Consider the following 72,089-nt stretch of genomic DNA (forward strand, 5'->3'; position numbering starts at 1 on the left):
TCAATGAACGTTGTAACTGAGGCTGACCAATACATTTGCTGTGAAATCAACTGCCTTTTGATATTAATTTGTGTCACAATATTACAATTCACTTGGAACACAATAGACATTGAGCTTTGATGAAGCGTGGCAATTATATATTTGGCTTATGACAGTGTCCTGTGCTGCCTTTCTCTATAATGTTTTTTTTTTTTTTTTTTTTTTTTACAGCACAGCTACATTCAAATGGTAGCCTGCTGACCAAACACACCACAGTCTTTGTAGCGTTGCCTGCCACCAGTTTGAAAGTGTGTGACCACAACGTATTACTTAAAGGAAGTGTTTGTAGCTTCATCTCACTGGCTTCTTGAAAGTAGAATTTATTATGATCGTTTAATTATAATAGTGAATATGAGTGTTCAAATGTCATAACTCCATGCATGATTTTGAACCTCCAGAGTCTCTTTTGGTTTTTGAGAGACTATCACTGGTATCCATTGTGTTAAAGCCCTCAACTCCATAGCTACATTAAGCATAATATAACACTTATATTAAGCCTATAGGTTTAATAATGTATACATTAGTCAATGACTGCATTAAGCAGTGTGCATGTTATCAAATGCTTTATTACACTGAACAAAAATCTAAACGCAACATGCAGCTATTTCAACGATTTTACTGAGTTACAGTTTTTATAAGGAAATCAGTCAATTGAAATAAATTCATTAGGCCCTAATCTATGGATTTCACATGACTGGGCAGGGGCGCAGCCATGGGTGGGCCTAGCTCCCAAGTGGGTGGGCCTATGCCCTCCCTGGCCCAGTCATATGGAGGTCCGAGGCTGGCGTGGTTACACTTCTTCTGCGTTTGTGAGGCCGGTTGGACGCACTGCCAAATTCTCTAAAATGACGTTGGAGGCAGCTTATGGTAGAGAAATTAACATTCAATTATCTGGCAACAGCTTTGGTGGACATTCCTGCAGTCAGCATGCCAATTGCACGCTCCCTCAAAACTTTACACATCTGTGGCATTGTGTTGTGTGTCAAAAATGTACATTTTAGTGTGATCTTTTATTGTCCCCAGCACAAGGTGCACATGTGTAATGATCATGCTGTTTAATAATCAACTTCTTGATATGTCACACCTGTCATGTGGATGGATTCTCTTGGCAAAGGAGAAATGCTCACTAAGATGGATGTAAACAAATGTGTGATCAAAATTTGAGAGAAATAAGCTTTTTGTGTGTATGAGAGAGAATGTGAGGAATCGAGGAAAGATGAATAAGAAAAAGGCTTTGTATGGTCTGTCCTTGAGGGAGGAGATAAGAGGCTCTGTGTTGGCCTTTGAACTACAAAGCATCAATGACAAATTTCTCTGACCGCTAATTGACAATTCTGCTTTGAAGAACCAACAGTTCTTTTAGCTATTTATGGGCCTGCTTTGAGTCCATGTATGTGTGATCTGTGATGTGGTCCTTATTGCTTAGATCCAATGTCACACCCTTTTCTGTATCCTGTTGCTTTGTCCTCCATTCTATTTGCATGCCAAGCCTTTAATAAGCCCAGCAGCTGCCCTTTCTTCAATTTGAATCCTAATGATCACTTTCAAAGGAAAGCGGCCCTATCTCAAGTGTAGGAAGAGCCTGTCTAAGAAGAGCTTGTTGTCTGGCTCCCACTTCAGATGCCTTTCCCCGGCACTGGCCAAGATCACCTCCAAGTTGTGTCTGGATTTCTACAAGGACAGGGAGAGAAATGTATCTGAAGGAATAAGGTAAGAGTCTCCAGGCTATGACTACTGGTCTGGTCAGTTGTCTCATGCTTTGGGTCGATAGAGCAGAGAAAATGACAATAATACATGCAATAGTTTTTATTTTTCCTTAAAAGTCACACGATTGGGTACATTTTTTTTGAGCTAGCAAAGAGTGGGTCGATAGCAGTTCAGTTTAAAGGCAATAACTTAAAATGCATTTAACCAGTTCCTTGTGGAGTTTCTTGAATATTGTGTAGTTGCTTGATAAATTAGACTAGGTTTCTTGTCCTGAAATGCTTTCAAAGGTTATCAGTTATATGTGGAGGGCAAGTATTTGTGGTGCAGTTGTTAAAATAATGGAAAACTCACTAAGTCAGGAGACGGAAATTATGAATCATGACTAATCTGTGATATTGATTCTAATCATTTTCTTAAATAAATAGTACTGTGGATGTTTTAGCAGTCGGCAAATACACAAGGCTACATAATGACAAAAAAGATTTGAGTACAAACAAAAACAAAAAGCAATGTAAAAATGTCTAAATAGTGTATTCAACATTGATGCGGCAGTTATTGTTGACAAGTTTTATTTTCTTCAAGCCAGCCCTACATCCTTTCAGTAGCAATGGTGATATCCCTGTTGGAGGAGGATTCATATCAGAGGGGCTCTCATCTGGTTTTGACAGGGGCTCTCCAGTCTCACAAAATGTCTCTGTTAGAAGTCCTATGTTTGCTTTATATCTTTGTTAGCTTTTGCCCTCAACTGTAGTGCACACTGCTTTAATTCACTTAAAAAGCCTTCAGAAAATTGTCTTTATGATCAGATATGACACTTTACAACTTTGAGGGAGTTGAGTCAATGTCTTTGTATTGTATTTGTTCATGTTTTCTCTACTTTCTTACAGATTATTCTTGTGTTAACGCAACACCCTTTTAGCTGGATGACTGTAATACACCATGCATTGGCAAGTGCACATGGTTACACCAATATAAGAGGTTGCTTTGGGAAACATTTTTATTAGAATCTGGATTCCTTCCTAGCAAACTCTTTGCAGTTCATCAATGTAAACAGTGTTAAAAGTGACAAGATTTTCCCAACTGCCTTCCCAGCATCACAGTATTGAAAAACCTGGACAAAATCATCGGATTATTAATAAATTCTTAGTTAACTAACAAAAACAAAAAGTTTAATAAAAAGACAATTAAAAACAACTAAATATGAATAACATTTTCAAAACGTACAGGAGCCATTAAGTTAAGCTTCCAGCGGATCTGGGGCATCATCCAACTGGGTGCTACACATTAGTAGTGTAGAGGAGTAGTTAGCCAGCTAGCTATGGAGTCCATAAGGAGAGGCTGAGGACAATGAGGTGTGCTAAAGGTTCCGGACCTGACTCTGACTGACTCTGATATGACCACTGACTTTCCTCGCTGTAACCAAGAGGCTCCCCCCTCCCACCACCGTTTGGATCGTTCTACTTCCATTCTTGCATCAACTCCCTGACTTTTACATTTTCTTGAATCACATTTTATTAATTGAAATGTGGTTCCTTGTATGTATTACTGCAATTTAGCTTTTAGCTGCCATAATACACATGAAATTAAATAAACCATCATCATCATACATTAATTATGAGGCTGGTTCTAGTCAAACCCACCAATGCAACACGTCGGCTTGATTCAACAGGAGACGCTTGCAATGACCGAGACCCCGATCACTGCAACTCAAGAGGGCAGTCCCTACCAGACAAAGCCCCTGAGGTCATGCAGGATTGCTACTCTGGAACTGCCCTCCACCACCAAACGTTAGTACCAGAGCAGAGCACTAACAGCATGTCCCCTTCCACTTCTCTGCCACTGGCTACTCCGAATGGAGTCGCTCCACCAAGGAAATCTCCACCATTAAAAACTACACTTTCACATCTGAGCAATCAAGATCTCCTCCGCTTTTGTAGCCAGGTGGGTGGTACTCTTGAACTGCAGTGCGGAAGCCCACTCATGGCCGAGTGGCATGGGACCACGGTGGAACGTCCTGATGACGACTGTGGCTCTGTTTGCTATTCTCCTAGTACAAAACATGGTTCAGGGGTGGCAGGTTTCCAGCCACGATCAAAGCAGGGCTTCCTGAAGGACTGCCTCTCCACATTTTCTAAGAAGGGAACTCCTCCTTCTCTGCAGTATACTCACTCCTATCCTCAGAACACCCTGGCCTCATCGTCATCCCAGTTTTTCAGGCAGAAACCAAATCAAGCGGATCCCTCAACAGAGACCATCGATCGCCAGCAGGACAATTTCAAATCCCGATGCAGAGGAAAAGACTGGCTGAAGGAGTATAGTCAATGGCAGCAGACCCATAATCATTTCAAGCTTAAAGAGCATAATCTACCACCAGTATTGACTACTGAAAAACCAGAACCTTCGCTCAATATACCTATGAATGGCAATGAGTTAAGTGAAGTTAGGCAGCTCTTGGTTTTGTCTCAACCTCAGAACCAGCAGCAACCTCCCATAGAAACGCAACACCAATGGATGTTAAGGAATGGTTTACCTAGCTGCTGTGCGAATGAGGGTGGAGTACATTGTGGGAGCCAACAACATTCCTTACACCAGCATCTACATCAAGACTCTGAATGGGAGCATTGTTGTGACCATTTTAGCACCCTAAAATGCCATCAGTTTTCTCTTTACCCATCCAGCAGCAGCAGCAGCCCACGAGTGAGGAATTCATCCGTGGCTACTAGCAACAAAAGCAGTGTTCACTCCTCTTCCAGTTGCCATCGGTGGCCTGAGAACCATAATCTAGTGGGGAAAAGGCAACGACAAAGAGAGCAGCAGGTACATCCTCATACCAAAAAGGTTGGCTATGTTGGATCGATGCCTTCCCTGTCCAAGAGCAGTAGCCCACTCCTTCCTGACACAGTTGTGACCAGCGCTAAATACAGTGGGGATGTTGGGAGACCCCTGAGCAGCCTTGGAGCTTCGCCGCCAAACCTTTCAGAGCTGGACTCAGAGAGACAAGAGCCCCATCAGACACTCCAAAGGTCTGTCTTGGAGGAGGTGTTCTCGAAAGGCTTCAGCGAGAACAACAGTAAGGCCAACAGCGAAGGAGGAAGAGACACGCCACAGAAGAGGACCAAGGACATTGGCTATAGATTAAGCCAGCGTAGGGCACTCTTTGGAAAGCGCAAACAGTTGAGCGACTATGCCTTGATCTTTGGGATGCTTGGGATCGTCATCATGGTGATGGAGACGGAATTGTCCTGGGGGGTTTACACGAAGGTAAGAAATGTCTCTATTGTAGTGGATTGACCTCAAATAATGTAAGCTAGCATTGGTAAGACAAGACTGATTCAAAAGATATCTTAATTGTCTGTCTTCTCTGCAGGAATCCTCATACTCATTCTCTCTGAAATGCCTTATCAGCCTCTCAACTGCTATATTGCTCGGACTAATCGTGATGTACCATGCACGGGAAATACAGGTGATATGCATCCCCATCTCTACAATAATACTATAGTTTTCCCCCTTGCTCTTATTTCCCCATTGAATAAATCCCCTTGTTCGCCCTACTCTCCTTTCACCTACACACACAGCTCTTCATGGTGGATAATGCAGCTGATGACTGGAGGATTGCCATGACGTATGAGCGGATCTTCCTAGTTCTGCTGGAGCTGCTGGTCTGTGCCATCCACCCCATCCCGGGCCAGTATGTCTTCACCTGGACGGCCCGGCTGGCCTTCACCTACATGCCCTCAGTAACTGATGCCGACGTGGACATCGTCCTCTCCATCCCCATGTTCCTCAGGCTCTACCTGATCAGTCGCGTCATGCTGCTGCACAGCAAGCTCTTCACAGACGCCTCGTCGCGCAGCATCGGCGCAATCAACAAGATCAACTTCAACACGCGCTTCGTCATGAAGACTCTCATGACCATCTGCCCCGGCACCGTGCTGCTGGTCTTCAGTGTCTCCTGTTGGATCATTGCGTCATGGACAGTGCGTGTCTGTGAGAGGTACAGGCCCCGCCCCCAACACAGTAGGCTGTTCCACCAGCACTGCATCATTCGTACCCAGTACATTTCACACTGAAGAAGATTCGTATTTGAGATCATGAGAGATTACAGCCTTAAGTTTGATTATGGCTCTACTTTGCCTCTCTGCTTGATATAGTTCATACATTTCTTTATGTTTAATTATATAAGATGTTAATACACTGTAGGAAAAAACCACTGAGCACAGACATCAATTCAATGTCTAGTTTGGATTGACATTTGGTTGTTATCAATTAAGCAGGAATTCATCATGAAATCAACAACTAAAAACTTCACCCTGTCATTGGATTTCGGTTAAAGTTGGTTGGAAAAAAGACAAAATTCCATTACATCAGTGACTTTTTGCAAGTCCAATCAGTTTTCCATGTTTATTTTACGTCATCACACAGAGTTTTTTGGGGGGGGGGGAAATGAGATGGAAGCAACATTGATTCAACCAGTTTTTGCCCAGTGAGAAGATGTGTTTATTACAACAGGTATGTTTCTTGTTCCTCCAGATATCATGACACACAGGAAGTGACCAGTAACTTCCTTGGGGCCATGTGGCTCATCTCTGTCACCTTTCTCTCCATTGGTTATGGAGACATGGTCCCTCACACTTACTGTGGAAAGGGTGTGTGTCTGCTGACTGGAATCATGGTATGTTTCCAACACATTCCCCATTGACAAGTGCCAAAAGAGATCTTTGACATTCATGATGAGCTAGCTCTAGGGCAGGGTTATTTTTATTTTATTTTTATTGTTGGACAAAAGACTAAAAACACCATCAATTGACTTTCATTTTGGAAGTCTGTTCCAAAGTAATCCAAATCAAATAAAAAAATGTCATATACACGTGTTTAGCTCCAACAGTGCAGTAATATCTAAAAATACACACAATCTAAAGTAAAGGAATGGAATTACGAATATATCAATATTTGGACGAGCAATGTCAGAGCGGCATAGACTAAGATACAGTAGAGTAGGATACAGTATACATATGAGATGAGTAATGCAAAATATGTAAACATTGTTAAAGTGGCGAGTGTTCCATTATTACAGTGGCCAGTGATTTCAAGTCTATGCATATAGGCCAGCAGCCTCTAATGTGCTAGTGATGGCAATTTAACAGTCTGAGATAGAAGCTGTTTTTCAGTCTCTCGGTCCCAGCTTTGATGCACCTGTACTGACCTCGCCTTCTGGATGATAGCGGGGGGAACAGGCAGTGGCTTGGGTGGTTGTTGTCCTTGATGATCTTTTTGGCCTTCCTATGACATCGGGTGCTGTAGGTGTCCTGGAGGGCAGGTAGCTTGCCCCCGGTGATGCATTGGGCGGACCGCATCACCCTCTGGAGAGCCCTGCGGTTGTGGGTGATGCAGCCCGACAGGATGCTCTCAATTTTGCATCTGTAAAAGTTTGTGAGGGTTTTAGGTGCCAAAACAAATTTCTTCAGTCTCCTGAGGTTGAAGAGCCGCTGTTGCACCTTCTTTACCACACTGTCTGTGTGGGTGGACCATTTCAGTTTGTCAGTGTTGTGTTGTGTAAGCTTTCCACCTTCTCACTGCTGTCCCATCAATATAGATAGGGGGGGTGCTCCCTCTGCTATTTCCTGAAGTCCACGATCAGCTCCTTAGTTTTGTTAACTAAAAGAAATGTAAAAATAAATATTTTGTCAGACCTATGGTATACGGTCTGATATACCATGGCTGTCAGCTAATCTGCTTTCAGGGCTCAAACCACCCAGTTTCTGATATTAAATAAATCATATATAACGACTCTTTAAAGTATTAGTGCCTGTGTCTTTCTCTCCAGGGGGCCGGCTGCACTGCCCTGGTGGTTGCTGTAGTTGCCAGGAAGTCAGAGTTGACTAGAGCTGAGAAGCACGTTCACAACTTCATGATGGACTCTCAGCTCTACAAACGAGTAAGTGGACATTAGAGGTCTTCATGGCTATAAAAAGTTGTGCCTGAACTGAACCCGTGGATTATTTTATTTGAGTAATTTTACCCCCTTTTTCTCCCCAATTTCATGATATCCAATTGCGATCTTGTCTCATCGCTGCAACTCCTCAATGGGCTCGACAAGATCGTCATGCGTCCTTCAAAACATGACCCGCCAAGCCACGCTTCTTAACACCCGCTCGCTTAACCCAGAAGCCAGCTGCACCAATGTGTCGGAGGAAACACTGTTCAACTGATGACCGAAGTCAGATTGCAGGCGCCCGGCCCGCCACAAGAAGTCGCTAGAGCGCGATGAGCCAAGTAAAGCACCCCCGGCCAAACCCTCCCTTAACCCGGACAGCGCTGGGCCAATTGTGCATCGCCCTATGGGACTCCCAGTCATGGCCGGTTGTGTCACAGCCTGGGATCGAACCCCAGGCTGTAGTGACGCGGCAACACTGCGATGCAGTGTCTTAGACCACTGCGCCACTCGGGAGGCGGACCCGTGGATTTACTACCCAAACCTGATACATACCTGATATTTTTTTTAATAAATAGACATTATAAAAAAAGATAATGCCCCCAATCAGCAACCCAATAAGCAAAATGTTGTTGAAAAGGTGTATTTGTCTGATGTTGAAAGCATGTTTATTTTCAGTTCTAAGGGCAAGTTTAAAGGCCCAGTGCAGGCAACAATATGATTTTCCTGTGTTTTATATATATTTTCACACTATGAGGTTGGAATAATACTGGGAAATTGTGAAAATGATAATGCCCTTTTAGTGTAAGAGCTGTTTGAAAAGAACGCCTGAGATTTCAGTCTGTTTTGGTCTAAATATATAATAATAATCATTCTATTAAATTTAAGTTACTATCCACCTTATTTAGTCATCCATTAACCCATAGGAAGCCCCACTCAGTTGCCTACTTCAAAATGGTGAAAGTCCTCAATGGCACTGCCCATGCTAACAGGTTTTTGGGCATTAGAGTCTATCTATCTCTATGAGCAAGACAGACTCCACTGCTAGGGCAGTCCATTGTGACAGTCTGCCATGTCAGCCAGTCTGTCATGTCTCTGTTTTCTGGAATGTTCCCAAAGGTGAAAAACACAGCTGCCAATGTACTCAGGGAGACATGGCTGATCTACAAACACACGAAATTAGTCAAGAAGATCGATCACGCCAGGGTACGCAAACATCAGCGGAAATTCCTGCAAGCCATTCACCAGTAAGTAGTGTGCCTTTTCAAACCGTTGTTAAATAAAGATTAGTTTATTTGTGTGTATCGGTGTATGTTACCCTAAGTTAACCCTTTCCTTTTCCCTCCATAACGCTCTCCCTCTCCCACTTCATCTAGATTGCGCAGAGTCAAAATGGAACAGAGGAAACTCATCGACCAGGCTAATACACTTGTGGATCTAGCCAAGGTGACTAAGCACCTTCATCATCTCTAATTGATAGATTTTTTTCTAAACACTGATTATGAAAGTTTGACACCGTTTTTGCTCCACAGACTCAGAACATGATGTACGACCTGGTGTCTGATCTGCAGCGGCGCAGCAAGGAGCTGGATAGGAGGATCGGTAGTCTGGACGACAAACTGGACTCCATCCTAGTCAGTCTGGAGACACTGCCCAGCCTGGTCTCCCAGGCCGTCACACAGCAGCACAGGGACTTTCTGGATGGCTTGGCCCCCCGTGTTCAGACATCCTCGAAGGGCTCCGAGGACAATTGGGTTCCCGCCAGGTGCAAACGGTCCCCCGACACTGCACCACAGACCATACCTTACAGCTGACAGCCTGCCAGTGCCATCTCCACTGTTGTGACCTCAAATTATGCATTTATTTAATATTGTATTTGATACTAGCCAGGGACATTCTAGCCTCTGTTAGATCTCTCCAGCACCATCCCGCAGTTGTTTACCAAAACAAGTAACAGGGTGGCCGATTTAAAGGTTTTCAGAATTTCAAATTCCTGGCTGTGTACCTTGGTCATTCTTGAATTGCGGTGGAATTTGGGCATGGCATTTTGGAAAACAATTTACTTAATTTTAGGTTATTTTTTATTTTAAATTTATTTGGGTGTCATTGGTGTTATATCTTTTGTAACACCAATGACACCAAATGATCAGTGGAAATCTCAAACATAGGCTATGTCATACTAAAGTGTGATTAGCTAATAATTGTCTTTAACCCCCTAAAGTCTAATTAGTATAGTAAAAACATCCCAATAAAAAAATCTGTCCGTTTAAGCTAGAGATATGTTTTTGCATTGGATGCGGCTCAATCCACCGCATCCGCCTATGTGGCAATTCCGCATCTGCGGTGAGAGGTGACAGAGCTAGGGCGGTGTTTGTCAGACCATGAGACGTCCCAAAAATTGGTCTTCTCACAAAATCGGTGTTCTCCGTTTTTCTCTACAAGCGTCTTGGGACTTGTCTGAAGTCGATATACAGCCGTTCTGCCAACTTCTGTCTGTAGCGTCCAAACAGTTTGGGCTACACACTTATATGACTCCTCTGTGGAAACAAACACATTTTGCTCTAGGACACCCACAGGCCTCACAAGACTTGTCTGAAGATCCCCCGGTACCAGTTGAAATAATGAATGGAAGTACAGTTTGTACACACCTACTCATTCAAGGGTTTTTCTTTATTTTTACTATTTTCTACATTGTAGAATAATAGTGAAAACATCAAAACTATGAAATAACACATATGGAATCATGTAAACAAATCAAAACATATTTTATATTCTTCAAAGTAGCCACCTTTTGCCTTGATGACAGCTTTATTCTTTCAACTAGCTTCACCTGGAATGCTTTTCCAACAGTCGGAGTTCCCACATATACTCAGCACTTGTTGGCTGCTTTTCCTTCACACCGCAGTGCAAATAATCTCAATTGGGTTTAGGTCAGGTGATTGTGAAGGCCAGGTCATCTGAAGCAGCACTCCATCACTCTCCTTCTTGGTCAAATAGCCCTTACACAGGCTGGAGGTGTGTTGGGTCATTGTCCTGTTGAAAAACAAATAAAAACCCTGGAATGAGTAGGTGTGTCCAAACTTGACTGGTGCTATATATACACTGCTCAAAAAAATAAAGGGAACACTAAAATAACACATCCTAGATCTGAATGAATGAAATATTCTTATTAAATACTTTTTTCTTTACATAGTTGAATGTGCTGACAACAAAATCACACAAAAATTATCAATGTAAATCAAATTTATCAACCCATGGAGGTCTGGATTTGGAGTCACACTCAAAATTAAAGTGGAAAACCACACTACAGGCTGATCCAACTTTGATGTAATGTCCTTAAAACAAGTCAAAATGAGGCTCAGTAGTGTGTGTGGCCTCCACGTGCCTGTATGACCTCCCTACAACGCCTGGGCATGCTCCTGATGAGGTGGCGGATGGTCTCCTGAGGCGCATCTCCTCCCAGACCTGGACTAAAGCATCCGCCAACTCCTGGACAGTCTGTGGTGCAACGTGGCGTTGGTGGATGGAGCGAGACATGATGTCCCAGATGTGCTCAATTGGATTCAGGTCTGGGGAACGGGCGGACCGGTCCATAGCATCAATGCCTTCCTCTTGCAGGAACTGCTGACACACTCCAGCCACATGAGGTCTAGCATTGTCTTGCATTAGGAGGAACCCAGGGCCAACCGCACCAGCATATGGTCTCACAAGGGGTCTGAGGATCTCATCTCGGTACCTAATGGCAGTCAGGCTACCTCTGGCGAGCACATGGAGGGCTGTGCGGCCCCCCAAAGAAATGCCACCCCACACCATGACTGACCCACCACCAAACCGGTCATGCTGGAGGATGTTGCAGGCAGCAGAACGTTCTCCACGGCGTCTCCAGACTCTGTCACGTCTGTCACGTGCTCAGTGTGAACCTGCTTTCATCTGTGAAGAGCACAGGGCGCCAGTGGCGAATTTGCCAATCTTGGTGTTCTCTGGCAAATGCCAAACGTCCTGCACGGTGTTGGGCTGTAAGCACAACCCCCACCTGTGGACGTCGGGCCCTCATACCACCCTCATGGAGTCTGTTTCTGACCGTTTGAGCAGACACATGCACATTTGTGGCCTGCTGGAGGTCATTTTGCAGGGCTCTGGCAGTGCTCCTCCTGCTCAAAGGCGGAGATAGCGGTCTTGCTGCTGGGTTGTTGCCCTCCTACGGCCTCTTCCACGTCTCCTGATGTACTGGCCTGTCTCCTGGTAGCGCCTCCATGCTCTGGACACTACGCTGACAGACACAGCAAACCTTCTTGCCACAGCTCGCATTGATGTGCCATCCTGGATGAGCTGCACTACCTGAGCCACTTGTGTGGGTTGTAGACTCCGTCTCATGCTACCACTAGAGTGAAAGCACCGCCAGCATTCAAAAGTGACCAAAACATCAGCCAGGAAGCATAGGAACTGAGAAGTGGTCTGTGGTCACCACCTGCAGAACCATTCCTTTATTGGGGGTGTCTTGCTAATTGCCTATAATTTCCACCTGTTGTCTATTCCATTTGCACAACAGCATGTGAAATGTATTGTCAATCAGTGTTGCTTCCTAAGTGGACAGTTTGATTTCACAGAAGTGTGATTGACTTGGAGTTACATTGTGTTTAAGTGTTCCCTTTATTTTTTTGAGCAGTGTATATGGAGACTGTTTACTGCCAAAAATAAGGGGTTAAATATGTGTTCCCTGATCTTATATCTCAGATATAGGACAGACACTTCAGATCAAACTTCCTTTATATATTTTTTGGGACTGTTGTTTCATGTAGTGAATCTGTTATTCAACGTGTCTGTATGGGCTTATAGCAGTAAGCCCAAATAAAACATTTGACAAAATATTTTTTATACTTCAAGGGGTCTTAAAATTCCAAATTAAAAAAGCAAAATGATTCTTGGTATGACCTTCTTAAAACAATACCGCCTCCCCCGGCCTAGATTTATGGGTTAAGGCCAGGATTCAATCAGATTAGTGGTAACAGTGTTAGCATAGCTTTTCATTGCCTTTGTTTAGATGATACCGGTGGTGTAACTGCGTCAGAGACGGTAAAGAAAGCGAGACACCCCACTCCCTCATTTTTTCAGGTCGGGTCGCCACTATGGTCTACCTATTATCCCCGGGAAGGGGGTGCCAGGGCCGGCGTTATGGGCGGGCTTTAGGGGGCCTGGCCTGCCCTACCGTACCTTGTTGCCCATACAAATAAAATATTGATAAGAGCCGAGACGCACGCCGACAGAAAGACACATCTCAGTTAAAGCATCTGAGCGAGTAAAACAGCGCCCCTCTGTCTCAGTATGTGTAGACCATGTATCTGATGCTGCCTAGACCAAAAGAGTATGGCATGTCATTCGCTCAGATACTTTCTCCAGCGATATACTGTAGTTTCGGAAGAGAAGAAGGGAGAGGGCTAACTCTCGTCAAAATCTGTCCAGAATAAGCCCAATGCATTTATATGGGAATAAAATGCAGCCCTAAACTTGTCACCTGCCTTCCCGCCTTTAGGACAAAGACTCCCATTGTTAGGGCAGACATGAGCATCTCATCATTACATATAGATCTCTGGATTAAGCCTCTTGCAAATTGGAAAGGAAAGTTGGCCGGGATTCAATCCAATCACGTTTTGTCTCCAAAAGGCAATGTTAACGCAGCATGCCTTCTCAATCAGAAATGAACTGTGTCAACAAAGCGTGATTGGATTGAATCCCGGCCTAAAGTTGAAGTGTTACAGATTCCACGATAGAAATGTAAAGGTCATTTCCAATTAAGCCGACATATGCAGCATTTACCGTGAATGCTGTCTCCACTAAAGCGGGAACATTGAAATTTACATTTCAGTCACCGATGATGCGGATTGAATAGAGCCCTACATTTCTGCTCTGTTTTTATGGGATTTTTGACTACATTTATGGGAATTTTGACTACATAATGTAGCCTACTGTTCTCAGGAACTAGGCTAAAATGAATAATATTGATAACATTTAAATATTTTTAGCTCCTGATATGTTAAATTATTCACTTTTTATTACTAAATCAGACAATATAGCACCAGGGAATTTATGCAAATGTATATTAATACCATAATCCCGCTTGTTTTATCAATGTTAAATCCATGCGAGATATGGTTCTGGGTGCCAACATTATCGTGTGCAACATGCTATGCTGAAAAGAGGTTCCCAACTTTGGCCTCCCCCCCGACAGTTTTGTCTGTATGCGTAGCAATTGCCAAAATGGATCTGGGACAATGGCTTGAACAGGCACCTCGACAAGTTCATCATATAGAGAAAGGTGCTTTAGACTGTACAAAAATATAAATGCAACAATTTAAAAGATTTTTCTGATGAAACAGTGTTGCTTCCGTCCCTCTCCTCGCCCCAACATGGGCTCGAACCAGGGTCCCTCTGAACTGCCTACCACGAAGCATCGTTACCTATCGCTCCACAAAATCCTCAGCCCTTGCAGAGCAAGGGAAACAACTACTTCAAGGTCTTAGAGCGAGTGACATCACAGATTGACCCGCTAACTAGCTAGCCATTTCACAGCGGTTACACCGAGTTACACAGTTAAGAAGGAAATAAATTTATTAGGCACTAATCTATGGATTTCACGACTGGGAATACAGATATGCATCTGTTGGTCACAATGTTTTATTTTTTAAGTAGGGGCATGGGTCAGAAAACCATTCAGTCTGGTGTGACCACCGCATAGTGTTCACCAGGCTGTTGATTGTGACCTCTTCAATGGAATTTTGTCCCACTCCTCTTCAATGGCTGTGCGAAGTTGCTGGATATTGGCGGGAACTGGAACACACTGTCGTACATGTTGATCCAGAGCATCCCAAACATGCTCAATGGGTGATATGTCTGGTGAGTATGCAGGCCATGGAAGAACTGGGACATTTTCAGCTTCCAGGAATTATGTACAGGTCCGGGCGACACGGGGCCATGCATTATCATGTTGAACCATGAGGTGATGGCGGCGGATGAACGGCACGATAATGGGCCTCAGGATCTCATCACAGTATCTCTGTGCATTCAAATTGCCATCGATAAAATGTAATTGTGTTCGTAGCTTATACCTGCCCATACCATAACCCCAATACCACAGGGCACTCTGTTCACAATGTTGACATCAGCAAACCGCTCGTCCATAGGATGCCATACACGCGGTCTGTTGAAACCAGGATTTATCCATGAAGAGCACACTTCTCCGGCATGCCAGTGGCCATTTGTCCACTGAAGTCGGTTACGAAGCCAAACTGCAGTCGGGTCAAGACCCTGGTGAGGATGACGAGCACGCAGATGAGCTTCCCTGAGACGGTTTCTGACAGTTTGTGCAGAAATTCTTCGTGCAAACCCACAATTTCATCAGCTGTCTGGGTGACGTGTCTCAGATGATCCAGCAGGTGATGAAGCCGGATTTGGAGGTCCTGGGCTGGCGTGGCTACACATGGTCTGTGGTTGTGAGGCTGGTGGGACGTACTGCCAAATTCTCTAAAACGACAGAGAAATGTACATTCAATTCTGTTGTAACAGCGCTGGTGGCCATTCCTGCAGTCAGCATGCCAATTGCATGCGACATCTGTGGTACTGTGTTGTGTGACAAAACTGCACATTTTAGTGTGGCCTTTTACTGTCCCCAGCACAAGGTGCATCTGTGTAATGATCATGCTGTTTAATCAGCTTCTTGATATGCCACACCTGTCAGATGGATGGATTATCTTGGCGTAGGAGAAATGCTCACTAACAGGGATGTAAACAAATTTGTTAACACAATGAGAGAAATAAGCTTTTTGTGTGTTTGCAAAAATGTATGGGATCATTTATTTAAGCTCATGAAACATGGGACCAACACTTTACTTTATATTTTTGTTCAGTATACTTTAACCTGAAAAAGTAGTCAAAAAATAGATGTTTATTTGACAACCACATTTATTGAAAAGAAAACGAAAGAAATTAGAAACACTATCCTAAGTAAAGAAATACAAATAAATTACAAGTACAAAAATTTGCTAAGTAATCTACGTTTACAAAAGTTTTATTTTTTTTTTTCCAGAGAAGCCTCTTAGGGGTTGGGAGATTGGATTTGGTAGCACAACAAGCAATCTACATACAATAGAACTGTAATAAAATGTTTACCAACAGGATTGTTTTTAATTCAGTTAGGTAATTAACTTCATTATATTTCTTGATTCGTTACAAATACACATTTCCCTGAGGAAACAATTCCACTGGAAGTTCAACAGACTCAGTGTCTGATATGTTCTAAATGCCTCTTAATGGTTTGTTTCAAACACTTAAATAAAAAGCAGGTGATTAGAGATGTCAACAGGTGGTATAATGTACCTTAACAAAAAAAAAGAAAGAATTTCAGCATACACTTAATCACTTTGATTGAGCCGATTCTTTGTAAGTGGAGGGGAAAATGAGGAAGCATAATAACTATTTGCAGGTTTTAGGGTTATCATTATTGATTGAAAGTTGAAGCATTAAGGTTAATCTGAATCATTCCCCTAGCAGCAAAATTATCCCTTCTAGACGAGAGAGACAATACCAGTTGCAATATCCACAGCAATGCACATTCTTCAGCCTGTAACATTGAGATTTTACAAAAAACACAGCGTATATAAAACTCAAAGCATGGTTTACACGTTTTAGGTGACAGGTGCTAGTGAAAACGAACATTGAGCTAAAAGGTCAGAATATTTCTGCCCAGAAACAGTGTTTGTCGAGCTGAGGTGCCAATATATTAATAGAATCATTAGATTCATGGTAACCGTTTACAAAGTACTGAGAAGATATTTCTCACGACTAGATATTGGTCGTAGAGCACAGGCGTCAAAACGAATTTCATGGAGGGCTGAGTGTTCATGGAGGGCTGAGTGTTCATGGAGGGCTGAGTGTTCATGGAGGGCTGAGTGTTCATGGAGGGCTGAGTGCATATTTTCACTCCTTCCTTGTACTTGATTGCTAAATTAAAGTTATTGATTAGTTGGGAACTTCCCTCACCTGGTTGCCTAGGTCTTAATTGTTTTCGCTCCTCCCTTGTACTCGATTTATGAATTAAGGTCACTAACTAATAAAACTCCCCATCACCTGGTTGTCTAGGCCTTAATTGAATGGAAAAAAACAAAAACCTGCAGACACTAGGCCCTCCACAGACTGAGTTTGACACCCCTTCCCTACGAGGTCCGGCGCCTACTGGTTCTATTCTACCTGATAATTAATTGCACAAACCTAAAATCAGTCCCTGATTAGAGAAAAAAATTATAATAATAAAAAAAGGGTAACTGGCTTCGAGGTCCAAAGTTTAGTTTGAGGGCCATAGTAGTATCAGACAATTGCACCTCCACATCATTGACTTAAATAATTATAGAAATGCCCAATGGACTCATGTCTGATTCAGGAAGATAAAAACATAGCATCGCTTGTTCCATAACATTGATAGTGACAAAACACTGGAACGAAATCCAAACATTACAACAAAAAAGTGTACAAACAACTGATTGTGACAAAACAGTACCGAGAGTAGAAAGCACCACTACAGCTCTAAACAATGTTTTTGAAGGGACATCTAAAAACACATACTGTAAATGTACATTAAAAAAAATACAGCTAGTCCAATTTTCTTTGTATTATTAACATTAAAAAGTCCATAATGTTCCAGTCTGATTTGGAGGTGGGCTTTTTTGAACTTTCTGGAAACATGACTTGTTTACAACCATTTAAAATGTTTTTTACTCTATAATCATTCAACAAAAATAACATTTTTAATTTAAATAACTAAATGTAAAATTGAACATTTTGTTCTGAAAATAAAAATCTGCATCTTGTACAGATATTTAGGAAAGATCCCCTCAACATAATTAAATACCAACACCAATGTAAATCATTCTTCAGAAACATTGAGTAAATCTACCTTTACTAAAAGCAGAACTGTCATGGATTCAATCTAGAGTTGGTTTGCAGAAACAGGTTCATTGTCACAGGAGGATGTACTCTTGTTCCTGGTCATATATTGTCAATGACCAATATTGCTGGATATTCCTGGAGAATGTGCTCTCTACTGTGCATTCTTTATACACCTGTGTCATATTACCAACACTCCAAAGTCACCTGTGTCATATTACCAACGCTCCAAAGTCACCTGTGTCATATTACCAACGCTCCAAAGTCACCTGTGTCATATTACCAACGCTCCAAAGTCACCTGTGTCATATTACCAACGCTCCAAAATCACCTGTGTCATATTACCAACACTCCAAATATCAGGAACAATATACACTACCGTTCAAAAACTGTTTGTCCTTGTTTTGAAAGAAAAGCACATTTTTTGTCCATTAAAATAACATAAAATTGATCAGAAATACATTGTAGACATTGATAATGTTGTAAATGACTATTGGAGCTGGAAACGGCAGATTTTTAAAATGGAATATCTACATAGGCGTACAGAAGCCCATTATCAGTCCTGTGTTCCAATGGCACGTTGTGTTAGCTAATCCAAGTTTATCATTTTAAAAGGCTAATTGATCATTAGAAAACCCTTTTGCAATTATATTAGCACAGGTGAAAACTGTTGTTCTGATTAAAGAATCAATAAAACTGGCCTTTAGACTAGTTGAGTATTTGGAGCATCAGCATTTATGGGTTCGATTACAGGCTCAAAATGGCTAGAAACAAAACTTTCTTCTGAAACTCATCAGTCTATTCTTGTTCTGAGAAATGAAGGTTTTTCCATGTGAGAAATTGCCAAGAAACTGAAGATCCCATACAACGCTGTGTACTACTCCCTTCACAGAACAGCGCAAACTCTCTAACCAGAATAGAAAGAGGAGTGGGAGGTCACAACTGAGAAAAAGGAGAAGTACATTAGAGTATCTAGTTTGCGAAAGACGCCTCACAAGTCCTCAACTAGTAGCTTCAATAGTATCCGCAAAAACACCAGTCTCAACGTCAACAGCGAAGTGGCGACTCCGGGATGCTGGCCTTCTAGGCAGAGCTGCAAAGAAAAAGCCATCTCAGACTGGCCAATAAAAGATTAAGATGGGCAAAAGAACACAGACACAGAGGAACTCTGCCTAGAAGGCCAACATCCCGGAGTAGCTTCTTCACTGTTGACGTTAAGACTGTTGTTTTGCGGGTACTATTTAATGAAGCTGCCAGTTGAGGACTTGTGAGGCGTCTGTTTCTCAAACTAGACACTAATGTACTTGTCCTCTTGTTCAGTTGTGTACCGGGGCCTCCCACTCTTTCTATTCTGGTTAGAGCCAGTTTGCGCTGTTCTGTGAAGGGAGTAGTACACAGCGATGTACGGGATCGGCAATTTCTCGCATGGAATAGACTGACGAGTATCAGAAGAAAGTTTTGTTTCTGGCCATTTTGAGCCTGTAATCGAACCCACAAATGCTGATGCTCCAGATACTCAACTAGTCTAAAGGCCAGTTTAAAAACTTCTTTAAAATCAGCACAAGTTTTCAACTGTGCTAACATAATTGCAAAATGGTTTTATAATGATCAATTAGCCTTCTAAAATTATAAAAACTTGGATTAGCTAACAATGGAAAACAGGAGTGATGGTTGCTGAAAATGGGCCTCTGTAGATATTCCATTTTAAAAAATCCGCTGTTTCCAGCAACAATAGTCATTTACAACATTAACAATGTCTACACTGCATTTCTGATCAATTATATGTTATTTTAATGTACAAAAAAACGTGCTTTTCTTTCAAAAACAAGGACATTTCTAAGTGACTCCACACCTTTGAACGGTAGTGTATGTCTAGTAGAGATCTGGAAGGTTTGATCATGTATAACTAGGACATCTGTTGTTGTGAATCTGAAAAATAAAAAAAATGAGTTAACACTTTGACTTAATGGCCCAGTGAAGTCAAAAACGTGATTTTTCTGTGTTTATATTTTCACTGAGGTTGGAATAATACTGTGAACTTGTGAAAATGATAACCACTTAGTGTAAGAGCTGTTGGGGTGGCGTTTGGGCCTGCCTGGTGACTCCACCAGGTGGTAAATTAGTTAATAGACCAATAAGAAAGAGGTCAAAACCTCTGCCAATAATAGCTAATTCTAAGTTTTTCCGGCTCCACTCGGACCACTCCCAAACAGTCCCAGCAAAATTGCTATTTGCTAAGAAGCCATTTTTGCTTAGAGCTCACATATAGCCTACATGAGATTATTATGATTATGGACAAAAGAGCAAGACTATTTTTATTTGTCAAACTGCAGCCAAGGATGAATTATTATGTCACCAAAATAAGACCCTCGATATTTACTGGAAAGAATTAAGCGCATCTACTTTCACCATCCTTTGAAGTTCATCATCAATTATTTAGATCTGTAACCTAATAAACTGCATGCTTTCCTGATGAGTATTAGTGGGAGGACCACACTTCATCGCGTGACTCCAAGTTCACTTCGATATGATGGTTACTATATCATAAAAGCATTACTTTTTCCCCCGTATAATTCATTTTACCGACAAAAAGATCCCACCTTGTCTAGTGGATTTTGTTTTATCGACATTTGGAAAGTTTACCGAAAAAAAAATGGTTTCCATCAGGCCTGTCATGACATTTTTTATGTACTTTACTCGCATAAAAAGGTTGGATATAAACCTGGTTAGTAAGGAACTTAATTGTTACCCAGAAATGATTTGATATTGAGATAAAAACAGCTGCATTGGACCTTTAACACCAAGTAAATACATCATATTTAAAGATTTGAACTGGCATTCTAGCGATACCTCTCAGTATTGTGTTTCCGGCAATTCTGACACACATTTTGAATGTCATCAAATAAAATATTTACATCAGATGAACACAAACTAGGATCTCTGACGACCTGCTACTATGAGGAGAAAGACTGGCTTATGACTGACTGGCAGAAAATATGACATGTACAACACTGTCAACACATCATGAGGCTGGACAGCAATGCACAATGTACAATGTACAAAATATATACAGTGACAGAGTGTGTATTGTATCTTTGAGAATTTGGATAACAGCGGTGGCTGGTGGGCGGAGATATAGGAGGACGGACTTGTAAGGGTTGGAATTAAATTAATTCATCCATTACAATGAGCACGTCATCCTATATCTCTACACAGCAGCCTGCTCTGATGGACAATGAGTTTTAAGCCCTTTGATTTCTCTTTTGACTGTGCAGTGAGCAATGCTAATACAATACATTCATGCTGCTATGGCTTTAGCGCAGTATACATTGGTAGTACAGTATCTTGCCAGTTGCATGGCTGTATGGAGAGAGAGAGCACACACATACGGCTAGGTAATGAATTTCACAATGCCTCGCCTTTCACCATTTTTTTCTTTCTTTTTTAAAGACAGACCTCCATGCGGCGCAACGCTAGCCCATGTGAGGCCAGTTTGACATGATTTTGCAAGTCTATTCGCCTTTGGATGGTTTCTACATGCAGGGGGGGGGGGGGGGGGGGGGGTTGCTGCTACCCGTGATTCCAAGCCGTTTGCATGCTGCCTCTTGTTATGCCTTGTTTCATAATACAAAAAGGCTCTGGTCCCTGTTCAGCAATATTAATACTACAGTACTGTTGGGTAAGCAGTAGTATTCCAACCACCATATAACAATGGCTATACGGAGCTGGGTTCATGCACATCCATGCTTCAAGTCCCCTGTATGATATCCATGTTAGTGGAGATGGCTGGTGGCTGCTTACAAACAAAAGCAAAAATGCGAGAAGGTCTGGAGTTCCTGGAGGAATCACGGCAACACCAATTACAATTGTAGAAATCATTACCGTTTTAAGACTAAGATTGGAGTTTGTCAGTTTGCTGCATAGTTCTGCAAGGGTTAAAAAGCAGTGAGGCAATGATTAAACTCATAATAATGACACAGGGGTCTGACTCTGCCACAGGACCCAGCCTGTGTACAACATGGACTGCAGGTAGACCAGCTGAAGGCGGGGTGGATATAGAGTAGACCATACTGGGGGTGTATTTGTGTAGTAGACCAACCATTGTATACCAGGGGGTGGTGGCAGGTTGAGGGGTTTGGTTGGTGAGGGTTACGTAACCAGCCAGGTTCTGAACAGTGTGCTGGATCTGAGCAGCAAAGAGCATGAAGAGATCCACACTACCATTTCTTCACCCCAAAATCCCTTTCTACCATCACCCCATCTTTCGCCTTGTTCTTTCCATAGACCACTGTTTCTTTTTGTCCTTTTGGTCGTGAGTGTGTGTGTTTGCTTTAGCCAAGTGTGGGGCGGGGGGGTGCTAGGAGTCGGCCATTATCTGGTAGGAGGAGCCGTTTTCAGGGGGGTTGCCGGGCAGTGGGGGCTTGGCCTCGGTGGTGGTGGTGGGTTTGGGGGGCCAGTCGGGGTCCACGCTAAGCTCCTGGGCCAGGTGCATGTAGCGCGCCTTGGGTACCTTCCTCCGGCGGCAGCACAGCCACGACAGACACTTGGCTCCCCAGAGGTCGATGCCCCCCTGGAAACAGCACGATAACAACAACGAGAAAAGGGCAAAGGAAACGGCAAAGAAAACAATGAATATTCCCCATTCATTCTCTTTCCAATTGATCCCTTTAAAATTATATATTTTTATTTTCATGCCTCTAGACAGTAGAATGACATCACATGCTTATGTCACCACATGCACTATATAACCAAAAGAAGGTAGCGATGGGATTCAGATTGGTTCACTTTATTGCAGAATGCACATTGTTTTATAATGGTTAATAATTGAGACAAATAATTTCCTGGGGAACTTTCCCCTCAACAGAAAATGTTCTTAGGCCATTCAAATTAACATCCAGCATTGCAATACCTTTTGGGGATTGAAGTTTTTCTGCCAGAGAATTACCTCAAAACAAGCAGACAAGCTAAGTTGCTGCGGTTCAGCAAAAAAGGTAATTGTGACTATTTGCAATTGGAAATGGGAGCACATTTTACTTGCTACATATGGAAGGAGGCCAAGAGTGACCATGTGTGGGACATACCAGCTAACCTGCAGTGTATACATACCTGATCTAGGCCATGCTATTTCCACTCTTAGCGGCTTACAGGAAAGCTGTGAGGTACATGCAACGGGGGGAGCTTACTGGAGCAATATCTGTACTACTGCTGGAGCTTTAGATAGGAGGGAAGACTGGGGCAATCTTGTTCCCAGAGGAGAGTAATAACACAGGAGACCCACCAGGGGGCGAAAGAGGGGCCAGAGCGCAATCAGGTCTGCACATGCAAGGTCTGGGGAGGGTATACAGAAAGAAGGAAAGAAAGAAGAGGGGGGCATAGGGGGAGGTGAAAAGCGACGGTGGAAGAGAGGAGGAGCGTCAGATTTCCCAACCTGTGTTGTTGGAGCGGCATGGGTGGTGCCATAGCCGCCCTGCTTGTCTCGGCTGAAGACAAGCTTCCATAAGACGACGTCAAGGACGAGGGTCTATGGAATAATAGGCGCAGTGGGCAGGAAAGAATTACAAAGAGTAGCGTGGCTACTTGATCACACAGCTTCTCTCAAGAAGATTTTGTACATTCGTTTTTTTGAATAGTCAAACTATTGAAAGGACATTTAGGGTGATTTCAGGGCTGTGCCTTAGTCGTGATGATAGGCAAAAGGAGTTACTCTCAAAATAAATGAAAACAAATAAAGTGAGAGAGTGTTAACTTCATCTACAACAGAAGAACGGTGCTTTTTAAAGTGGATTTTGTTGTGATGATTTTGTTTTGTGACAGATCCGTTGCTGGTGATTATCCATTGAGCGTCATTGGTTGGGGAGTGAGAGGTTGGCAGCTTTGGAGAGAGCACCATCTTGTCACTGCTAAGCTGTTCTTGGGCTTGTGAGGCTCAAGAGGGGGGATAAGAGCAGCACAGTAATATAGAGTGTATTCTGAAAGTATTCATACCCCTGGACTTATTCCACATTTTTTCGCGTTACAGCTGGCGTTACAAATTGTTTTTTTCCTCACCCATCTACACACAATACCAAAGTAAAAACATGTTTTTAGAAAATGTTGCACATTTATTGAAAAAGACATACAGAAATATCAATTTGCCTTAAGTATTCACACCCCTGAGTCAATACATGTTAGAATCCCCTTTGGCAGTGATTACATCTGAGTATTTCTGGGTAAGTCTAAAGAGCTGTGCACACCTGGATTGTACAATATTTGCCCATTATTATTTTCTAAATTCTTCAAGTTCTCAAATTGTTGTTGATCATTGCTAGACATCCATTTTCAAGTCTTGCCATAGATTGTCAAGCAAAAGTCAAAACTAACGCGGCCACTCAGGAACATTCACTGTCTTCTTGGTAAGCAACTCCAGTGTAGATTTGGCCTTGTGTTTTAGGTTATTGTTCTGCTGAAAGGGGAATTCATATCCCAGTGTCTGGTGGAAAGCAGACAACCAGGTTTTTGCCTGTGCTTAGCTCCATTCCGTTTAAAAAAACAACTTTGTCTTCTTTTACTCCAGTCCTTAACGATTACAAGTATACCCACAAGATGCATTGGAAATATGGAGAGTGTATTAGTTTGCCCCAAACATAACACTTTGTATTCAGGACCAAAAGTGAATTGCTTTGCCTCATTTTTTGCAGGATTACTTTTGTTGCAAACAGGATGCATGTTTTGGAATATTCTGTACAAGCTTCCTTTTCACTCTGTCAATTAGGTTAGTATTGTGGGGTAAATAAAATGTTGATCCATCCTCAATTTTCTCCTATCACAGCCATTAAATGCAAACTGTTTTAAAGTGACCATTGACCTAATGGTGAAATCCCTGAGCAGTTTTCTTCCCCCCCTGTAACTGAGTAGGAAGGACACCTGTATCGTTGTATTGATACACCATCAAAAGTGTAATGAATAACTTCCATGCTCAAAGGGATATTCAATATCTGCTTTTTGTATTTTTACCCATAAACTAATAGGTGCCCTTCTTAGCGAGGCATTGGAAAACTGTGGTTAAATCAGTGTTTGAAATTCACTGCTCGACTGAGGGACCTTACAGATAACTCTGTATGTGTGGGGTAGTCATTCACAAATCATATTAACACAAGTACTACACACAGTGAGTCCATGCACTTATTAAGCACATTTTTATTCCTGAACTTATTTAGGCTTGCCATAACAAAGAGGTTGAATACTTATTGACTCAAGACATTTCAGCTTTTCATTTTGTATTAATTAGTAAAAATAAACATAATGCCATTTTGACGTTATGGGGTATTGTGTGTCGGCCAGTGAAATGTTTTCTTTTCTATTTTAAATTCAGACTGTAACAACGTGGAAAAAGTCAAGGGGCGTGAATACTTCCTGAAGGCACTGTAGTGCTACTTCTCTACTGTGCAGGGTAAGCCAGAGGCATTTTCTAATAGTAAATCACTGGTGAGCCATTATCATTGGGCCACAAATCTTTAGGTCATCATTTTCTGACACCTGGAGATTGAAAGAGAAAAGGAACTAGCTGTGTAACCAACCACCAATTAGATTGAATGAGTGGACTACAGTATGGAAGTCACTGTGGTGATTGCAGGTTGTATTTACAGGTAGGAATTATGTGATGAAGGCGATTAAGCCAAAACGTTAAGCTTGTTTTTGTATGTCCCGTCAATGAATGTCAAATCTAGGCAGAAATAGAGTGTTCCTTCTTCCTTATGTTCCTGGATAGTCACCCGTTGAAGTTCTGGGGTAAGGAATGTTTTTTGGGAGGAATTGTGTGTATGTGTCCGCTAAAGGTAGAGTTTCATTGGGTTACATCAATGAAAGACAAGGAAGAATGTCTGGCTTTTTCATAATGAAAAGGTAGTCAAATGGTATGTCAGACAGACAGACACTGGCTCAGCCATCAGCTTCATCTGTTAAAATTCTGCGACAGTCACTCTCCAGTCGGTCAAGTAGGCCGCAGTCACTCTCCAGTCGGTCAAGTAGGCCGCAGTCACTCTCCAGTCGGTCAAGTAGGCCGCAGTCACTCTCCAGTCGGTCAAGTAGGCCGCAGTCACTCTCCAGTCGGTCAAGTAGGCCGTAGTCACTCTCCAGTCGGTCAAGTAGGCCATAGTCACTCTCCAGTCGGTCAAGTAGGCCACAGTCACTCTCCAGTCGGTCAAGTAGGCCACAGTCACTCCAGTCGGTCAGTAGGAAACAGTCACTCTCCAGTCGGTCAGTAGGAAACAGTCAACACACAATCCAGCACCACCTGACTGAACCTAAGCGCCACTAATGAAAACATTGCATGACAAAACAAAAATTGTACATGAGAAAAATGACCTATGTAACATGGTGTAAAGAGAGCTCAGAATAATGCAAAATGGACAGCGCACATCTCACTTTGATGTGCGTGCGTTCGCGTGTGTGTGTGTGTGTCTTACCTCCACCAATACAGACACGGCTGCATTGACTATGATGATGAAGAACAGAGTGATTCTCCATTCAAACGGAACACACACAATCTAAATAAAAAATATAAAAAAGAGAAACAGATTCACACGAGTACATTTAACAGACAGTGGAGCAGTGCCATGTTCATTCACAATGTCACTATTGTAGGACTCAATTCAACCGAAGCTTGAGGCTAATATCTGTATAAAGCTTGTCTCTCATGGTTGACGTCCACTCACCTCTAGGAATTCATCGATAGCAGACACAGGGTAAAACATGATGAAGAACAGAAATATGTATAGGCCAATACATGACACCACAAAAGGCCCTGCAGAGACAGAAGAGAGACGATAAAACCAACATGTCAGTTACACAGCAAAAGATACTCACCCCAATGTTGCACTTTCAACAAATCTCAAACCGTCAACTGATTTTAGAACCAACACTTAAACCGTTATCTGATTTTCAGGTAGGTATGTGGGAACATTGGTGTAAGTAGTGATCCTCACAGTTTTTGTAGCTGGGCTGTCTGAAGGGCTTCCCCTTGGAGAAGACGATGGCCACGATGAGGTACTGGAAGGAGGAGACGTAGAACAGGGATGTGTTCTCGTAGTTCTTGATGTTGTGGTCGTCCCTCTCCTCTGAGGAGTTGTGTTTTGGCCCCAAGTTGGCACGGAGGGACGAGTTGCAGGCACTGGGAGAGGAGACACACAGGGCACGCACACACACATATGTTTAGAAGGATGCAGCTTTACAAGTCAAAAGCTTACTGGCGACGTCCCTACTCTTTGCGGTAATGATATACAGGAAGACATTCACGGCTAATGTTACTGTGTTTACAGTTGGTTATTGGTTTGTTTTGGGTCTGGTACAGTCGTCTCATTGGTCCATTGGTGTTTTGTTACAGGTGTCTTATTGGTGATTTTAGATTGATACAGCTATCCTCCAAATAGTGTGTTTTGAATAGGTCCAGTAGTTATCGTGGGGGTTGAACTTGGACTCACTCGGACTGTGGCGTCCAGATGTGGTACCAGGCCTGGTGTCGGACCCAGAGGAAGGCAATGGTCTGGAAGCCCAGACAGATGAGGATCTGAGTCAGCACGGAAAACAGCAGAGGGCCTGAGATCAGACCTGAGGGGGGACGCCTCGACACCAGCTCCTTCCACGCTGGGTTCAGAGACACTGCACAGAGAAGGTGGGAGAGAAAGAGAGAAGTAAGGAACCAGAAGATAGAAAGTTGGTAGTAGATCAAACAAGTAATGTCTGCAGCATCAAAAAAGAGAATTTTGCAATAACATAACGCTCCATCTAACTGGTGTTGTTTACTTACTGGTGAAGACTACGAGGAGGATGATTGCGATGTCGATGAAGAGGAACTGGAAGTCTCCCAGGTTACTGAGGATCTAACAGGGTTAGAGAGAAAAGGTCAGAGGTCAGCTACTGTATACACCAGAGAGTAATATCCATAGAATGACATATTTAACAGGATCTCTGAGGTAATCTCCTGACAGGAGTGCAGAGACTAAAGGAGGGGTACTGTACTCACAGAGTAGAGCAGGGTGACACTGATGTACTGGATGATGCTGTAGAGGGCCATGAACTTGAACACACAGAAGGAGGTGATGAGAGCCGCTCGCCCTTCTCTGTGGAGAAAGAGTCGATATTTATTGTGGCACAAACGAGTGAGTCAGCATGCAAGTTCATAAGGCTGGCTGATTAGCCTGGAAGCTTGGCAGTAGGATGGTGTTAGTTTGTTAGCCATGTTCAGCTGTTGGTGTAGGGTAGTATTGTGGTGCTCGAGGCCCAGGGCAGGCCTACCTGATGAGGCTAGGCACACATGAGATGTTGGGGGTCCTGGAAGTGAAGGGAGATGCTACAGAGGCCTCCAGCTCAGAGAGAGAGATCCCACCGTGAGCCCTCTTCAAAGCCTGGAGAGCGAGGGTGAAGGAGACGATAGAAAGTTGTCAGAAACAAGAAAATTTAAAGGAATGACAGTGTCTTTACTTTATTTGCATGCTTTCAAAGAGTCTGTACTTACACCACAATCGTTTGCGCCGTCTCCACACATGCCCACAAAATAACTGCAGATGGGGAAAGAGAAGTTCATTTGACTGTTGTAAATGTAATTAATGAAATGTTTTTTAAATATTTGAACAGATCTATGAAGAGGGTGAGTGTGTACTGAGTCAACAGTGTTTCTACTCACTCCACACTCTGCAGTGCCTCAATGAGCTCGGTCTTCTGGTCGGGGGCCATTCTGGCAAACACGGTGCCATGCAGCACCAACTACACCAGATAGGTCAACAACAATGCATTAGACACAACCAAATCACAACAGCCGTAGCTATGCGTTTATAGGGGAATGGAGGGGTGGTGTACCTTCTGCAGCAGGTCCTGAAAGTGCTCGGTGATGACAGCGAAGGACTTGCCACTCATAGCAAAGTGGTACTGGTCCTGAGGCTTGTGAGTGTGACGCACATCCTCTAGATTGATCTCTACTTCCTGTTGGGACAGGAAGGGGCGGGGAAAAGCAGGTGCAGGTGAGCAAGGGAAGAATGACATCTTGTAAATGATTGAATGGTACAACATGGCTTATGTAGATTAACAATCGTTCAAGCTAGAGACGAATAACTTAATTTTCCATATAAACTGATGTGGAGACCTCGAGGTATGCCACTAAATATACATATCCCTGATAGCATCTAGACACAATCTGACACAATGACTGACTGGCTGTGTGATCTCTGTGTGTGCCAGTGTCTGGAACACAGAACAAACACATTCATTCTATTCCTGCTGCGTGTGCTCACTGGGCAATTTCTGAGTTCTGATGTTTTCCTGCATGGATCTGAGGGGGATCAGTGTGTGTGTACGTTTGTGTGTATGTGTCTGTCGGAGCTGTAATGAGCCACACCCACCACCAGGGGTCCCTCACCTCCAGGCGTGGGGCTTTGCCCACGTGTTTGCTGGGGTTGTCTGCGTAGCGCCAAGTGATCTTGGCTGCCTGGCCATCTTTAGGGGGCAGCGCGTCGGCGATGATGACCTGGTCCTGAGGGGGAATCATGCCACAGTCCCTAGCCACCGAGATGGCCGTTAACATGTTGTCACCTTGAGGAGAGATGTTTTACACTGAGTATACAAAACATTAAAACACACTTTCAATGACAGACTGACCAGATTAATCCAGGTGAAAACTATGATCCCTTATTGATGTCATTGGGGGGGAGAGGTGCAACTCAATATTATGAAGGTGTTCCTAATGTTTGGTATACTCAGTGTATGATGCCCTTAAAACTTCTTGTCAATAGGGGGGCGCTATTTCCACTTTGGAAAAAATCGTGCCCAATTTAAACGGCCTCGTACTCTATTCTAGATCGTACAATATGCATATTATTATTACTATTGGATAGAAAACACTCTCAAGTTTCTAAAACTGTTTGAATTATATCTGTGAGTAAAACAGAACTCATTTGGCAGCAAACTTCCAGACAGGAAGTGAAAAATCTGAAAACGATGCTCTGTTCCAGGGCCTGCCTATTCAATTGCCTAATTTCTATGGATTTGCATGCACTGCATACGTCTTCCACTAGATGTCAACAGGCAGTGGAAGGTGGAATGGGGTGTCTAGCTTGATCTGAGGTCGAACAAGAGCTCTTGGAATGACGTGACCACAATTTCCTTTCTCTACCTAGGCGCGGGAAGGACATCAGTATTGGCTTCTGAAAAGCGTTCGGTATAGACGGTGGATGTCTCCGGCTCTGATTTTATTTGATAGATGTGATAAAAACATCATAAAGTAGTTTTTTTCAACCGAGTTGTATCAGTTTATTCAACGTTTATTGCGAGTTTTGGAATTATCCTTTCTTTGCGTCAGGAGAATTTGGGCATGTTCGCGCCACATGGCTAGCTAATGTTGCTAATTCGACAGGAGAAGAGGACATTCTAAAACCAAACAACGATTTATTCTGGACAAAGGACTCCTTGTACAAGATTCTGATGGAAGCTCAGCAAAAGTAAGAACCATTTATGATGTTATTTCGTATTTCTGTGGAAAATGTTTAGTCCTATTTTCCTTCCTTTTTGCGGGCGCTGTCTCGCTATAACGTAAGCTGTTTGTTATGGTAAAGTTATTTTTAAAAATCTAACACGCCGATTGCATTAAGAACTAGTGTATCTTTCATTTGCTGTCCAACATGTATTTTTTAGTAAAGTTTATGATGAGTTCTTTGATTAGATTAGGTGACTGTCCAAAATATCTCCGGAGAATTTTGTGCATTTTGGCAACGTATTCACAATGTAAAACCAAGATTTGTACCTCTAAATATGCACATTTTCGAACAAAACATATATGTATTGTGTAACATGATGTTATAAGACTGTCATCTGATGAAGTTGGTCAAGGTTAGTGATTAATTTTATATCTTTTGCTGGTTTTTGCGAATGCTATCTTTGCGGTGAATGAATGCGGTTGTGTGTTTGGCTATTGTGGTAAGCTAATATAATGCTATATTGTGTTTTCGCTGTAAAACACTTAAAAAATCGGAAATATTGGCTGGATTCACAAGATGTTTATCTTTCATTTGCTGTACACCATGTATTTTTCATAAATGTTTTATGATGAGTATTTAGGTATTTCACGTTGCTCTCTGTAATTATTCTGTCTGCTTTGGTGATATTTTTGATGGTAGCTGCAATGTAAAACTATGATTTATACCTCAAATATGCACATTTTCGAACAAAACATAGATTTATTGTATAACATGTTATAAGACTGTCATCTGATGAAGTTGTTTCTTGGTTAGTGACTAATTATATCTCTATTTGGTCGGTTTTGTGATAGCTACCTATGCGGTAGAAAAATTGTGAAAATATGCGGTTGAGTCTTTTGCTATTGTGGTTAGCTAATAGAAATACATATTGTGTTTTCGCTGTAAAACATTTTAAAAATCGGAAATGATGGCTGGATTCACAAGATGTTTATCTTTCATTTGCTGTATTGGACTTGTGATTTCATGAAAATTATGTTATATGATATCCCTGTGGCGTTAGGCTAGGCTATGCTAGTCAGCTTTTTTGATGGGGGGGGGGAATCCCGGATCCGGGTTTGTGACTCGTTAGAGGTTAACTTCTTTGGGTTAGGGGGCGGTATTTTGACATCCGGATGAAAAGTGTGCCCAAAGTACACTGCCTGCTACTCAGGCTGAGAAGCTAGGATATGCATATAATTGGAAGATTTGGATAGAACACTCTAAAGTTCCTAAAACTGTTAAAATAATGTCTGTGAGTATAACAGAACTGAAATGGCAGGCGAAACCCTGAGGACAAACCACCCCCCCCCCCCCCCCCCCCACACACACTTTTTTTTATTTTTATCCTACCACTGATTTCAATGGCTGGCACTTTTATAATAGGGCAAAATCGTTCCCGATTGCAGTTCCTAAGGCTTCCACTAGATGTTAACAGTCTTTAGAAAGAGTTTCAGGCTGGTTTTTTGAAGAATTTGCCAAAAATTGTAGTTTTTCTAGGTGGCTCCCATTTTGGCTGTAGTGTTTCCAAGCGCGTGAATGAGAGCGCGTTCTTTGGTATTTTTCTGCGGTAAAGACAATAACAATTCTCCGTCTTAAATTTTATCGTTTATTTGCGTATTAGGGTACCTAAGGTTTGATTATAAACGTTGATTGACTTGTTTGGATAAGTTTATTGGTAACGTTTAGGATTCATTTTGTATACATTTTCAAGGAGGGAAACCAAGTGGAATCTTGACTGAAGCCCGCCAGCTAAACTGAGTTTTTATGGATATAAAGAAGGACATTATCGAACAAAAGGACCATTTGTAATGTAACTGGGACCTTTTGGAATGCCAACAGAAGAAGATCTTCAAAGGTAAGGCATATATTATATCGCTATTTCTGACTTTCGTGTCGCAACTCCCTGGTTGAAAATTATTTGTTATGCATTTGTGTGCTGGGCGCTGTCCTCAGATAATCGCATGGTTTGCTTTCGCCGTAAAGCCTTTTTGAAATCTGACACGTCGGCTGGATTAACAACAAGTGAATCTTTATTTTGATGTATTGGACTTGTGATTTCATGAAAGTTTAATATTTATAGTAATTTAATTTGAATTTGGAGCTCTGCAATTTCACCGGAAGTTGTCAAAATGGGACGCTAGCGTCCCACTGATCCGCAAGAAGTTAAGCTGCAAGACCCAGAACTTTATTCGTCAGGATTCCAGGAATAACTCCATCAAACTTTGAAAACGAAATCAAAAAGTTAAGTCTACTGCAGGGAGGAAGGATATATTTAGTGTGTTACTGAATGTCTGTTTATATGTTAAACATGTTGGTGTGCCAGCTTTCTCACCAGTGACCATGACGGTGCGGATGTGTGCCCTGTGGAGGTCCTGCAGTACCCCAGAGGTCTCAGCCTTCAGCTTGTTCTGCATGATGATCAGCCCCAGGAACTCCATGTTGGCCTCCATCTGATCCCTGTTGACGTTCTGTACTTTGTGCCAGGTGAGTTTGGACTCGAGGCGGCGGTGGGCCAGGGCGATGACCCGGAAGCCCTGCTTGGTGTAGTCCTCCAGAACCTCTGCAAAGTCTTCTGGAACTATACACACAGAGACACAAACAGACAGAGAAACACACACAGACAGAGAGAGAGATACAGACAGAAAGAGAGAGAGAGACACACAGACAGAGAGAGAGAGAGAGACACAAACAGAGAGGGAGAGAAACAGACAAAGAGAGAGTGAGACAGAGACAGACACACAGACAGAGAGAGACACAGACACACAGAGAGAGACACAGAGCGAGACACAGACAGACACACAGACAGGAGAATTAGACCCAACCAAATCATGAGAAAACAAAAAGATAATTACTTGACACATGGGAAAGAATTTACCAAAAAACAGAGCAAACTACAATGCTATTTGGCCCTAAACAGAGAGTACACAGTGTCAGAATACCTGACCACTGTGACTGACCCAAACTTAAGGAAAGGGGGTGACACTCTAGACCCAAACTGCTACAGACCTATATCTATCCTACCCTGTCTTTCTAAGGTCTTCGAAAGCCAAGTTAACAAACAGATTACCGACCATTTCGAATCCCACCGTACCTTCTCCGCTATGCAATCTGCTTTCAGAGCTGGTCATGGGTGCACCTCAGCCACGCTCAAGGTCCTAAACGACATCATAACCACCATCGATAAGACACATTACTGCGCAGCCGTATTCATCGACCTGGCCAAGGCTTTCGACTCTGTCAATCACCACATTTTTATTGGCAGACTCGACAGCCTTGGTTTCTCAAATGATTGCCTCGGCTGGTTTACCAACTACTTCTCTGATAGACTTCAGTGTGTCAAATCGGAGGGCCTGTTGTCCGGACCTCTGGCAGTCTATGGGGGTGCCACAGGGTTCAATTCTCGGGCCGACTCTCTTCTCTGTATATATCAATGATGTCGCTCTTGCTGCTGGTGAGTCTCTGATACACCTCTACGCAGACGACACCATTCTGTATACTTCTGGCCCCTCTTTGGACACTGTGTTAACAAACCTCCAGACGAGCTTCAATGCCATACAACTCTCCTTCCGTGGCCTCCAACTGCTCTTAAACGCAAGTAAAACTAAATGCATGCTATTCAACCGATCACTGTCCGCACCTGCTCTCCCGTCCAGCATCACTACTCTGGACGGCTCTGACTTAGAATACGTGGACACTACAAATACCTAGGTGTCTGGTTAGACTGTAAACTCTCCTTCCAGACTCACATTAAGCATCTCCAATCCAAAATTAAATCTAGAATCGGCATCCTATATCGCAACAAAGCATCCTTCACTCATGCTGCCAAACATACCCTCGTAAAACTGACCATCCTACCGATCCTCGACTTCGGTGATGTCATCTATCAAATAGCCTCCAACACTCTACTCAACAAACTGGATGCAGTCTATCACAGTGCCATCCGTTTTGTCACCAAAGCCCCATACACTACCCACCATTGCAACCTGTACGCTCTCGTTGGTTGGCCCTTGCGTCATACTCGTCGCCAAACCCACTGGCTACAGGTTATCTACAAGTCTCTGCTAGGTAAAGCCCCGCCTTATCTCAGCTCACTGGTCACCATAGCAGCACCCACTCGTAGCACACGCTCCAGCAGGTATATCTCATCGGTCACCCCCAAAGCCAATTCCTCCTTTGGTCGTCTTTCCTTCCAGTTCTCTGCTGCCAATGACAGGAACGAACTGCAACAATCACTGAAGCTGGAAACACTTATCTCCCTCACTAGCTTTAAGCACCAGCTGTCAGAGCAGCTCACAGATTACTGCACCTGTACATAGCCCATCTATAATTTAGCCCAAACAACTACCTCTTCCCCTACTGTATTTATTTATTTTGCTCCTTTGCACCCCATTATTTCTAGTTCTACTTTGCACATTCTTCCACTGCAAATCTACCATTCCAGTGTTTTACTTGCTATATTGTATTTACCTCGCAACCATGGCCTTTTTTTGCCTTTACCTCCCTTATCTCACCTCATTTGCTCACATTGTATATAGACTTATTTTTCTACTGTATTATTGACTGTATGTTTTGTTTATTCCATGTGTAACTCTGTGTTGTTGTATGTGTCGAATTGCTATGCTTTATCTTGGCCAGGTCGCAGTTGCAAATGAGAACTTGTTCTCAACTAGCCTACCTGGTTAAATAAAGACGAAATAAAAAATAATTTAAAAAAAGCTTTGACTATGTACAGAGTCAGTGAGCATAGCCTTGCTATTCTCTTGAGAGCCAGGTTTATGTGCACACTGCCCACAAAATGAGGTGCAAACTGAGCTACACTTCCTAATCTCCTGCCAATGTATGACCTTTTTAGAGACACATATTTCCCTCAGATTACACAGACCCACAAAGAATTAAAGAACAAATCCAATTTTGATAAACTCCCATATCGATTGGGTGAAATACCACAGTGTGCCATCACAGCAGATTTGTGACCTTTTGCCACAAGAAAAAGGGTAACCAGTGAAGAACAAAAAACATTGTAAATACAACCTATATTTAAGTTTATTCATTTTCCCTTTTGTACTTTAACTATTTGCACATCATTACAACACTGTATAAACTCAGCAAAAAAAAGAAACGTCCCTTTTTCCAGGACCTTGTCTTTCAAAGATAATTCGAAAAATCCAAATAACTTCACAGATCTTCATTGTAAAGGGTTTAAACACTGTTTCCCAAGCTTGTTCAATGAACCATAAACAATTAATGAACATGCACATGTGGACCGGTCGTTAACTTCTCTAGGGTAGCATTCGGAATTTTGGATGAAAAGCATGCCCAAATTAAACTGCCTGCTTCTCGGGCCCAGAAGATATGATATGCATATAACTGGTAGATTTGGATAGTAAACAATCTAAAGTTTCCAAACTGTTAAAATAGTGTCTATGAGTATAACAGAACATGATTTGGCTTGCAAAAACCTGAGAAAAATCCATTCGGGAAGTAGTTCTTTTTTTGGTTTTGTAGTTTTCTATTCAATGCCATTACAGTATCCATTGACAGGACTCAAATTGCAGTTCCTATGCCTTCCACTAGATGTCAACAGTCTTTAGAAATTGTTTCAGGCTTGTATTCTGAAAAATTAGGAAGTAAGAGCAGTCTGAATGAGTGGACCCTAAAGTGTCAGAGCTTTTTCATGCGCGAGACTGAGAGAGTGCCTTTCTTGTTTACATTTTATATTGACGACATTATTGTCCGGTTGAAATATTATAGATTATTTAGGCTAAAAACAACCTGAGGATTGAATATAAACATCGTTTGACATGTTTCTATGAACTTTACGGATACAATTTGGATTTTTTGTCTGCCTGTTTTGACTGCGTTTGAGCCTGTGGATTACTGAAGAAAACGCGCGAACAAAACGGAGGTTTTTGGATATAAAGAGACTTTATCGAACAAAAGGAACATCAATGTCTGCTGAGTGCAACCATATGAAGATCATCAAAGGTAAGGGATTCATTTTATCTCTATTTCTGACTTGTGTAACTCTTCTACTTGGCTGGTTACTGTTTGTAATGATTTGTCTGCTGGGCTATGAACTCAAATACCGTAATTTCTGGACTATTAAGCGCACCTGAATATAAGCCGCACCCACTGAATTTTTTAAAAATATGTATTTTGTACATAAATAAGCCGCACATGTCTATAAGCCGCAGGTGCCTACCGGTACATTGAAACAAATGAACTTTACACAGCCTTTAAACGAAACACGGCTTGTAACAAAAATAAATAGGCTTTTAAACGAAACACGGCTTGTAACAAAAATAAATAGGCTTTAACGAAACACGGCTTGTAACAAAAATTTAAAAAATAGCAGTAAACAGTAGCCTACCAAGAAAGTCATTGGTCACTATCTTCCTCCTCCTGTGCACTGAAACCACTGAAGTCATCTCCTTCGGTGTCGGAGTTGAATAGCCTCAGAATTGCTTCATCCGATGTTGGATCGTTTTCATTGTCGCTCTCGTCACTTTCATCCGGAGGCAAATTCCCCGCTGAGCTCATGCTGCCCTCTTCAACACGCAGCAGTCCAGCCTTTCGAAACCCGTTGATGATAGTGGATCTTTTGACAATGCTCCACGCTGTCAGGACCCACTGGCAGACTTGACCATAAGTTGCTCTTCGCATGCGGCCCGTTTTAGTGAAGGATTTCTCCCCACTTGTCATCCAAGCCTCCCACTGAACACGGAGCACCACCTTAAATGCACGATTTACACTGATGTCGAGTGGCTGCAAATACTTTGTTGTGCCCCCAGGAATCACAGCTGGAATTGAGTTTGTCCTCTTGATGGCTTCTTTCACAGAATCTGTTATGTGGGCCCTCATGCTGTCCAACACGAGCAATGCCTTGTTCTTGTGAAAGAATCCTCCCGGTCGCTTGCCGTAACACTCCGTATGCCATTCATGCATTAGGCTTTCCGTCATCCATCCTTTCTTGTTGACTTTCACAACAATTCCTCTCGGGAATTTTTCTTTTGGCATTGTCATGCGTTTGAAAATCAACATCGGTGGAAGCTTTTCTCCCGATGCCGTGCAGCTCAGAACACAGGTGAAGTGCGTTTTTTCATGCCCAGTTGTTTTCAGCGTGACGGATGATTCGCCTTTCCTGTTGACAGTCCGAGTGAGAGGCAGGTCAAACGTCAGAGGAACCTCGTCCATATTTATGATGTCGTGCGGGCCGATGGAATGCTCCGCTATCTTTGCATCAGTGAATTTGCGGAAGTTTGAATCTTTTTCCTCGTAGTCGGGAGGGAGCTGCTGACACAGACTCGTCCGTACCCTGATGGACAGGCCTTTACGTCTCATAAATCTTAGACACCACGATGGTCCACCTCTAAAATCCTCAAACTTCATTGCGGTGGCGATTGTTTTGGCTTTCAGTCGGATCTGCACAGTTGAAACACCTCGGCCGGCTGCTCTCTGTGTGTTGACCCAGTCTTCAAGCTCATTTTCTAGTTCGGGCCATCTGCTTTTCTTCCCTCTGAAAGCTTTTGTTGTCTTTCTGCACTGAGTCAGTTGCTCACGCTGCTGTTTCCAACGTCTTATCATAGACTCATTAAGGCCAAGCTCCCGTGCAGCAGCTCTATTTCCTTTTCCAACAGCCAGATCGATCGCCTTCAACTTGAAAGCTGCATCATATGCATTTCTCCGTGTCTTTGCCATGATGAGGGTGACAAAATGACTACCGTAATCAGAATGATGGGAAGTTTGAGCTCGCTCGATTTATGTCACATTGTGACGGTGCTCAGTTTTTTGGCGGCATGAATTTGTGAAAGCGGGAAAAATCCATAAATTAGCCGCGTCATTGTATAAGCCGCAAGGTTCAAAGCGTGGGAAAAAGTAGCGGCTTATAGTCCGGAAATTACGGTAATCGTACGGTATGCTTTCGCCGTAAAGCATTTTAAAAATCGGACGCCGTGGTTGGATTCACAAGAAGTTAATCTTTAAACCTATGTAAAATATGTTTTGTTTTCTGAATTTTTACAATGAGTATTTCTGTATTTGAATTTGGCGCACAGTAGTTTCACTGGCTGTCTAAGAGGTGGGACGCTAACGTCTCACGCACCCAAGAGAGGTTAAGACACTAACAGCTTACAGACGGCAGGCAATTATGTCAGTTATGAAAACTTAGGACACGAAAGAGGCCTTTCTACTGACTCTGAAAAACACCAAAAGAAAGATGCCCAAGGTCCCTGCTCATCTGCATGAACGTGCCTTAGGCATGCTGCAAGGAGGCATGAGCACTGCAGATGTGGCCAGGGCAATAAATTGCAATGTTCGTACTGTGAGATGCCTAAAACAGCGCTACAGGGAGACAAGACGGACAGCTGATCGTCCTCGCAGTGGCAGACCACGTGTAACAACACATGCACAGGATCGGTACATCCGAACATCACACCTGTGGGACAGGTACAGGATGGCAACAACAACTGCCCGAGTTACACCAGGAACGCACAATCCCTCCATCAGTGCTCAGACTGTTCGCAATTGGCTGAGAGAGGCTCAACTGAGGGCTTGTAGGCCTATTGTAAGGCAGGTCCTCACCAGACATCACTGGCAACAACGTCGCCTATGGGCACAAACCCACTGTTGCTGGACCAGACAAGACTGGCAAAAAGTGCTCTTCACTGACGAGTTGCGGTTTTGTCTCACCAGGGGTGATGGTCAGATTCACGTTTATCGTCGAAGGAATGAGCGTAACACCGAGGCCTGTACTCTGGAGCGGGATCGATTTGGAGGTGGAGGGTCCGTCATGGTCTGGAGCGGTGTGTCACAGCATCACCGGACTGAGCTTGTTGTCATTGCAGGCAATCTCAACGCTATGCGTTGCAGGGAAGACATCCTCCTCCCTCATGTGGTACCCTTCCTGCAGGCTCATCCTGACATGACCCTCCAGCATGACAATGCCACCAGCCATACTGCTCATTCTGTGCATGATTTCCTGCAAGACAGGAATGTCAGTGTTCTGCCATGGCCAGCGAAGAGCCCGGCTCTCAATCCCATTGAGTACGTCTGGGACCTGTTGGATCGGAGGGTGAGGGCTAGGGCCATTCCTCCCAGAAATGTCCGGGAACTTGCAGGTGCCTTGGTGGAAGAGTGGGGTAACATCTCACAGCAAGAACGGGAAAATCTGGTGCAGTACATGAGGAGGAGATGCACTGCAGTACTTAATGCAGCTGGTGGCCACACCAGATACTGACTGTTACTTCTGATTTTGACCCCACCTTATGTTCAGGGACACATTATTCCATTTATGTTAGTCACATGTCTGTGGAAATTGTTCAGTTTGTCTCAGTTGTTGAATCTTGTTATGTTCATACAAATATTTACACATGTTAAGTTTGCTGAAAATAAACCCAGTTGACAGAGGACATTTCTTTTTTTGCTGAGTTTAGACATATGACATTGAAATGTCTATTCTTTTGGAGCTTTTGTAAGTGTAATGTTCACAGCAAATGTTTTATAGTTTATTATCCATTTCACTTGCTTTGGCAAAGTAAACATTGGTTTCCCATGCCAATAAAGCCCTTAAATAGACTTTTTGTGTGTGTGTGAGAGTGAGTGAGAGATGGGTTCAGAAACTTCTTGGAAATGAAGGAAAAGACAAGATTCCAGGCAGTAAACCTTTGAAACTGCTGGTCTTTGTGATCATGCCCCTACACCGTTGACATCAAAGCGGTCGATTATCTCACTTGGTTAGACCAAGGGACTAACAATTCAGTAGCAGAGCATTCGTTCGTTACTATACTGACCGTAACTTCTTCTCAATAGGAGCGTCTGCAAAGTATATAGGCACATTCAGAGTAAACAGTTAAGAGACCAACCAGTGTCTTTCTTGCAGAGGCTGGCCACAACCTCTGGCGCCCCCTTGAGGTAGGCGTCCATGCGCTTCTCCCCCAGCAGACGGGCCACCACACACATCCTCTGCAGCGCCGAGGAGAAGGGGAACTGACGCACGATACCAATCTCATAGGCCGACTGCATGAGGACACAACACACAGAATGACCTTTAACCTCCAGATCTTTCACCTCTACGTAAAGGTACAATAAATATTCAAAACTTGAGAGATTGCACTACTTACCGACAACTCATACAGCTCCTACAATGTGAAAGAGAAGAAAATAGAGTGAACGTACAATCAAACAGTCCATTTCAACGAATGCGAGAGGAACATAGAATGTGAACATAGAAAACCCAGATACCATTCAGAACTATGATTAACATGAACTTAAACGTTTACACATGACCAAGAGCTAACAGCAACAGACCAAATCAACATGTGATGAGGGAGACATGATCAATGCTGAGGGTGGGTGTCCATTGGGGGCAGCACTGAGCCTTGCTCTCAGGAGGGGTAACCTGTTCGTACCATGTCCTGTTCAGGTGACACGACGGGCTCGGGGGGCATCAGTTGCTTGGGGGGCCGCACCACGGTGGGCATGATACGGTTGTGGAGGGAGGTCTCCTCCTCAGTGGCCTCCTCCAGGATCTGACAGGGAGAGGAGGTAGGAGAGAGGACACTGTCAGGAGAGGAGTCAACATTCGAAAATCTAAGCGGCATCGAAAGTCAAGATTTCAGCTGACCAGCATCTCAAAATGGATACCATAAGTGTGATCGGAACAACATTGAAAGTCAGGGAGAAGCAAATGTATGTCTGAAAATAGAAGGCCGGAAAATCTCTCAAAGCAACATATTTTGAGTCAACATTTCTGAGCATGAAACACATTGTTTGGGTAAAGAAAGAGTGAAGGACACATAGGTTAGAGATTAAGGGTAAAGTTTCAGTCACTCACCCAGCCTGTGGCCTCGAACATCTTCAGATCCAGAGGGTCTCCGGACAGCTTTCCATCGATATTGGTAAGAGAGTGGCAGGTGGCCATGCAGGCTACAAACTGGGACTTAACCAGAGTGTCCTTATAGGTATTCTCCTCTGACAGGTGGAAAGTCCCCTTCTCCACTCTCTGGACTCCCCACAGGTCTAATCCATCCTCTGTGAGTGTACCTGTCTGAGGACAGAGGCACAAAGTGAATAGGGGAGATAAATAGCACTAACTGTTGAGCAGGGCAATTACCATACCGGATCACCACACCACGACTAGTTTCCTCAGCACAGCCTCTCCTCTACCAATGTGTGTGTGTATGTGTGTGTGTGTCCACCTTGTCGAAGCAGACCAGGTTGAGCTGGCCACAGATGTTGATCCTCTGGGGGCTGATGCAGAAGATGCCGATGCGTTTGAGGCGGCGCTGGGCGTAAACGATGCCCGCCGTCATGGCAGCGGGCAGCGCGGGGGGCACGGTGATGGTGATGATGTCCAGGGACTCAATGATGATGGTCTTGGCTGGCACCTGGGGTACAGTAGAGAAGGTAAGGAAAATAATGACAATACAGCAGGGGTTAATGTAGGGATTGAATTGGTTGTGAAGCTAACCAGCCATAATAGTCCACTGTGACCTAGAAACCTTGTACACTCTCCCTCCCACTCCCTCCCCAGCCCCGCAGTAGCCCAGCCAGAGTATAGTGTACTGTGTGGCCCAGTACATTGTTCATGATGCTGAGGACGATGGAGTAGACAAAGCCGATGCCAGCTATAGCCACCAGGCACAGCAGGAAGAGGTAGGCGTCGCGGTACAGCTTGAAGTCGGTGGGCTTGGGGTACAGGATGGAGCGCACCAGCTGGCCCTTAGCCGTGCTGAAACCTGGGGGGGATGGAGGAGGAGCTACATTCAGAATATGGTAAACGCTCCTTATTTTATTATCCAAAATCAGATCATGATCGTACAACAATTTGAAAAGGTATACTGTGTGTGTTGTGACTGAGGACACGAACGGACACACAGACGGCTAACCTGTGCGGACCACCACTGCCTTGACCAGCTCCCCTGAGTAGAAGCGGGTCTGTATGACGTGCGTGCCACAGAAGAGGGTGTGTCTCTTGTGCTCCTCCATGCTGTAAGCTGCGTCACCCTCCTTGTCCCCTTCGCCCGGGTTGGGGAGGTTGGTCTTGGTGACTGGCACACTCTCGCCTTGGGGGAGGAGGAAGAGCCAGGTATTTACAGAGTGTAGTGTTGTGTGAGGCTTTGCACAAATGTCAAATAAATATATTTTTGAATTTTGTATTTGGCAAGTGACCAGCAGTGACAGAGAGCGAGAAGGCAGAATCTCCAAGTCTCACCTGTCAGCATGCTCTCGTTGACGATGCAGGTGCCGCTGACCAGCACCGCGTCGCAGGGCATAATGGTCCCGTTGCTAGGGATGACCATGACGTCGCCAGGCACCAGGTCAGTGGACAGGGCCTCCTCGATGTCTTAGGATTCAACAGAGGGGAGAGCAGGTGTGGAGAGAGGGGAGAGGGAGAGAGAGGAGGGGAATGCAGGGACAGTACAGAGGGAGAGAGGAGTGGAAGGAAGGGAGGATAAAAGAGGTATTCTGTGCGTCAGAGCCCCAGTCTTGTTCAGAACATCTCTCATTACTCACGCCCATCTGGGCAGCAGGGGGAAAATGCTGAGGCATCACATGCACAGCCTGAGCCCGCCGTGGGAGCGCACACACACACACACGGATAAGTGTGCCGTTCTACTGGTGAATTGAACACTAGTCAAAGTGCATGAAATCTTAGTGAGGTATATTAGACAAACCGTTGCTGGCTCTGCAGACTGAAACTCGGACAATACTGTGTGCTGACACCATGTCATGAAGCGTGACGTATTGCTGAAAAGGAGAGAACAGCCAATAAGCATAACCACATCAGGTGCTACAAAAACAGGCCTCTAGTTAATAGATTCTCAATGTCCCTTGAAATTTCCAGACAAGACTTTGCTGCCCCCTCCCCATCCATCTATCATCCATCTAACCTCTCTCTTGATCTCCCTCTTCCATATGCTGTGTGATTCTAAGGGGGATGTCTCCTTCTCTTTGTGTAAACCTAGGGCCCCAGGAGAAGCCTCCACCTCCCTCCATCTCTCTACTTATACAGTGTGATTGTAAGGGGGTGAACCCAGGGCCCTAGAGTGGGGAGGGGGCTAAAGTCTGTTTTAGTCCAGATGTGCCTAGTTCAGCCTGGTTCCAGCCAGTTCAGAAAGGCCCCAGACTCACCTTTTGATTATTGAATACATTTTTCCAAATTGTGGAAGGAATAATAAGATTGGGGATGAGAGGGGTTGAGAAAGAGTTAGAAAGGGAAGACAGACAAAAAGGGATAGAGGAGACCAAGAGGCGGGGACAGACGTACCTTTTTGATGGTGTACAGCGAGGTAGCTATGGAAATGACCGACATAAAGACGATGGCTGCGGCATAGTAGTAGTACTCATCAGCACTCCACAGGATCACACTGAAGAGCTGGAAGATGTAGAAAGGGTTGAGAACCTGCAGGAGGGAAAGAAAGAAAGAGGCATGTCAAACAACTTCTTCAAAACAACAAGCTGCAACAAGACATCCACTTTGACATTCACTAGAATAATGCCTGATTAAGCCCTATAGGAGACTAACCATAATTTACATTTAAGTCATTTAGCAGACGCTCTTATCCAGAGCGACTTACAAATTGGTGCATTCACCTATGTCATGTTTGGCTCAATAGTGTGAAAAGGGTATAAATGTGAAATATCTCTTGACACATATGGTTCAATTTGTTTCTTTATACAGAGAGTGCAGCAGACAGAGAGAGAGGGAGACAAACAGAGACATGGAGACTGTCGCAGAGACCGTGGGGTCAAAGAGAGCGAGAGAGACGTCAGAGAGATAGAAAGACAATAAGGAGCTGAGAGGAACTGCGGAGGTGGAAAATGCTGTTTTTACTGCCATTGTTGGCCCTGTTCACAGTGTTCACTCATTAGACTAAAGACAACCTCCCTGCAACAACTCAGAATCTAAATCTGTCTGGTCAGAAAAAAAGCTTAAAGCCAAGTTGGCTTCCATTCAACAGAACTTTCCCATTAGAATGCCAAGCACAGAAGCTCATTATCTTGATCATTATCTCAGCTAAATTAGCTATTGATTTCGATAGGCACCTTTGGATGTAAATAATTCATATAGACTTATGTTATCAATTAGGTGTCAGAGAAAATGAGCTCTGGTAAGAAAATCAAGCATCCTTTAAGTAGTGGGTATGAACACCTAATTCCCATTTACACCCAAAACCTTTCCTACCTCTTTGATTAGCAGCTTGAAAACTGAAGGCACTTTCACTGCAATTTCATTCACTCCGAAAAACAGTCTCCTGTGGGAAAGCACGAGAGAAGAAAGGTTGAACATTTACAGTTCAAACTAACAACTCATTCAACTTTATAACAAATGTTTGTCTCTCACACACACAGACACAATGTGTCTAATAAAACCATTGATAAGGTGTGACACTGACAGTGCTACATTAAGTAGATCAGAGTCACACACATGAACACACCCTACCTCCCTCTAGATGCTGGGTGAGTGACACATGGGGAACAGAAGGCCAGCTCTGAGCAGACTGACATCCAACAGGGCTATTAGAAGGTGTTGTCAGGGCTTTGTAAGGTGACTGGGCATTGGAAGTCTGGGCGTCTAAGGTGACAGAGAGGCTGCTGTAGCCTGCAGTGGTATAACAGTATCTGCTTTCAACCGTGAAGTCTGGCACTGGGGGATGGGGGTAATGAATCTACCGTAGGAAGGTCAGGGTTAAGTGTAATAGAGTAACAATATACATTTTGCTGGTATCAGTACCACCTTTGAGTGACTTAGCTAATGCACCAAAACCAAGCATTCCTATGGGGTGAACACCTCAACACATCACATTGCTCAAACCATCATGACCTTTCACTCTGTACAAGGTGTTTGGTATAACTTACCTGTACTCCTGCTGGTTGCTGGTGAGCCCCGTGCTGTGCTCTGAGTGGACGGTGGAACAGGTCACCTCTCGGTCCTCCAGGCCCCTGTGGTGTGTGTGTGTGTGTGTGTGTGTGTGTGTGTGTGTGTGTGTGTGTGTGTGTGTGTGTGAGTGAGTGAGTGAGTGAGTGAGTGAGTGAGTGAGTGAGTGAGTGAGTGAGTGAGTGAGTGAGTGAAAGAAGGGAAACGAGGCCTCCATTAGAACATTTACTTGGACACGCATTACACAAACCATTTGGAAAGTATCCAGGTCACTGGCTATAATAATGGTCTGTTAAATTTCTTACGTTAATACTTCAAAATTTTGGACCTCGTCGTTCCAGTAGTACTTTGTGCTATGGAGTGTAAAATAGCGAATCTGAAGGGAGAAAGAAATAAAAATGTTATCAAAAATAACTAAGGCAGAAACTTTTTTGATTTGTGCTTTTCCCTCCCCATTTCATTGACCATAAAGGTGTATACTTTTGAGCGTGAGTGTATGTGAGAAAGAAACCGGTAAAGAAAGCAAAAAAGACAGACGTGTGTTATTGTGTGTGCCATCGCGTGGTATTACCTGAGTGGGTTGGTACTCTGCGTACTTCCTGATTAACTCCTGGGTGAAGCCGTCCGAGGGGTGGGGGGAGTGTCCATTGGCCATGGGGGGAGTGGTCTGAGTCTCCAGGCTGTCAAAGGGGTTCTTTCCAGGGGCCAGCATCACACGCACCTTGGCCAGGAACCAGCGCTTAAAGTCATCCTGAGACACACATATACCATCAGCGGTGACAGGTTCTCTGGTATTCACGTATTTGGACAGTGAAGCTAAATTTCCTTCGTATGTGAAGAGCCTATGATTCAGTGAAGGACAGTTAGATTTTGATGCATTATACGTGTTTGTACAGGTGGTGCAAAAAGTCAGATTGACACCTTAAGTCAACTTCTCTCATATCCTACAGTAGGAAGGAACGATAAGATTCCCAATAAGTATTTAATGGTGACGTGTGTCCTGAAAGTGGCCATTGTGATTACCATGGAAGTTTCGATGCTAATTGTTTACGTCACATTTTTTGTTGAATGTTGGCTGTATTTCATGAACCTACACAAATCCATAGTGTCAGGAAATCCTTTTAAACTTTTGCTCATTGGTGTGGAGAGGTGTGGTTATTAAGGATTGTCCAGTAACACATGACTTATGTTTGAATAAGACAACACTTAATTAAGAACTAATAAATGGCTTATAAGATACTTATAAATACGCTAACAAACTACAAATTGGTGGCTGATACATCTACTTTAAAATGAAGTGTTATGAAAATATTCAGATTGGTTGCCGCCGTGGTGAAGAGGACATTGGCCTACGGTTGATTGGAGCAGCACCACTTCGGCCTCTCTGACGGTGGTCCGGGTGCAGGTGGCCTTCACACACCACTCTGGCATCCAGTAGAGCAGCAGCAGGAGGAAACCCCCTGTACACAGCACCCCCAGGCTCACCACTGCCACACGCCACCGACACACACGGTACCCCTGGAGCTCCTAGCGGGGGCCAGAGGGGACGGTTAAAACGGCAGTTCATATGGGGTCATCAGGGGAGTTTGAGTCAAGTTAACATGAGTTTGTATACCATTTGATTTGAATAAACTATTAGGCGTTGGCATATGTGCAATTCAGAAAGAGAGAGAGAGCGAGAAAGAAAGAGAGCGAGAGAGAGAGCGAGAAAGAAAGAGCGCGAGAGAGCAGGAGGGGTAGGAAGAGCGGGAGGGAAAAGAGAGCGGGAGGGAAAGAACTCGAGGAGGTAAAATAAGGAAACACACCATCTCATCCTCCTCATCCTTATTCACGATCTTCAGTTCTTCCTTCTCCATTCTGCAGATAAGTCACCAAGCCCACAGAGCACAGCTTCATTGAAACAAGAACACAATGACACCACTACATGAGAATGTGAGTCTTCCCCAGTACGAGAGGAAAAGTATATCCCAGAGTATGTGTCCAACCCAGTGCATACCAGAACATGAATCAACCACACCACTAGTGTAGCGACTGAAACCAGAACCATATACACACAGACATCTGAATGAATGAATGATGAACTAGAACAGACCGGACAGGGCTGGAATATTTGGGAGCAAACATTAGGGCTGGGAATTGCCAGGGACCTCACGATACGATATTATCACGATTCTTAGGTGCCAATACAATATGTATTTGATACTGAAATATTATTGTGATTTGATGTTCAAAACATATTATTCACTATTAGGGTTTCACATTTTGGGGAATATTCAGAGGTGGAAACTTTCCGTGGGAATTAACGGGAATATATGGGAATTAATATTAATACCATTTCAAATATATATGTTTATTTGTATTGGATATATTTACCATATCATATAGAGACAAACATAAACCTTTTACCGTATGATAAGTAGACAATTGCAAATTATTAAATCCTTCCAATAAAAATAAAAAACAACATAGTTACGAAAATAACTTTAATTGATTGAGTGGACTCTTCACATGGGATGATTTCACTGAACAACAAAAGGGAATATTGAATGATCCCCAATGATCCATCGCATCTCCCAAAAACGTTTTCAACATACATCTGTAAAATTCCTTAACTATTTACCGTAGATGGAATTGTATTTGGGGAAACAATTTTTTCCCTAATCTTTACAGGAAAATGCCACGGGCACTATCTGATGTGTGGAGACATTTCACTTCAGCTAATGTAGAAGGAAAAGCTGTGTACATTTTGCAAATACTGTGCCAAATCATATGTGAAGAATGCAACAAAGATGCAGAATCATCTGGCCAAGTGCATAAAGTTCCCTCAGCATCTCACAACAAGCAACATCTGACAAAAGTCCCTGTACTTCTATTCGAGGTGAAAATGATGAATCAGATACCTTATCGATAACAACAGCTCATGGTCCTCATGGAATCAGAAGTGTTTTTGACTCAATGGAGGAACGTAGTCAGAAATGCTGATGAATGCCTTGCTCAAGCTGTGTATTGCAACTGGTTCACCTCTGATGCTCACAGGCAATGTGTATTGGAAGAGATTTCTGAATGTTCTTCACCCAGCATACACCCCTCCAACCAGACATGCTTTATCTACTCATTTGCTGGATGCAGAGTTCAACAGAGTTCAAGTGAAGGTCAAGCAAATCATAGAGAAAGCAGACTGTATTGCAATCATCTCTGATGGGTGGTCGAATGTTCGTGGGCAAGGAATAATTAACTACATCATCTCCACCCCTCAACCAGCATTCTACAAGAGCACAGATACAAGGGACAACAGACACACCGGTCTCTACAATGCAGATGTCATCAATGACCTTGGACCACAGAAGGTATTTGCACTGGTGACAGACAATGCTGTGAACATGAAGGCTGCTTGGTCTAAAGTGGAGGAGTCCTACCCTCACATCACACCCATTGACTGTGCTGCTCATGCATTGAATCTGCTCCTCAAGGACATCATGGCACTGAACAATGGATACACTCTACAAGAGAGCCAAGGAAATGGTTAGGTATGTGAAGGGTCATCAAGTTATAGCAGCAATCTACCTCACCAAGCAAAGTGTGAAGAATAAGAGCACAACATTGAAGCTGCACACCAACACCCGTTGGGGTGGTGTTGTTGACAGTCTCCTGGAGGGGAAGGAGTCTCTCCAAGAAATGGCCATATCACAGTGCCAATATCAAGAGGATCCTCCTGGATGATGTATTTTGGGAGAGAGTGGTAAGCAGCCTGAAACTCCTGAAACCTATAGCAGTAGCCATTGCACAGATTGAGGGAGACTATGCCATCCTGTCTGATGTTCAGACTCTGCTTGCAGATGTAGGAGAAGAAATCTGTACTGCCCTGCCCACTTCACTGTTGCTCCAAGCAGAGGAAACTGCAGTTCTGAAATGCATCAAAAAGTGTGAAGACTTCTGCCTGAAGCCCATACAAGCCGCAGCGTACATGTTGGACCCCAAGTATGCTGGCAAGAGCATCCTGTCTGGCGCAGAGATCAACAAGGCCTATGGTGTCATCACTACTGTGTCCCGCCACCTTGGCCTGGATGAGGGCAAGGTTCTTGGCAGTCTGGCAAAGTACACTTCCAAGCAAGGGCTTTGGGATGGAGATACAATATGGCAGTCGTGCCAACATATCTCATCAGCCAGCTGTTGGAAGGGACTTCGTGGATCTGAGGCTCTTTCCCCTGTTGCCTCCATCATCCTCCAAATCCCACCAACATCAGCCGCCTCAGAGCGCAACTGGTCCTTGTTTGGGAACACACACACCAAAGCATGCAACAGGCTGACCAATACAAGGGTTGAAAAATTGGTGGCTATCCGGGCAAATTAGGCTTTTTGAGCCTGACAACGAGCCATCCTCAACAAGGTTGGAAAGTGACAATGAAGATGAGGCGTCAAGAGTCTGATGTTCAAGAGGTGTTCATTGAGGAGGTCCATGGAAGCCTGAGAGGAAGACAACCAAAGCTTTAGTTTCTAGACTATAATTTTACAGATGTATGTTGAAACCGTTTTTGGGAGATGCAATGGATCAGTGGGGATCATTCAATATTCCCTTTCTTTTGTTGTTCAGTGAAATCATTCCATGTGAAGAGTCAACTCATTTAATTAAAGTTCTATTCGTAACTAAAACGTTTTTTAAAATTTCTATTGGAAGGATTTAATAACTTGCAATTATGTCTACTTATGATAAGGTAAAAGGTTCACGTTTCCAAATGATATGGTAATTATATCAATGCAAAAAAACCATCTACATTTAAATGGTATTAATATTAACTTGCATATATTCCTGTTAATTCCCACAAGATTCCACCTCTGAATATTCCCTAACCCTAGTCCTTTACCCTAACCCTGGCTACCTACTAGTCGCACGTATGACCAAAATATGTTATCACGGTAAACCTTTTTTTTGTTGAGAAGTTATGACAGTATTTGACGGTATTTTATGTTTTTGAATAATACAAGTTCAGAATTTCCTTTTATGAGTAGGGCATGACCCTAGGGTGGAAAAACATACAGTTGAAGTCGGAAGTTTACATACAATTAGGTTGGAGTCATTAAAACTACATTTTCAACCACTCCACAAATTTCTTGTTAACAAACTATAGTTTTGACAAGTTGGTTAGGACATCTACTTTGTGCATGACAGTCATTTTTCCAACAATTGTTTATAGACAGATTTCACTTATAATTCACTGTATCATTCCAGTGGGTCAGAGGTTTACATACACTAAGTTGACTGTGCCTTTAAACAGCTTGGAAAATGCCAGAAAATGATGTCATGGCTTTAGAAGCTTCTGATAGGCTAATTGACATCATTTGAGTCAATTGGAGGTGTACCTGTGGATGTATTTCAAGGCCTACCTTCAAACTCAGTGCCTTTTTACTTGACATCATGGGAAAATCAAAAGAAAAGATTGTAGACCTCCACAAGTCTGGTTTATCCTTGGGAGCAATTTCCAAACGCCTGAAGGTACCATGTTCATCTGTACAAACAATAGTACGCAAGTATAAACACCATGGGACCACGTAGCCGTCACACCGCTCAGGAAGGAGAGGCGTTCTGTCTCCTAGAGATTAATATACTTTGGTGCAAATCAATCCTAGAACAGCAAAGGACCTTGTGATGATACTGGAGGAAACGGGTACAAAAGTATCTATATCCACAGTAAAACGAGTCCTATAAATCGACATAACCTGAAAGGCCGCTCAGCAAGGAAGAAGCCAATGCTCCAAAACCACCATAAAAAAAAGTCAGACTACGTTTGCAACTGCACATGGGTACAAAGATTGTACTTTTTGGAGAAATGTCCTCTGGTCTGATGAAACAAAAATAGAACTGTTTGGCAATAATGACCATCGTTATGTTTGGAGGAAAAAGGGGGAAGCTTGCAAGCTGAAGAACACCATCCCAACCGTGAAGCATGAGGGTGGCAGCATCATGTTGTGGCGGTGCTTTGCTGCAGGAGGGACTGGTGCGCTTCACAAAATAGATGGCATCATGAGGCAGGACGATTATGTGGATATATTGAAGCAACATCTCAAGACATCAGTCAGGAAGTTAAAGCTTGGTCGCAAATGTGTCTTCCAAATGGACAATGACCCCAAGCATACTTCCAAAGTTGTGGCAAAATGGCTTAAGGACAACAAAGTCAAGGTATTGGAGTGACCATCACAAAGCCCTGACCTCAATCCTATAGAACATTTGTGGGCAGAACTGAAAAAGCATGTGCGAGCTAGGAGGCCTACAAACCTGACTCAGTTACACAAGCTCTGTCAGGAGGAAAGGGACAAAATTCACCCAACTTATTGTGGGAAGCTTGTGGAAGGCTACCTAAAACATTGGACCCACGTTAAACAATTTCGGGATAGGTGTCCCCCTAGCGGGACAACTTCCAGTGAAATTGGAGGGCTCGCAATTCAAATAAATAATCATAAAAATTATGGATATTAAACATTTTAGGTACATAAGTGTAATATCGGCTGAAAGCTTAAATTCTTGTTAATCTAACTGCACTGTCCGATTTACAGTAGCTATTACAGCGAAAACATGCTATGCGATTGTTTGAGGACGGCGCTCCACATCAAAATATTTTTACACCAGCACAGGTTCCATACATTCACAAATAACGATTAAATATTCACTTACTTTTTGAAAATCTTTCGCCGATTTGTCATCCAAAGGGTCCCTGCTATAACACGTCGTGTTGTTATATTAGATAAAATCCTTCTTTATATCCCAAAAAGTCTGTTAAGTTGGCGCCATCGATTTGAGTAATCCACTCGATCAACATGCAGAGAAAGGAATCCGAAAATCTACCCCTAAACTTTGTTTCAACAAGTCAAAATACGTTTCTATTTACTCCTCAGATACCCTAAAATGTAATCAAACTATAATATTTCATATGGAAAGTAGTATGTTCAAAAGGACACCGATTTTAGCAGGTGCGTCCTGTCTTCATGGCGCGCGCAAACACGAATTTCCAAGACTGTGTCCCTGTACTAAAACTGATTTCTTTCTTTCTTTCTGAAGTTACAAGCCCGAAACCTTGAACATAGACTGCTGACACCCTGTGGAAGCCGTAGGAATTGCATCCAGGGAGCAAATTTTTAATATGACCTTTTACTTGCCTTTCTAAGAGTATTCTCTCAAAAAGAAATCCAGTTGTTTTTTCTCCTACATTATTTTAACATTTCTACAAACATCAAAGTGTTTTCTTTCCAATGGCACCAATTATATGCATATCTTGGCTTCAGGGCCTGAGCAACAGGCAGTTTACTTTGGGCACGTCATTCAGACAAAAATGTTGAAGGGGCCTAGCCCTAAGAAGTCAATTTAAAGGCAATGCTACCAAATACTAATTGAGTGTATGTAAACTTCTGACCCACTGGGAATGTGATGAAAGAAATAAAAGCTGAAATAAATCACTCTACTATTATTCTGACATTACACATTCTAAAAATAAAGTGGTGATCTTAACTGACCTAAGACAGGGAATTTTTAGTAGGATTAAATGTCAGGAGTTGTGAAAAACTGAGTTTAAATGTATTTGGCTAAGGTGTATGTAAACTTCCGACTTCAACTGTACATACATTCTAAGTGATTTCAATGGGTTTTTCTCCATTCTGATTGTTTTATACTGTTCAATTCAACCTAAAATAATTTTCAGCATTTCCTGCACTCATTTGAGCTCATTTCCACACTGCCACGTAGGGCTGCACGATATGGGCAAACAATCTAAGCCTTATTTTTAACAAATGTTGCAATTGCAATTTGACATCTGATTTAGAGCAAAACACATTGATGAACTCCTGGAATCATGGAAATATAATGATTATTCTAATTCTATAGTTAGAATACAGTAGTGGGCACTTTGAATACAGTGTTTGACATGAAAGCAAATAAATGCCAGGGAGGAGTTTTTGTGACAAGGCAGGAACCAAAGTGTTGACAAGTGTTTCCTAGGGGACCCTATAATCTTTGGCTACATTGAATGTTTTCTCTAGGCTACTTCATGTAGCTAACATATTCTTGCTTCACTTATGCCTCTTTGATTTAGAAGATACTATTGCTCAAAAAACATTGATGTATAGTACCAGTCAAAAGTTTGGACACACCTACTCATTCAAGGGTTTTTCTTTATTTTTACTATTTTCTACATTGTACAATAATAGTGAAGACATCAAAACTATGAAATAACACACATGGAATCATGTAGTAACCAAAAAGTGTTAAACAAATCTAAATATATTTGGAATTCTTCCAAGTAGCTACCCTTTGCCTTGATGACAGCTTTGCCCTCTTGACATTCTCTCAACCAGCTTCACCTGGAATACTTTTCCAACAGTGTTGAAGGAGTTCCCACATATACTGAACACTTTTTGACAGCGTTTCTTTCACTCTGCGGTCCAACTCATCCCAAACCATCTCAATTGGGTTGAGGTCGGGGGATTGTGGAGGCCAGGTCATCTGAAGCAGCACTCCAACCTGGAGGTGTGTTGGGTCCTTGTCCTGTTGAAAAACAAATGATCGTCCCACTAAGCACAAACCAGATGGGATGGCGTATCGCTGCAGAATGCTGTGGTAGCCATGCTGCTTAAGTGTGCCTTGAATTTTAAATAGATCACGGACAGTATCACCAACAAAGCACCCCCCACACCACGCTTCACTGTGGGAACCACACATGCAGAGATCATCCGTTCACCTACTCTGCATCTCACAAAGACATGGCGGTTGGAACCATAAATCTCAAATTTGGGCTCATCAGACCAAATGACAAATTTCCACCAGTCGAATGTCCATTGCTCATATTTCTTGGCCCAAGCAAGTATCTTCTTCTTATCGGTCTCGTTTAGTAGTCGTTTCTTTGCAGAAATTCGACCACGCAGGCTCCTCTGAACAGTTGATGTGTCTGTTACTTGAACTCTGAAGCATTTATTTGGGCTGCAATTTCTGAGGCTGGTAAATCTAATGAACGTATCATCTACAGTAGATGTAACTCTGGATCTTCCTTTCCTGTGGCGGTCTTCATGAGAGCCAGTTTCATTATAACGCTTGATGGTTTTTGCGACTGCACTTGAAGAAACTTTGACATTTTCCGTATTGTCTGACCTTCATGTCTTAAAGTAATGATGGACTGTCATTTCTCTTTGCATATTTGAGCTGTTCTTGCCATAATATGGACTTAGTCTTTGTATACCACCCCTACCTAGTCACAACACAACTGATTGGCTCAAACACATTAAGAAGGAAAGAAATTCCATAAATTAACTTTTAACAAAGCACACCTGTTAATTGAAATGCATTCCAGGTGACTACCTCATGAAGCTGGTTGAGAGAGTGCAAAGCTGTCAAGACAAAGGGTGGCTACTTTGAAGAATCTAAAATATATTTTGATTTGTTGAACACTTTTTTGGTTACTACATGATTCCATATGTGTTATTTCATAGATGTCTTCACTATTATTCTACAATGTAGAAAAGAGTAAAAATAAAGAAAAACCATTGAATGAGTAGGTGTGTCCAAACTTTTGACTGGTACTGTAGGCCTACACCATCACTGGTATTATCAGGCTGTATAGCTAGTTACTTTTGATCTGACTCAGTAATTATTTTAGCTAGCTAGTGGCTATCAAGAGTCAGGCCCAAATTGCTAAGAAAAGACAAATTAGCTGTTTGCAAATTAAGAAAAAGAAACTAGTAGTGTAATTACAGAACGCTAGTGGATTTATATTAATAAGCAAAGTGAAAACAGCATCGTTGTCATCAACATTGTTGCGTGTGCTGCATTTACCATGCAGACACTGAACGCAAGTATCTCGTGGTAGTGTTGTGACAAGGTAGTGATGGTAAACAGAAGATAGCCCTATTTGGTAATAGACCAAGTCCATCAAAGCTGGGACCGAGAGAGAGAAGCTGTTTTTCAATCTCAAGGCCATTAGACTGCTAAACAGCAATCACTAACTCCAAGAGGCTGCTGCCTACATTGAGACCCAATCACTGGACACTTTAATAAATGGATCACTAGTCACTTTAAACTATGCCACTTTAAATAATGCCACTTTAAATAATGTTTACATATCTTACATTACTCAAATGTATATACTGTATTTTATACCATCTACTGCACCTTGCCTACGCCGCTCAGCCATCTCTCATCCATATACATACTCTCATTCTGTCAGCATATGCGCTACTGGTGTTGAAGTCAGGTGCAGGAGAGCAGATAGTTGTGATCAGGCGCACTCTTTATTTGGGCAGAAGCACAACAAACGGACGCAACAGCGTCAAACCTCCAGTCATAAGCAAAAGAGAAATGCGCAAAATAGCGTCACAAAACAAACAAAAACAATTCCACACAAGGACATGGGGGAACAGAGGAATATATATATATACACAATGTGATTAGGAATGTAAACCAGGTGTGCGGGGAACAAGACAAAACCAATGGAAAAATGAAGCGGCGATGGCTAGAAGGCCGGTGACGTCGACCGCCAAACGCCGCCCGAACAAGGAGAGGAGCCGACTTCGGTGGAAGTCTGACAGTACACCCCTCGACGCGTGGCTCCAGCAGCGCGCCGACACCGGCCACGACCCGGAGGGCGAGGCGCAGGGCGATCCGGCCGGAGACGGTGGAACTCCAGCAGCAGTTCAGGGTCCAACACGTCCGCCAACGGAACCCAGCACCTCTTCTCCGGACCGTACCCCTCCCACTCCGAGGTACTGAAGACCCCTCGCCCGACGCCTCGAATCCAGGATGGAACGCACAGAGTACGCCGGGGCCCCATCGAGGGGGCGGAGGAACCTCCCGCACCTCAGACTCCTGGAGCGGACCAACCACCACCGGCCTGAGGAGAGACACATGGAACGAGGGGTTAATACGGTAATCGGGGGGGAAGCTGTAACCTGTAACACACCTCATTCACTCTCCTCAGGACTTTGAATGACCCCACAAACCGCGGGCCCAGCTTCCGGCAGGGCAGGCGGAAGGGCAGGTTTCGGGTCGAGAGCCAGACCCGGTCCTCACTGCAGTGACAGTCTGTGCCAACTTTCTGGCGCAGCACGGCGCGCTGAAGGTGAACATGGGCGGCGTCCCATGTTTCCTCCGCACGCTGGAACCAGTCGTCCACCGCAGGAGCCTCGGTCTGACTCTGATGCCAAGGAGACAGAACCGGCTGATACCCCAATGCACAGGGAAGGGGGTGAGGTAAGTGGAGGAGCGAGTTCTGGGCCACCCCTGCCCGGGGCACGAACGCTGCCCACTCCTTGGCCGGTCCTGGCAATAGGACCTCAGGAACCTACCCACATCCTGGTTTACTCTCTCCACCTGCCCGTTACTCTCGGGGTGAAAACCTGAGGTAAGGCTGACCGAGACCCCCAGACGTTCCATGAACGCCCTCCAGACCCTCGACGTGAACTGGGGACCTCAATCAGACACTACATCCTCAGGCACCCAGTAGTGCCGGAAGACGTGTGTAAACAAGGCCTCCGCAGTCTGTAGGGCCGTAGGGAGACCGGGCTAAGGGAGGAGACGACAGGACTTCGAAAAATGATCCACAACTACCAGGATCATGGTGTTACCCTGTGAGGGAGGAAGATCGGTCAGGAAATCTACCGACAGGTGCTACCAAGGCCGTTGTAGAACGGGTAAGGGTTGTAACTTACCTCTGGGCAGGTGCCTAGGAGCCTTGCACTGGGCGCACACCAGGCAGGAGGAAACTCTCACGTCCGTAGCCAAAGTGGGCCACCAGTACTTCCCACTAAGACAGCGCACCGTCTGACCGATACCAGGATGACCAGAGGAGGGTGACGTGTGGGCCCAATAGATCAGCCGGTCACTTCAACTCAATACGGTGCAGTCGTCCTGTCCCCTTTGCAGAAAAGCATCCCCAAAGAATGATGTTTCCACCTCCATGCTTCACGGTTGGGATGGTGTTCTTGGGGTTGTACTCATCCTTCTTCCTCCAAACACGGCGAGTGGAGTTTAGACCAAAAAGCTCTATTTTTGTCTCATCAAACCACATGACCTTCTCCCATTCCTCCTCTGGATCATCCAGATGGTCATTGGCAAACTTCAGACGGGCCTGGACATGCGCTGGCTTGAGCAGGGGGACCTTGCGTGCGCTGCAGGATTTTAATCCATGACGGCGTAGTGTGTTACTGATGGTTTTCTTTGAGACTCTGGTCCCAGCTCTCTTCAGGTCATTGACCAGGTCCTGCCGTGTAGTTCTGGGCTGATCCCTCACCTTCCTCATGATCATTGATGCCCCACGAGGTGAGATCTCGCATGGAGCCCCAGACCGATGGTGATTGACCGTCATCTTGAACTTCTTCCATTTTCTAATAATTGCGCCAACAGTTGTTGCCTTCTCACCAAGCTGCTTGCCTATTGTCCTGTAGCCCATCCCAGCCTTGTGCAGGTCTACAATTTTATCCCTGATGTCCTTACACAGCTCTCTGGTCTTGGCCATTGTGGAGAGGTTGGAGTCTGTTTGAGTGTGTGGACAGGTGTCTTTTATACAGGTAACGAGTTCAAACAGGTGCAGTTAATACAGGTAATGAGTGGAGAACAGGAGGGCTTCTTAAAGAAAAACTAACAGGTCTGTGAGAGCCGGAATTCTTACTGGTTGGTAGGTGATCAAATACTTGTCATGCAATAAAATGTAAATTAATTACTTAAAAATCATACAATGTGATTTTCTGGATTTTTGTTTTAGATTCCGTCTCTCACAGTTGAAGTGTACCTATGATAAAAATGACAGACCTCTACATGCTTTGTAAGTAGGAAAACCTGCAAAATCGGTAGTGTATCAAATACTTGTTCTCCCCACCGTATATACACACAAATCCAATGTGACAAATCCAATGGATGATGCTGCCTCAAATTACCCCAGTGCTCTGCTTTGTGCATTGACTTCAGTGCCAACCATCCAGCAATGTTTAACAATGAATGGCCTCAAAAGTCCCATACTTTAAAATTGTATTTTTTTTTATTTCACCTTTATTTAACCAGGTAGGCTAGTTGAGAACAAGTTCTCATTTACAACTGCGACCTGGCCAAGATAAAGCAAAGCAGTGTGACACAGACAACACCCCGATACTGGTATACTGTCGACACTTGGGGTGTCCAACTAACTTTGCCCTGGGGGCTGCATTTGGTCTTCAATGAGGTCCGGAAGGCCGCAATAGAAATTGGTTATATTTCTTTGCGGTCAAAATTAGCAAAGAAATTGTGCTCTATTCATCAATTTTTGAATTTCCGATGCTCACTTGAATTGAGATGATTATTAGCGAACAGGACACAGTCAAGAAACTAAGTCATTTTAAAGTATCTTGAGTTCGTCCCCGTCCCCCAAACTACCAGCGGGACCCTCTCTCGGGCTGGATCCGGCACTCGGGTCATATGTTTGACACCCCTGGTATAAACTGTTATGAAATGTCTACTTGTCTTTAATACACCACCCATGTCATTTCCACACACTAGAGGGTGACCTGCCCAGCTCCCCGTCGCCTGCCACGGGATCCTGACCTGCTGTTAAATAGTAGGAACGGCTTGTTCCCAAGAAAAATATCCCGCTGTGTGCCAGGGGAAGAAAGGGCCAGAGAGCTGGGGGCAGATAAGATCAGGGCCGGGGGCCAGTGGCACAGGGCAGGGGCACGTTGCAGAGGGACGGCCCAACGCCCAACCCACTGCTCCAGCGCCGGCCCTGACAGTCAGCCAGGGTAAGTCTCTCTGCTGGGCCCCCCTTCTTTGCTCCCTCTCTCCCCCCATCTCTTTTCCCTTGCGTCGCTCCATTGTTTATACGATGGCATGTTCTGCCAAAAGTCTTTCAAAACGCTGCCGGCCGGCCTCCCTTTGGGCCTTGAGAAAAGACAGTCCCTTGAGAGCACAGGCAAAGTGTCTGCTCAGAGGCCTTGTTGGGGTAGGAATAGTCTCTGTAGTCTGTACCATAGAGTGACCTACACTGTGTATGTGGAAGCAGGAGGCACCTGCTGTGTGCAATGCTTCAATGGGGCTTGACCTATATGTTGCTGCACAACTACGGAATCTGTTTAATGTGTTTTTAGTGGACACACAGTGATGATTATAATAACCACTGGCAATAAAAAGCTTGTCGGTTTCCAATGTTATCTGGCAAGCTTAATCCTGTAAGAGCGACAGAGTTGGAGCCTTTTGTCCTTATGAGTGCTGTGTGTTTGCACAGCCCCCGCTACAGATATACATGAACTCATCGGGATTCTGTCCAGCATGATATGACACCAGCCCAGCGATGGTAAAACCCACCCTGTTTATGTTGGGGATGTGTTTAAACGTGCATCTCCCTTGCTGCAGCTAATCCCAGACATGCACGGGCTAGCCTGTTTTCTCCCTTAGCCCAGATAAATAATCTGGCCTTCCAGCACCACACTACCAGCACATGTACAAGGAGAGGATGGACCTCCCTCTGGGTTAACCAGGCTTGCTATTGTAAAAATATATATACACTGCTCAAAAAAATAAAGGGAACACTTAAACAACACAATGTAACTCCAAGTCAATCACACTTCTGTGAAATCAAACTGTCCACTTAGGAAGCAACACTGATTGACAATAATTTTCACATGCTGTTGTGCAAATGGAATAGACAACAGGTGGAAATTATAGGCAATTAGCAAGACACCCCCAAAAAAGGAGTGATTCTGCAGGTGGTGACCACAGACCACTTCTCAGTTCCTATGCTTCCTGGCTGATGTTTTGGTCACTTTTGAATGCTGGCGGTGCTTTCACTCTAGTGGTAGCATGAGACGGAGTCTACAACCCACACAAGTGGCTCAGGTAGTGCAGCTCATCCAGGATGGAACATCAATGCGAGCTGTGGCAAGAAGGTTTGTCTGTCAGCGTAGTGTCCAGAGCATGGAGGCGCTACCAGGAGACAGGCCAGTACATCAGGAGACGTGGAGGAGGCCGTAGGAGGGCAACAACCCAGCAGCAGGACCGCTACCTCCGCCTTTGTGCAAGGAGGAGCAGGTGGAGCACTGCCAGAGCCCTGCAAAATGACCTCCAGCAGGCCACAAATGTGCATGTGTCTGCTCAAACGGTCAGAAACAGACTCAATGAGGGTGGTATGAGGGCCCGACGTCCACAGGTGGGGGTTGTGCTTACAGCCCAACACCGTGCAGGACGTTTGGCATTTGCCAGAGAACACCAAGATTGGCAAATTCGCCACTGGCGCCCTGTGCTCTTCACAGATGAAAGCAGGTTCACACTGAGCACATGTGACAGACGTGACAGTCTGGAGACGCCATGGAGAATGTTCTGCTGCCTGCAACATCCTCCAGCATGACCGGTTTGGCGGTGGGTCAGTCATGGTGTGGGGTGGCATTTCTTTGGGGGGCCGCACAGCCCTCCATGTGCTCGCCAGAGGTAGCCTGACTGCCATTAGGTACCGAGATGAGATCATCAGACCCCTTGTGAGACCATATGCTGGTGCGGTTGGCCCTGGGTTCCTCCTAATGCAAGACAATGCTAGACCTCATGTGGCTGGAGTGTGTCAGCAGTTCCTGCAAGAGGAAGGCATTGATGCTATGGACTGGCCCGCCCGTTCCCCAGACCTGAATCCAATTGAGCACATCTGGGACATCATGTCTCGCTCCATCCACCAACAGACTGTCCAGGAGTTGGCGGATGCTTTAGTCCAGGTCTGGGAGGAGATCCCTCAGGAGACCATCCGCCACCTCATCAGGAGCATGCCCAGGCGTTGTAGGGAGGTCATACAGGCACGTGGAGGCCACACACACTACTGAGCCTCATTGACTTGTTTTAAGGACATTACAAAGTTGGATCAGCCTGTAGTGTGGTTTTCCACTTTAATTTTGAGTGTGACTCCAAATCCAGACCTCCATGGGTTGATAAATTTGATTTCCATTGATAAATTTTGTGTGATTTTGTTGTCAGCACATTCAACTATGTAAAGAAAAAAGTATTTAATAAGAATATTTCATTCATTCAGATCTAGGATGTGTTATTTTAGTGTTCCCTTTATTTTTTTGAGCAGTGTATATTTTAATTAAGTGTTTATTTTTATTTTCATTGCTACCCAGTGCACCTGGCACAATGCCTTTTTAAATGTGGGGAATTTCAACCTTCTGCCACCATACTCTGGTGGGCATCTTGAAGTCTGATGCGGTCATCCATCGGGAAGCCTTCTGTAGTGACTTCCTGGTCCCTTGCTTTGGGCATCGTTCCCATCATGTTGTCAGGATGTGATATAAAACATTCCATGGGTTATTCGGTTGGATTTCAGTCTGGGGCTGATATGTTGCTGATGTTGGAAGCTTTGATTGAAAGAAGTTGATGTAAGGGAATGCAGTCACTTCATGACCAAAACACTGGGGAAGTTTTAGAGTGGAGCAATCAGGCCCTTGGGAGGTTAGCTAATTGTTTTGAAACAGACTGTTGCTGCAGACACTACACATATTGTTGATTGAATAGATGTTTATTTAGCCAGCTGCACGTTCTGTAGCATCTCTTGCTGCATCTTTGATTCTCCTTTTATCGTTGGCTGTCCTGGTTTATTCCAACTGCCCGTTGACCTTTTTGTCCCTGACATTCCCCTTCAACACCGTCCTCTCTGGTACAGAGGCCTAGGTCAGGTTCAACTCATACAGGTGGCGGGAGCCTTCAAGATCATTGCAGAACACACCCACCCACCCACCCACCCACACACACACACACACAGAGACTCCTGCGTCATCAGATGGGTGTTACTCAATGCCCCCCATGCCTCTTCTCTCTCCCTCTCAGCTGTCCTACAGGGCTGGCCAGCTGTTGGGAAAGGAGCTTGTCATTGTCTGTGGGAGTGTTCCATACTGGGTGTCACAGCTGCACCACTCAGGTGCTCTCAGGTCAACCGGCTGTCTGTGCCTGTAGGACCCCGCATAGGCAAGCCCAGTCATACGCAAGCCCACTGTCATACAGTAGGGATACATAGACTGTCAGAGCTAGAAACACAAGCATTTTGCTACACCCGCAACAACATCTGCTAAACACGTGTATGTGACCAATAACATTTTATTTTATTTCGTTTGGCAAACTCGAGTAGGAGAGTGTGATTTGGGGGGGGGGGGGGGTTTATGTTATTTTGAATTATATTATACAGATACTTTGACTGCAAGTAGGGTTGCACATTTTGGGGAATATTCAGAGGTGGACACTTTCCGTGGGATTTAACAGGAATATATGCAAATTAATATTAATACCATTTAAAATGTAGATGTTTTTTGCATTGGACATATTTACCATATCATATAGAGACAGAAACATAAAGGTAAAAGTAGACATAATTCCAAATGATTAAATCCTTCCAAAAGATTTAAATTAAAAAAAATATTTAGTTATGAATTTAACTTTAATTAAATGAGTTGACTCTTCACATGGGATGATTTCACTGAACAACAAAAGAAAACGAATATTGAATGATCCTCAATGATCCATTGCATCTCCCAAAAACATTTAACATATCTGTAAAATTATAGTCTAGAAACTAAAGCTTTGGTTGTCTTCCTCTCAGGCTTCCATGGACCTCCTCAATGTCCACCTCTTGAATATCAGACTCTTGACGCCTCATCTTCATTGTCCACCCTTGTATTGGTCAGCCTGTTGCGTGCTTTGGTGTGTGTGTGTGTGTGTGTTCCCAAACAAGGACCAGTTGCGCTCTGAGGCGGCTGATGTTGGTGGGATTTGGAGGATGATTGAGGCAACAGGGGAAAGAGCCTCAGATCCACGAAGTCCCTTCCAACAGCTGGCTGATGAGATATGTTGGCACAACTGCCATATTGTATCTCCATTCCAAAGCCCTTGCTTGGAAGTGTACTTTGCAAGACTGCCAAGAACCTTGCCCTCATCCAGGCCAAGGTGGCAAGACACGGTAGTGATGACACCATAGGCCTTGTTGATCTCTGCGCCAGACAGGATGCTCTTGCCAGCATACTTGGGGTCCAACATGTACATAGCAGCGTGTATGGGCCAGAACTGCAGTTTCCTCTGCTTGGAGCAACAGTGAAGTGGGCAGGGCAGTACGGATTTCTGCAAGCAGAGTCTGAACATCAGACAAGATGGCATGGTCTCCCTCAATCTGTGCAATGGCTACAGGTTTCAGGAGTTTCAGGCTGCTTACCACTCTCTCCCAAAATACATCATCCAGGAGGATCCTCTTGATATTGGCAGACTGTGATCTGGCCATTTCTTGGAGACTACTTCCCCTCCAGGAGACTGTCAAACATGATAACACCACCCCAACGGGTGTTGCTGGGCAGCTTCAATGTGGTGCTCTTATTCTTCTCACTTTGCTTGGTCAGGTAGATTGCTGCTATAACTTGATGACCCTTCACATACCTAACCATTTCCTTGGCTCTCTTGTAGAGTGTATCCATTGTTTTCAGTGCCATGTCGTCCTTGAGGAGCAGATTCAATGCATGAGCAGCACAGCCAATGGGTGTGATGTGAGGGTAGGACTCCTCCACTTTAGACCAAGCAGTTTCTTTTTTCACAGCATTGTCTGTCATCTGTGCAAATACCTTCTGTGGTTTAAGGTCATTGATGACTGCCTTCAGCTCATCTGCAATGTAGAGACTGGTGCGTCTGTTGTATCGTGTCTGTGCTCTTTTAGAATACTGGTTGAGGGGTGCAAATGATGTAGTTCATTATTTCTTGCCCACGAACATTCGACCACCCATCAGAGATGATTGCAATACAGTCTGCTATCTCTGATTTGCTTGACCTTCACTTGAACTCTGCATCCAGGAAATGAGTAGATAAAGCATGTCTGGTTGGAGGGGTGTATGCTGGGCGAAGAACATTCAGAAATCTCTTCAAATACACATTGCCTGTGAGCGTCAGAGGTGAACCAGTTGCATACACAGCTCGAGCAAGACATTCATCAGCATTTCACTGACTACGTTCCTCCATTGAGTCAAAAACACTTCTGATTCCAGGAGGACCATGAGCTGTTGCTATCGATAAGGTATCTGATTCATCATTTTCACCTCGAATAGAAGTACAGGGACTTTTGTCAGAGGTTGCTTGTTGTGAGCGCTGAGGGAACTTTATGCACTTGGCCAGATGATTCTGCATCTTTGTTGCATTCTTCACATATGATTTAGCACAGTATTTGGAAAATGTACACAGCTTTTCCTTCTACATTAGCTGCAGTGAAATGTCTCCACACATCAGATAGTGCCCGTGGCATTTTTCTGTAAAGATTATTTAAATTATTTAAAAAATAAATAAATACTACTCCATGTACAGATAAATAGTTAAGCAGTTAGATTAAACAACTTCTTTGTAAGATAAATGTTTTTAAAAGAAACATGTTTGGAAACAGGTGAATTAACACTCAGTTAGCAGGCTCAAGCAAGCTAAAACCCACATGGTAGCAAAAACTAACCAGTAGAAATTGTTAAATGATTAGAAATTATTTAAACACACTTTTCTGTAGGCTACTATTTACTAGTTAACAAAAAATAATGTATGTCACAGAAAATATATTCACCCCACCCAGTATTGTAATCAAAACTTACCAGAAAGCATGTTGTCCTTGGCTCAGACAGTGTAGTAGTGTGGGCTCAATAGCATCTTACTAGTGTGCAAGATCTTGAGAATCAGCTGTGCATGTGATGGAAGAATGCACTGTGCATGCAGAGGGTTGCAATTCCATTGAATTTGGGATAGTTTCACAAAACAATATCCAACAAGACCTAGAATTGCCTTGTGTATCCCACAAAAAAAGGTTCACTGTTATAAGCTAACTTTTTGCTGAATTTAAGCAAAATTCCCCAAATTCCCGGGCTTAACTTCCAATGGAAAATATCCAGAAATTTACCGGGGAAGTTTCCGACCCTTTGCAACCCTAAAAGGGACTTCCGCACATCACGGACAAACCCGAACCACGTTTTACAATAGGCTAACGGACACACAGTTCCACAGGCAGTTTGTAGTTGTACTTCATTTAGCCTTTTCTACAAGTGACTCAAACAAAGCTTGGTTTTCTAACAACGTTCTGAGTGAAATCAGTTCAATACTTTCAAATAGGGCTGGACGATATGACGATATATATATCGTGTGACGATAGAAAAACGTCTATTCTTTCATAGTATGCTCATCGTTTATTTAGTTGTGTTGCAAATCACACTTTACGGCAATATTTTTTGTCAATAGGACGACGCTTTGCGCTCTTACACAAGTGCCGTGTGGAAGGAAATTTGCAACACAAAAAAACATTGAGGAGAGTGAACATGACACAGAGCACGTACCTAAAAGAGGGGCTACTTCGGTCGCATGGACGTGATTTGGGTATGAAAAGTCTGACACGGACCAGAAAACCGTGCTCTGCTAAATATGCCGCAGGCCGGTCACGACAACAGGCTCAAACACCACTAACCTCTTTTACCACCCACGCAAGAATCATGTGAAACAGTACGGAGAGAGTCTACGGATGAGATGCAAAAAAGTACAGTAGAGTGCTCAAAACAAACCCCCGACTCAGACGTTGCAAGAGGCTTTTGCCCGCGGCACACCATATGGCAAAGAATCAAGAAGATGGAAGGAGATAACAGCTGCCGTTACAACTTACATCTGCAAAAACGTGGCCCCAAATCTACACGGTCGAGAAACGGGGGTTCCGTGAGTTGGTGCGAACACTCGACCTAAGGTACCAGATGCAAATTGATATGTAACAAAATAACATGCAAAACAGGCAAGTCCCCAAACATATATATTTACCTTTTCAGATTTTATAATGAATATATTTTGTTACATGCTTAAATGAAAATTTGCACAAAGGTTCTAAATAAAAGGAGAAATAATCAGAGGGGGCGGCAGCGTAGCCTAGTGGTTAGAGCGTTGGACTAGTAACCGTTGGACTAGTTGCAAGTTCAAATCCCCGAACTGACAAGGTACAAATCTGTCGTTCTGCCCCTGAACAAGGCAGTTAACCCACCGTTCCTAGGCCGTCATTGAAAATAAGAATTTGTTCTTAACTGACTTGCCTAGTTAAATAAAGTTAAAATTAAATTAAAATATGAGTAAGTACCTTTTAATTGTTATATTCAAAATATAATAAGAAATAGGCCTTTACATGTGGTAATTTTATATAAACGATTTATTCACTGAATTTACAGAAAATGTGCTATATTGTGATATGTATCGTTATATGAAATGAATATCGGAATATGAGATTTTGGCCATATTGCCCTACTTTCAAATGTGCTGAGGTGTACTGAGATACTTGTTTACCAACATCATCAGATGTATATATTCATATGTATAGCCTACGTGGCTGATAGATCACAACCATCCGGCCCCTCCAACCTGATTAGTCACCTTCATGTGATTCATCCACAGACTGGGACTCTGTTCAGTCTTTACCCAGCAGGTTTGTTTTGTATTCTTTAACATTTTTGTCCTAAATGTCACGAGCAAGTTTGTTCTCAGGATGAAAACAGTTGTGATGGCAGCCGGGCAGATTTGTACACGCCACTCTATGGTTGAGCACTCTCTGTCATCAAGGAGGCTTTTCTTAGGCAGCAGCAACAATTCAGCCACCCCACACCGGCTGCATACATTTCAAAACAACCTGAATGAAAGGCTTGACTTCAGGGAAACCAAGCCTTCAAAAACCAGTAACTCAGCTATTTGGATGGCTCAGACGAGACAGACGCCAGTCCTTCTCTTCCCTCTCCTGTTCTTGGACACTGGGAGAGAATAGCTAACAATAAGCCCTGACCTAATGACGGCGGTCATAATTCATGGAAGCATTTGGAGGAAAAGTGTTTTGTTGCAGTCATGCTCTCAACTCAATATGCTTTCTTTATCACTTCCCCTCCTAATCACAGGGCTTTGTTCCCAGCCGTGCTAACATTCAGTGGTAGATCACCCCCCGCCAGTGGCCTTGGGCTTGGTCACCTGCTCTCAGATCAGCTCTGGCCAGGACCCTGGACCCCCTGCCTCGACTCGCAGGTCAGCTCTGCCTTGGCTTTTGTTCTAGTGTGAACCCCCCTCTTGATAGAGCCTCTACTGAGCCAAATACCAGACAAGGTACTGTGAAATCCATGGTTGCAATTCATGTGTCCCTCTCTCGACTGTACATTTTGTGGTATGAGTTTAATTCAAAAAGAGCAATCATTTCTGTTAAACAGGTGCAATTAAAGTTGAATTGATTGTATACAAGTTTAAAATGTATCTTAGTTGTCTAGAGGTGAAGTAGAAAATACATTTAAAAAAGCTTAACGTTTTAACAGAAAATAAAGAGCACCGGCCTTTTGCAAATGTATATGCAGTGCTGAACTCAATCCCAACCTGTCAAAACAACATGACTCACCTAGTCAAACTTACCTTAAGATGCAGTAGGACTCCCTAACTCTAAGCCATAGCCCAAAGTCGTAGTCAGGTCTCACTCAATCTTATTAGTGTCAAGATGAGGGACTCAAGTAATCCTAAGTGGAGACCACTCAAACTCTATATCTCAGAACAGACAAGACCATGGAGCTAATGTTAGAGATGGCATTCATACACCAACCAGGACGGGGGGGAAAAAAGTACAATATATAATTTAAAAAAAAATAAGAGATGAGATCAGGGAGTGAGGTTAAAAAGGTCCAATGCAGCCATTATCTCAATATCAAATCATTTCTGGGTAACAAGTACCTTACTCTGTTTCCAATTAAAATGGTAAAAAATAAAGCAATTTCTCAAGCAAGAATTTTCCTGGGAGTGGTATGAGTGGAGGTGAGAAAAATGAAAACTAGATGTTATTGGCAGAGGTTCGGAACTCTTTCTTATTGGTCTATTAACTAATTTAACACCTGGTGTCACCAGGCAGGCCAAAACTCCATCCCACCAGGCAGAAATTGTAGGCAGTCTTCAAAACAGGGAAGTGTGGAAATATATAAAACACAGAAAAATAGTTTGACTGCACTGGGCCCTAAAGGAGAATCCTGAGATGACACCCTGGTTAGAGGTATGTGTAGGCCAGGAGGTGTGTGTAGGCCAGGAGGTGTGTGTAGGCCAGGAGAGAAGAACCCATAGAGGAGAAGACAAAAACAAAATGTAGACATCAAAACGGCCGTGGAGCCCTAAATCAGGCCACATGCTCCTGGATTGGCCGTGGCATGGCCCTACAGCCTGGGAAAAACTGCTGATAACACCCTCAGAGATTAAGCAATATTTTTACATAAGAGACACACGCTTCTTGGCACGGAATATCCCTCGGAACGGCAAGTGTAGGTCCTCGGAACAAACCGAGGAACTCTTTATGAATTAATTTTGTAATACAAAAAACACGAGAGGTAATGACTTCCCTCTGATCCTGAACTAGCTAGCTAGATTTCTAGGTAAATGCCTTTCAAGGAGAGACATGCTTGATAAGCACTTCAAAGTGGAAGGAGGTCCACATATCACAAGTCTATGTCCACATGCAACAGTGAGGCTATAAAACCCACTGGGTTTAGTGAGTATACATGTGAGGACTCAACCCTAGGGATATAGTTTCAGCGTGCCATAACATCTCACTTCAATGTTCAGTCCTTGAGGGCACAAGTTTGGACTCCTCGTTTTGGCAGAAAAGCTTGTCTCTCTGGTTCACGCCGCTGTGCAAAATTTCACGGTTGTTTCTATTTTAAATCGAAAGCTCTTAATCACTCTCTAAGTGATGGGGGTTGCTGGTTTGTTGGAGGTAAACCGCAGGGCCGGGACTAGAAAGGCCTCCCTATCTGCAACGTGGCCCGGGGGCTCGGAGTGCAAACAGTGCCGGGCTGCTGAAGGAACTTGCATCATGTCAGAATATTTCTCGTCCCAACTCCAGACCAACATTGGCAGACCTTCTGTCATAGGCTGCTGTATTTCAGCTCACCTGTGAAACGTACACAGGCCTCGGCTCAAAGGCCTAGGGGAGATTGGCGCCGTGCTTCCCAAGCCTTCACTAACCACCTACAAATCTCCAGTTTGGCCAGGACATCCTGTATGCATTTGAAAATGCCAGAAAGCAGGGAGTTCAGGGGTCAACTGGGCAAGGTCAATAAGAGGCATTTCTAACCGTGATCCTGAACCCTGCAGCCAGACGCAGAAAAACAACAAGGTACTGGTCTTTACATCCTGAGAATGAAATAGACATTATCAATGGGATACAAATCAAGGCGAAAAATGATGCTGAAGAGCCTTGCATCAAGATTCTCTGCAGTTGGAGCATTCATGAGGAAACTAAGGTGAAAACTTAGAAGGCCAAGAGGAGACTGTCAAGTCTTAACTTAAACTAAAGCTGATACAGCCAGGCTAATCTCCTATTATCAAAGATTTAGCCTACCTCCAAGATGCCTCATCACAGAAAATAAAAATAAATATAGGCTAGTAGAAATAATTTTATTCCTCCCAAGCAGTTTAGCTATTTTTTCAAATAAACGCATTTCCTGTTCACTTTTATCCTAAGGTTTACTCGAGTTCCTTGATTTGGGGTAAACCTTAATTTCCTTATGTTAGGTCACACCAAACCACAATAAGCACAGCCATTTTTCCAGCGAAAGATAGTAGTCACAAAAAGAAGAGATAAAATTAATCACTAACCTTTGATGATCTTCATCAGATGACACTCATAGGACATCATGTTACACAATACATTTATGTTTTGTTCGATAATGTGCATATTTATATCCACAAATCTCGGTTTACATTGGCGCCATGTTCAGAAATGCCTCCAAAATATCCGGAGAAATTGCAGAGAGCCATGCCAAATAACAGAAATACTCATCATAAACGTTGATGAAAGATACATGTTTTACACAGAATTAAAGATACACTTGTTCTTAATGCAACCGCTGTGTCGGATTAAAAAAAAACTTTACGTAAAAAGCACACCATGCAATAATCTGAGACGGCGCTCAGATTTAACAACATTTCTCCGCCATGTTGGAGTCAACAGAAATACGAAATTACATCCGAAATATTCCCTTACCTTTGATCATCTTCATCAGAATGCACTCCCAGGAATCCTAGTTCCACAATAAATCGTTGTTTTGTTCAATAATGTCCATTACTTATGTCCAAGTAGCTACCATGTGTAGTACACATGTCCAAACGCTCGCGCAAATGCAGGCAAACGTCGGACGAAAACTTCAAAAAGTTATATTACAAGTCGAATAAACTGGTCAAACTAAGTAGAGAATCAATCTTCAGGATGTTGTTATCATATATATCCAATAACGTTCCAACCGGAGCATTCCTTCTGCCTGTAGAAGTTATGGAACGCAAGGCGATATCATGAGGAATGCGCGTGACCAGGAACTGGCAATCTGCCAGACCACTGACTCATTCCCCTCACATCCGGCCCCACAACACAGTATAAACTTCATTCAACGTTCTACCGACTGTTGACATCTAGTGGAAGGCGTAGGAAGTGCAAACAGATCCATATATTACAGGGAATTGAATAGGCGATGAGTTTAACATCGACCAGCCTCAGAATTCTCACTTCCTGTTTGGATTTTTTCTCCGGTTTTTGCCTGCCATATGAGTTCTGTTATACTCACAGACATAATTCAAACAGTTTTAGAAACTTCAGAGTGTTTTCTATCCAATACTAATATAATATGCATATATTAGTAACTGGGACTGAGGAGCAGGCCGTTTACTCTGGGCACCTTTCATCCAAGCTACTCAATACTGCCCCTGCAGCCAGTTGGCTGCACCAAGTGAAGGCCAGAAATGACTCAAGGAGTAAATGCTCCAGGGAGAGAGGTCTCGTGATGATTTGTCATTTCAAAGAGTGACTCATCCTTCCCAATTGAAGGATGATTATGACAATATAATCCTCATAATCATAGTATCATATCCCTGAAAGGGAATAGTGAATCAGTCAGTAGTAAAAACCCACTATGGGTCAACAGAACCTACAGCATCATATTTAGTTTGGCCAGTCTTAGCCATGACCGGTGAACCACCACAGGAAAAGGTTAGAGTCATACTTAAAGCCACACAAACAATGGGTTAATCATTGGTATGACAGCACCTCTGGACAGTTAGAGGAGAAATACCATTAACAATATCTGCCTTAGTTAGGCTAGACTTGACCATATTTCTAAAATGACAAACTAGGCGGGCAAAAGCAGTGAGGGAGGAGCACCCTTCTTAAAGCTAACATTAAATATGCGCTGCTCAGTCATGTTGTCAACAACAGAGCAGGATACATTTTCAGAAACATAGAACATATCTTTTCGATAAAACATGTTTGAAATGTCAAGTTAGTCTTTATCTGCCTTCCCAATAAAAACTATCAAAAGCAATCATTTTTGAATTTGTAAACACAGAATCCTACTCATTACTCTGAATGCATTGTGCATTTCACAATCGGCTAAAACAGGCCACCTGGCTCACGCCCGGGAGGCAGCCCGGTTCCAAAATAAGATTATACCATGTAGGCATACAGTATCAAAGGATATTGATACTGTATGCCTACTAATACAAAGAGCAAAAAAAATGTAAGGAACCGGAAAGAAAGTTGCGCATATTATATCTTTGCAGAGTTCCATATAGTTCTCCACTTCCTTCTATTCAACCTTCATTCATTGCTTTTACATTGATCATATCTACTAGAAAAACACCCACAAATTTCTATACACTCATGGATAATGTTTATTCTCAAGCCCTGAAGAGCATTTCAATGGACAAAAGAAAATATGCTATGTCACAAAACATGACCACTACGTCACTTCCACAGAAGTAGAATGTGGTTTAGCCAACAGGAACAATACGCTAACCTACTTAACTAGAAACAACTGTTGGCTTTAATTGATTTTTCATTATCATTCAATTTGAATAAGAATCCAGATTCAACAATGAAAGAATGTCCCACAAAATGTGAACTAATTTAAAAGAGAGTAATGTATTTGACAGAAAAATGCAGATAATTTCCAAACCAAGCTGTATCAGTCTTAAAAATCTAAATACAATTCAACCATCAAGCTTAAAATCATGGGTAGAAATGATTTACCAATGATGTCTAACCTGCATCAAACCAGTGTGTAGTACAGAGTAACTATCGCTGTAACAAAAATGGAGAAAGCATAGTATACACTA

The 72,089-nt window shown here is 43.5% G+C and overlaps 2 protein-coding genes and 1 long non-coding RNA gene across 3 annotated transcripts; 1 reads left to right on the forward strand and 2 right to left on the reverse strand.

Moving 5' to 3' along the window:
• The first annotated feature begins 4,602 nt into the window (after positions 1–4,602).
• kcnn1b (potassium intermediate/small conductance calcium-activated channel, subfamily N, member 1b) lies at positions 4,603–9,932 on the forward strand. The gene is made up of 8 exons (XM_039001419.1): positions 4,603–5,007; positions 5,114–5,209; positions 5,322–5,740; positions 6,277–6,418; positions 7,571–7,681; positions 8,798–8,925; positions 9,055–9,124; positions 9,211–9,932. Exons 1-8 carry the CDS (start codon positions 4,603–4,605, stop codon positions 9,490–9,492), a joined length of 1,653 nt encoding a protein of 550 aa, XP_038857347.1. The 3' UTR covers positions 9,493–9,932.
• A 5,684-nt stretch (positions 9,933–15,616) lies between these two features.
• LOC120053739 lies at positions 15,617–18,073 on the reverse strand. Its single transcript, XR_005477535.1, has 2 exons — positions 17,819–18,073; positions 15,617–17,787 (listed from the first exon to the last, which is right to left on the reverse strand). It is a non-coding gene; the product is annotated as an uncharacterized LOC120053739 (long non-coding RNA).
• Positions 18,074–19,406: 1,333 nt separating this feature from the next.
• On the reverse strand, positions 19,407–46,904 carry LOC120053741 (probable cation-transporting ATPase 13A3). The gene is made up of 30 exons (XM_039000956.1): positions 46,777–46,904; positions 46,325–46,498; positions 45,543–45,722; positions 45,277–45,347; positions 44,953–45,036; positions 44,279–44,348; positions 43,361–43,495; positions 42,768–42,840; positions 42,305–42,436; positions 41,979–42,155; positions 41,671–41,828; positions 41,289–41,477; positions 40,925–41,137; positions 40,500–40,619; positions 40,212–40,229; positions 39,954–40,107; positions 32,426–32,671; positions 29,001–29,173; positions 28,445–28,567; positions 28,272–28,351; positions 28,104–28,146; positions 27,884–27,993; positions 27,612–27,708; positions 27,396–27,468; positions 27,070–27,247; positions 26,575–26,759; positions 26,305–26,393; positions 26,056–26,136; positions 23,040–23,132; positions 19,407–22,181 (listed from the first exon to the last, which is right to left on the reverse strand). Exons 1-30 carry the CDS (start codon positions 46,825–46,827, stop codon positions 21,969–21,971), a joined length of 3,783 nt encoding a protein of 1,260 aa, XP_038856884.1. The 5' UTR covers positions 46,828–46,904; the 3' UTR covers positions 19,407–21,968.
• Between the last annotated feature and the right edge of the window lie 25,185 nt (positions 46,905–72,089).

The sequence above is a fragment of the Salvelinus namaycush genome, chromosome 9 (assembly GCF_016432855.1).
Source record: "Salvelinus namaycush isolate Seneca chromosome 9, SaNama_1.0, whole genome shotgun sequence".
NCBI lineage: Eukaryota > Metazoa > Chordata > Actinopteri > Salmoniformes > Salmonidae > Salvelinus > Salvelinus namaycush.

Coding starts and splice junctions, on each gene's coding strand:
- LOC120053741 (XM_039000956.1), bottom strand. CDS start 46,827: ATGGAGAAGGAAGAACTGAAGATCGTGAATAAGGATGAGGAGGATGAG. Junction 44,349..44,952: donor AGCAACCAGCAGGAGTACAG/GTAAGTTATACC, acceptor GCTTTCCCACAG/GAGACTGTTTTTCGGAGTGA. Junction 27,709..27,883: donor TGTGTGCCTAGCCTCATCAG/GTAGGCCTGCCC, acceptor CTTTCTCCACAG/AGAAGGGCGAGCGGCTCTCA.
- kcnn1b (XM_039001419.1), top strand. CDS start 4,603: ATGCCTTCCCTGTCCAAGAGCAGTAGCCCACTCCTTCCTGACACAGTT. Junction 8,926..9,054: donor TTCCTGCAAGCCATTCACCA/GTAAGTAGTGTG, acceptor CACTTCATCTAG/ATTGCGCAGAGTCAAAATGG. Junction 9,125..9,210: donor CACTTGTGGATCTAGCCAAG/GTGACTAAGCAC, acceptor TTTGCTCCACAG/ACTCAGAACATGATGTACGA.